Source organism: Arctopsyche grandis, chromosome 3, assembly GCF_051622035.1.
Source record: "Arctopsyche grandis isolate Sample6627 chromosome 3, ASM5162203v2, whole genome shotgun sequence".
Classification (NCBI taxonomy): Eukaryota; Metazoa; Arthropoda; class Insecta; order Trichoptera; family Hydropsychidae; genus Arctopsyche; species Arctopsyche grandis.
The window spans coordinates 4,391,584-4,463,672 of NC_135357.1; positions in this window are offsets into that span (position 1 = coordinate 4,391,584).

The window sequence follows — 72,089 nt, forward strand, 5'->3', positions numbered from 1 at the left end:
TATAATTGTATTGAAAGATCATTATATTATATACTAGCTGTATTGCCTGGTTTCGCTCGGTATTTGTAATATAAACTGCTTAACTTTCCAGCGGGCGCGGAGTTATTTCCTTTGAGCGGGCGCTTGTCGTAAATTTTACGTCATCAAGTTTTTACCATCTAAATGGTGTTTTATTTGTGTAAATGGTGATTTCTTTATGTAAGTGTTAAGGAAATGTTGTAAGGTTATGAAAAATGACAAATGAAAATACTTTAAAAAATATATATTTTACTTTCTAAACAAAACACCAAAAAACACTCTAAATATGCTGACATTTCAAAACAAAATATTTTATCGACCTATTCGATCATTAGTCAGAATTATTAATCAGAATCATTATTACCTATTAGTCAGAATTAATATTTTCATCCTTAGAATTATTACAAACTACCTCAACTGCAGAATGCTTCTTGAATGTAAAGGACTCAACGGAAATTCCCAAATATCGATGACTAACAAAAACATCTAAGCACAACCGATTCGCCTGCAGTTTCGGGAAACTCTGACCTTCGAATAGCTTGAAGCTCGATGCTTATCACTAAGTGGTAAAAGTAGGAGATGCGATAAAGCGCATTTGTCGTAAATTTTACGACAGCGTGCCCGCTGGAAGGTTAAATATGACTAATCTAATAATAAACATTTTATTAAATTTATTTGAATAGTTTTATTTTATATAAATTTATTTGAATACTAATTTGTTTTTTTTTTTTATTAAATTGACTGTCACGAACAAACAAACATATATACTAAGTATCTTTCGAAATTATATGTATACCAGAATCCGGTCGCTGGCCCCGGTGCGAAGGCACCTTCGCCCTCGGGGACTTCGAATCCTTTGAATCGAAAAAAATCGAATCGGTGCCTCTGAATCGAAAAAAAAATCGGATGTGTTGTCTACGAACCAACCAACCAAGGTTACATATATGCGTCGCTCCAAAGCGACGAGTGCACTTTAACAGATACAATACAATCAATATATGTACATAAGCATTTATACAATGCGAATACTTACAAACATCCACAGTGACATCTATGGAGAAATTCTTGCAGCTATTTATAATCAAATTGGTGAACCTCAAGACGCTGAATAACTTGAGAGATAGGAAAGGTGATGCCAATTTTTACAGGAACCGTTTTAATGGAAAGATAAACTGACAAACTCGACCAAGAGTCACAAACCCATGTCTGGCCAGCAGCGGGACTCGAACCCATAAGCACTCTGCTCGAAGGCATAATGTGCTAACCACTAGTCCACGTCACTGGTTATATAAGTCAGCAGCATAGCTCGGTCGTTAAGCTTCTGCTTAACACCGAGAGGCGCCGGGTTCGATCCCATGAGCTGACCTCGATTGAAAAGAATTTTTCTGAGTATATCTGTAGTGCTGCTGGTCAGACCTAGATATTTGTGACTCCAGGTCAATCGTTTCCTATCAGAGTTTGCCAATTTTTTCTGATTTCATTGTTGAAACGGTACCCGATTAAAAATTGGCTAAAATCCTTCCTACCTACTATGTCACCAATATTTGAGTATGATTAATGTACAATAAAATTTATGTACAATTCATAGATGTCTCGTTAATTTGCGAGTTTTTCAGTGTCTCGTAATTCAGCGACTTACAATAAAAATGTTCCTGACCAATTACAAAAAATGCTGCATTGTTTGTAATTGGTCAGGAAGGCGTCACTTTGAGGCTAAAACATTAAAGTAGATGTACAAAAAAGAACCAACCCAATTGTTACTAGAACTGTTTTCAAGCTATGGAATTGCGATACTTTCTATCAACATCGGTAAGAAAAAGTATTCAATAAATTAAAATTAATTATTTATTTATTGAAAAATCAACAGCCATCAAATGTAGAAATGCATAAAAATAAAGAATAAATATAACAAAATAACATCTGAGACCCATTATAGAATTTTACAAATTATAACGATTACTTGATTGAATTATTATACTGAATATTGTCGAAAAAGTTTTACAAATGAATAAATATGTATTAAACTTTTTGTGTTGAATTTTAGTTTATTTTGAGTGTGAATTTCACTTGTATTTATCATAAATATATTATTTTTATTTTTTTGTGAATTTCATTAAACGCACGCTTGGTCCGGTTGGTACGAATTTTAAAGCAATTTTCCTCTCCGTTGAATACTTTGAAAACATTCCTTCCCACGCGTACATAAAATATATTTAATATTGAAAATTGAATAAATTCCTATTTATATCGCATCGGTGAAATTCTTTGAAAATAAACGCGAAAATTCCCTTTATTAAAACCTCAAATATATTTTTGAGTATTTACACACGTGTACATAAACACATGTATGTTAATAATAAACACCAATATTATTGAATACTTGAATTAAATTAAATTAAATATTTTTCGCCGATATATTGCATGTATTTTAATTTAAATTTAACACTGTCAATATTTAACAAGGATTATCGACCAGTTTTGAATGATGGATGGCTTTTCTTAGCTCGAAAGTTGAAGTTTAAAATTTAAATTTTGCTTCAGGAAACTGACTATGTCCATAGATCGTGAAGAAAAGTATAAGTTTATACATTTCCGTGACAATTATCAAGAATATTAATGAAAATAAGTTGACTCGCTATGACTGAAATAAAAAGTGATGTTGATTGAGCTTTTGAATGAATTTTCAAATAAATAATAATTACTTTCATAATAGATATATTTTTATTTACATATTGTACTTATTAAATAGCACTAATAATTTTTTATTTTTTATTTTTCAGATACTGAGTGATCAACGATCGATTGATAAATAACAAAAATAATCATACACAATAAAAAATCAATACAATATGAATAGTTAGCATCGAATACAATATATAATTATTAAAACGTACTATAATTTAGGCATTAAGATTTTTTTACTTTATTTTACTTACATATTTTAAGTTTAAAAGAAAAAAAAGTTTTAATCTTATCTAGCCAAATGAAAAGTGAGACCCGAAAAAATGTGTTTTAAGAAATGTGCTTGCGAAATCGCAAATTTGCGAAAATTTCGCCCAGTGCATATTAGTCAATATTTATTATGCAAATCGTGACACGTGTCACGCGTGCTGTGAAAATTTCGCATAGCTGCGAATGAATTTATTAAATTATAGTGCTTAATAAAATAATATAATATAATAATAAGTTGATATAAAACGGAAAGGTTTCGATTCGAGTTGTCCACAAAAGAAAACGTCAACATGGAGGGCATGAAAGGTAAGATGTTTCTCTTTTTCAGCTATGAAAGGTTGTTTTGTAAATGTGCTTTGAATATTAATACGTGTCTATAGTAACAAGAGCCTCGTAGTCAAAGCTACGCCGTAGGCGATCTGAGCAATGCAATGGTCAGCTGTTTAAACATTGAAAGCCTCAGAGACGATTATGTTGTGTATAAATTTCATAGTTAGCTCTTTCGGTACGATCTATGAAAGTAAAGTTTATAATTATTTTAAAAAGGTGTCTGAATTTGAAAAATCAAATCATTCAATACATACATACGTTCATATTGAATTAAAGTTGTAAATGTAATTTAAAATTTTATATATATACTAAATTTAATATATATTTTTATATTTGGTAGAAGTGTTGAATAGATTTATTAAACATTAACAGAAATAATAAATATAAATCTTACATATTATATGCACGATAGTTGTAAACATTTTAAATAATAAAATGGGACATCTATATGTAAAATATAAAACTAATTTTATTCGCCGGTGTTCACCTTTGAATATATTTTAGTCCGTATATTTAGTTTATATAGTCATCTATGAATATATTTTAAAACTATTTAAATAATAATTTATCTTCTTTACGTAAAATCGGTTAATGTCTTGGATAGTGTTAAAGTAAAATAATTTTAGGCGACATCTACATATATCTGCATCTTTTAAAAGCTTTCTATTCTAACTAACAGATGTCTCAATATTTATATTTTATTTGTCGATATATTTACATATTTGGATAATTAAATAATATTTATAACATTTTATTCGTAGATAATAATATTATATTTATTTATTGTACGTAAAATAATACGTTGACTATTAAATTTGAAAATTAAATCGTGTCAATGATATTCAAAATTAATATTTTATATGCGAAAATTTTTACAGCTCGTCAATTTATATTCAGGTTGAGTATACACAAGGGTTTTTTTATAATTGATCTCCGTTGATTCGTTCGTTCTGCTGATGTTTTAATTTCTTTAGCCGACACACTTTGTTCTCGTATAAAATAGAACCAATCGCGCTTTTGAAATTTGAAGAGGTATACCTGTATAATAAAAAAAAATAAGAGAGAAAGTCAGATGAATCGATTTCGCTGATGGTTCACAAAATGTTTTATCGTTTAACTGGGTTAAGTGATTAAGAAGTGGAGGTGAGGGTATTAAACGAACCGTAAAAAATCGCAAAAGGGAGTTTCTTCTCGATCAGTCGCCTGTTTCTTTTCACTAATCCAATTATTAAGCATAAAAATATCTTGAATATAATAAACTTTATTTAACCGAACCTAATAAAACTTTATTTTAAAACAGAAACCATTTAAATCCAAAGTTGAATATGAAATAAAGACATTTGTAATATTTTTTAATAAAATTTGTATGTATATACATATGTACATATGTATTAGTTTGGTCTAATCTACGCTAATTTTTAATCCTCCTTTAATCCTACTTCCCCTGTCCAAATGTGTTAGTCTCTTAAGTAGGTAGCATTTCATTAGATGATAAAATGGTAGAAGTAGTAAATAATTATTTTATATTTAGTTCCAATAATAAATGTCCAATAGTAAAGAAGAAGAAATAAAGAGACGTATGAAATTAGGATGGTGTGCAATTGGACGAATGAATGTTGTTTTTTAATTAAAAATGCCTCTCTGCCCGAAGGAAAAGATCTTCGATCAATGCATTTGATGAAGTATGGTTGTAAAACTTGGACATTGAAGATGCTACACAAAGTGCAATACACTCTAAGAAGTATGGAATTCTGTATCCTCGGCATAAACAGGAAAGACAGGAAGCGGAATATGTGGATGAGAAGTATGACAAGGGTAGTGGACATAGTGGATAGAGTGAAGAGATTGAAATGGCAATGGGTGGGTCACGTGGCTAGAAGATTGGATGAAAGATGGACAAAAGAAGTGCTAAAATGGTACCCGAGAGAATGCAAAAGGCTAAAATGAAGACCGCAGGGAAGATGGGTAGACAAAATTAGGAAAATGTGTGAGTGAGATGGATGAGAGTTGCGCAAAACAGAGGCGAAGCATGCTGGAGAGGCCTTCATCCAGCAGTGGATAGTGAGTGGCTGTAGATGATGATGATAATGCCATGTATGTATGATGGTTTTATTGATTTTAACGTGTTTTTTGTTTTTCTCTCTCGTTCATGTATAATAATAGATCAAATAATATGTATATTTTCTGCAAACCGATCAGTCTGACGGAAATAATTCAATTTGTCCGGCTTGTTTGAATCGCTCCCAAAATAAAATCAAATTTAATTCTCTCCATAATTTCGTCACTTTGTAAACCCGAAAATGTGCTTAAATTATTAAAATTTGATTTAAAAAACAAGAATATGTTATAAAATAAATCAAAATTGATAATTATACTATTTTGTTTTGAAAATAGTCGTGTGGGTATTAGACCTGATTATATTTAAAACATTATAATATTGTGAACTGTATATATACCTATATTTTGTAGAAAGGCTATACATGTAAGCAATTTCGATGCTTAAAACGTGAAAAATAAAATAAAAGAAGAAGCTTTGTCACACAACAAAGGATCAAAGTATGGTGAAAATTCGATTTCGTCAAAATTCCGTAACGAGACATTTTGAGGGCGTAATGTTACCCCGGGGATGTGATGGGATGCGACGGCGAAACAAGGGATGAAAAGACACTATTGACCGAAGTGATTCAAAAAATTTTTACTTAACCAATGTTGCTTTTCATTCGATTCGATACATTTGATTTACGATCCCTGAACACTTTCGTATAAATCAATTTCATACAACATGCTCACCAGTCATTTAAATACAACGACAGACTCTAATAAAAATGAAGATAGACATAAATAAAACGCCATTTTATAACTCGCTGTAAGAAATATCTACTATTTCTATAAACTTAATACCGTGTTAAAATACCAAAACAAAGGATTCACTTATAAATATTTAATACAGTCAAAAATTTGAACTCCTTCGATTTGTTTTGAATATTTGAATATTTATTCAACCATTTTTTTATATAAATACTTAGTTAGTCAACTCATTATTTCAATAGGACTTTTTGAAAGCACGGTAGACTAAATTGTTTTTATCTATGGATGTATCTGAATATGTCACGAAACTTTACAATACTAAAACATTGCATAAAATAAGAGTAAGATGAGTGTTTTTTTTTATAGATACTTTTAAACATGCAAATAAAATACATCACAACTAGTCCATATATGTAAATATATGGTAAACAGTCCAAAATTACCCCCTGGAGTGTTTTCGGTAATATTTTATTATTGTATGTATCCTTTCTCGACAGTGATTGATAGCGGTGAATTCTATATTTGAAAAAATATAGGAGAAACATATGCACTCTGCACATGCAACTATACCCGAATTCGGTTTGGGGAACACCCACTGTCACAGCAGGGATCCAAGGACGTGACGTTCCATACTACTCAGTGTGTTTTCGCCCTAAGGGCCGGGCCGCACCGTGCGACTTGCGAGCGACTTGGTTGAGGGCGACCAGACCAATGCATGCAGGTAGATGGGACATGCCACACCCGTCAACTTGCTTGTCGCACACATTTTCATACATTTTTTCGTGTCGCGCAACTTGTCGGCCGACAAAGTTGCACGGTGCGGCCCGGCCCTGAGACTCCCCATTCACTCTTCATTCTTAAGAATATCCTCACAAACCTAACCCGTTTCTCATCCGGTGTGAATGTAGATTTTGTACAGTTAGATTAGATTTTGTAAAAGTTATAAATTTTACTTGTGTTGTTTTGTGTAATATTATTTTTTTTGATGAATGAAAAGACTTTGAATTATTTTATTTCTATTTTTTATCTTAGGTTAGAACCATTGCGGCGTTACAGAAATTCCCAATGCGCCACAATGGTCGAAAATATAACAGAGAAAAAAAGTTATATACAGAAAAAATACATATTTATATATAATACATAAAAAAAACAATAGCAGCAAACCTTCGAATAATAATAAAAGTATTCATTATTATTTTGAATAAAAATACCAATAATTTTATTTTACTACCCCACTGTTTTTTTACTACCGCCATCTACATATGTATAAACTAAAGACAACATAGACGTCGCCCAGATTTTAAATTTGCAAACTTCAAACGCGTCTTAAACGATATTTTATCTCTATAGTAATGGCGGAGGATCCATTTACTTACATATGTATATTGATGACCAAAATGAGCAATATGGCAAAGTATGAAAACGATTGGATAAGAGGCAAAATTTTTCCTGAATCGTAAGTGAATCGTAAAGGAGGTTTGTAATAAAACATTTAAGTTTAATATAAGGAGAAAAATTGGGAATGTCTTGCATCAAAAATCATCACTAATACATGTGTATGTAGAAGAATCAACCGTGAATATAAAACATCCCCGTGAAGCTGAGATGGAAAAGAGACGATTAAAATTCACAAATAATTATGAACGCAGGCTAACAGACAAAAGGGTTAAAATTATCCTTGATAATTACGCTCACCAATGTGGAAAATATCGCATTCACGTACAGCAGGAACAATTTTATTTAAAAGTTGGATAGATCTTGGAAACGGGGCCATCCAATGAAGAACGGTGCGGGCTGAATTAGAACCATGAAATTTTATATTATTTTATTTTATTTTATATGATGATGTCTACCTCGCACGTAATTATAACACCTACAGAACCGACTTAAATTAAGGCAAAATTTAAGAAGATTCTATGTTGGGACAGAACTTTCAGCCAAAATAATTCCACAAAGTGACAGTTCAATAAAAGACAAAGCGAGTAATACACCTATAAATTATACATACAATATGTTCTGTACTAATTGATTACATCACAAAGGGGCTAATATTACGCTTGAGCGCGAACAGCGAAACGGGTGCTTTTTTCACAGAAACCGAAGGTCGAAAATATAGAAAGAGGCTCAAAAAAAAGAGAAAAAATTGCGTCAACGGGAATTTTTTTCGTTTACACCGTTAACACCCTTTTTAGACCTCGGAGCTTTCGACCTTTCCATAATTAAACGTCAAAAAAGTGGAAAGGGGCGTGATGACACATCCGCAAATCCTGCCTTTTCATTCAATTACATTTCACAGGCTACATATAGGTTAATAAAACCTTCGTATCTTAAAAAACAATATCGACTTTGAAATATCAATATTATATTAATGATTGTGAAAGGCGTGCTTTATAACTATGTAGGTTCAGCAAATTTGTGAAAAATAAGCCCTGAAAACATTGTCATTTCATTATATTTTTAAATTGAGTATACAATAGTTCAAATACAATATTTTTTTAAGCATCTTAATTATGTTATAAATATTTATGTATATTATTTTTTAAATCTTATCCATAAAGAATATTGACAGAGTTAAATTAAAAAAAATATTTATCAATATAGAGTCGGTAATTATGAAAATTTAGTGATCTAGTAAGGGTTTCAATATAATTATAATTATGATATTTTACGTATTTACTCTAAAAGAAAAAATAGGCTGTAAGATTTGAACTGTTTTATTTTTTAATAATAATAATAATAATAATAATATTTTATTTTATTTCCTATCGTCCACAGAAATTGCAAAAAAGTGCAATTCCTATCGTACATATAAACATATTTCGTATACAAAAGATAGTAAAAATGATAAAATAAATATAATATTAATGATAATAATAATAATTTATATTAAATATACTAATAATTTAAATAAATAATTAATCAATTGAAGGCGTTGTATATTGGGTGCGTGTTGACACATTTTATTGAATATAATAATAATAAATAATTTGTAATCCAGACTCTAGGGACAACAGTGCAATCGCTATCGTCAATATAAACAATATATAAATAATACAAATGATGAAATAAATATAATAATAATAACAAATAAATAATTTAAATATTCAATTAATCAATTGATAAATAATTAGTGGCGGTCGGTGTAGAAGTTCCATCCATAGAATATACAGAGATGAATGAGTAGTCGCGGCATAAAGAATATAATTTGACGATATAGAGACACGATAACGTAGGGAGGCAGCTCTCATCCTAAGAATGGCTTCAAAGTAACAAACATCTGCGACGCGCTGCAACCCTTAATATATCAAAGAAAGCTCGGTAGCAGTTGTTGTATTCTGCCTTTATTGTCTTTATAATTCATTCATAGTTCTCCAGTATAGAGACAGGTATTATTGTATAATCCGCGGTAGGAAGACACTAGGGTAAATCGTACATGCTGTCCCTTTCGCCCCATCTCGATCAATAGCATTCCGCACGTACAATTTTCTATTGTCTGTACGAAATGCATGTATGTACGTCACAGTGGGCCAACTATAAATAATAAAAATAATTGTCGGTTCACCTCTATACTGGATTTAATTCATATTAAATATTAAATATTTAAATATTAGTCTTTCATTTCAATTACATACATATTTTTACATTTAAATCCTTTAATTAAACTAATGCGATGTCTTCTCTGTGCGCTTTTTCTAAAAATTTCACAACTTTTATCCTATTTTGTTCCATGGCGCTTTGTAAAGGTATATTTCCGCTTTCATCCTTGGCGCTAATGTCGGCTCCTTTATTGACGAGTAGCGCAACAATTCCAACTCTACCTCGCGCAGCGGCCAAATGTAGTGGTGTACGTCCGCCATTGTCTCTCATGTTCAAATCAATATTAATAAAATTCTGCATAATAATCTTTATAACTTCGTATTGGCGATTTACGACAGCTAGATGGAAAAAAGTATGGCCTTCCTTATCCAACTTTACGCCAGCGTATTTAGACATTAACTCTATTAGTATATCATACTCTGCGAATGCCAAATAGTATAAAGGTGATTTACCATACACATCGAATATGTTGGCTAGATCTGGACCGCTATTCATCAGCATATCGATGAGATCTGCTGAAGCATTTTTAATTTTGTGCAATGCAGTTTGACTCCTTTTGTCCCGTGCGTTAATTTCAGCACCTTTTTCTAAAAGCATTTTAGTTAAAGAGTGTTCATTTGCTTGTGTAGCAAAGTGTAATAGAGTACAACCGGATTTATCTGCTGCATTGATATTGGCACCGCGTTAAATAAGAAGTTCAGCAATCTTAATATCGATATAAAAAGGAAAAGTGTCCTTTATCAAAACAACGTCATGAAGTGGTGTACGGTGATTGATATCAGTGACGTTCGGTTTGATTCCCCTTTCAATGAGAAATCTAACTGCAGAGATATTTGCACCTATTACAGCACTGTGCAATGGTGATTTACCATCGTTATCCACGCTTGTGAGATCAAAACCAAGTCCCATGATCACTTCGAGTGCCATATTATTGCATTTATAAACAGCACATTGAAGCAGCGTATCACCGTAATAATTCATAGAATTCAGATCGGCACCTTTACTAAGAAGTACCATTATCGAAGATAAATGACCGGACATCGCAGCACAGAGAAATGGGGTATCACCGTCATCGTCAGTGGCATTTAAGTCAAAGCCTTCATCTAAAATCCGTTGCAGTATCTGGGTATTGCCACCATACACTGCCCAATGAAGCACTGTTTGATTATTTCGGTTTTTAATACGGGTATTTGTACTTTTTTTAAAAATTGATTCAAATAATTCTACTTCATTTGTTTTTGCTGCGTAGTGAAGAAGCGTATTGCCGTTGATATCGCAAATGTTTGTATCGACTTCTTTTGCTAAAAGTAGTTTAACTGCTTTTAAGTTATAATTTTTCATTGCGCAAATGACTGCTGTTTGACCGTACACATCCGTTGTATTTAAGTCAATATTTTCATCTAAAAGTAATGGAAGGATTTTAATATTTCTTAAAACGACAGCGTAATGAAGTAACGAGGAGTTATCTGCACTCCGAATGTTTAAATAGTTTCCGTTCTCTAAAATTAATTTAAATTTTTCTATGTCATCATTAAGCATGATTTCATGAATTACAGAATAAGCCTTTTTATCATTAATCGAAGAGAATTCTTGAGTATCTATCGTAGGATCGGCACCACTTTTTAAAAGTAAAATGAATTCATCATGTCTTTTATAAGAAAAAAGGTGATAGATTGCTGTTTCACCATTCACATTGATATTGTTTACATCAACACCACACTCTAAAAGAATTTTCAGTATTTCAATATTATTGCGTTTTGCAGAAAAAATGAGTGATGTATCGCCCTTTTTGTTACGTACATGTGGATCAGCTTTATAATTCAACATCAGTTTTACTACTTCAGTACTACCCCAACGCACAGCATCAATAAAAGGTGTGTCGCCGTTTTTATCTGGTTCATTTGGGTTGAATCCTTGTTCTAGTAGCATTTTTAAAATTTCAACATTGAAAACTGCAAAATGCAGTGATGTTTTTCCATCTTTGTTCCTCAATTGTATATCTGCTCCATTATTCAATAGGAGATTCAACATTTCAATATCTCCACGGTGCATGGCAAAATGAAGTGGAGATAGACCTCTACTATTAAATCGGTTTAAGCAAATGTTCCTATCTATAAGGCATTTAACAACTTTTTTGTCAAATTTAGAACACGCTAGATGTAAAGCAGTTTCTCCGTTAAATTTTGTCGAAAGTAAATCATGATTATTTTCATTTACATTTTTTATTACTTCCATGAATTTTTCAGAGTCGTTGGATTTTATCGCATTATTCAATCGAGCGTGGAACATTTGGTAATCGTTGTTCATTGGCACGAGAATCTCAACCATATTTAGATGACCTTCGGAAATTGCACGATCTAGAGGAGTTTCGTTATTGAAATTTCTTAAATCCACCATTTTGCTATCTCTACTAATAAGATATCTTGCAATATCTTCATGGCCATTAGCAACAGCTAAATGTAACGGTGTTTGATACACATATCCAGTTGGATATATATTTGCACCGAGTTCTACAAAATATTTAATGACGCATAAATTGCCAGCCAAGATTGCTTTATATAATGGTGTTACCAAAGAATAATTAACACTTTCAATTAGAGATCTGTTTCCTAAGTGATGAAATATCTTGGAAATAGCAACAGTATCATTTCGACAAGATGCCAATAGATGAAGAGGAGTGTCTCGTTGCCCGCCAAATTTATATTTGTAAAAAAAGTCTTTAACTAATTCAGAAGAATTGGATGAATGTTCCCAAATACTGACTACGTGTTCTTCTAACCGAGATTCTTGTAATAATGTTAAAACGAGTTTCAGAACAACTTCTTCTCTATTTTTCTCACGAAGTTTTACTCTAGTGACCTCCTGCACAAGACGATGAATGTTCGCTATTCTGGAAACATCTATACTTATCATAGAGTATAGTTCAAGTAATTCTACAGCATCCCATATTTCATTTACATCCTTCGCTAAACTTTTAAAGATTTCCTCAATGCGAATATTGTCGGCTGATAAGTAGCCCATAATTTCAAATATAAGGATCGCCATATTTCCACAATCTTGATTTTCTTCAATATTTCTTAGTGTGATTGTCCATGTTTTCATAACCGTTCGATTATAAATATCATCTGTATCGTTAAAACCCTCATTTAATAACGTTTCCTTTTGCTCTCTATATAATAACAGATAATCATTTACAGTGAAGTTTCTAATCTTCCTCTTTTTTCTGTTTTGCTGTTGAATGTATCCAACAGCTTGTTTTAATCCCAAGGGGAAATTTTCCAATAACTTCGTTAATGTTTTAAGGTCTTCTTTACTCTCGTTCATCAAAGATTCCTCCAAAAAGTTCATTGCTTCTTCATCGGTAAATATATTCAAACGAATCACTTCAATATCACCTTTCCCTCCTACTTCCCAATCTTGTCGCCTAGAATTAATCAAGGTGTTCATGAAATTGTTTTCTGCAACCTCGTCGAAAATAAATCTTTTTATGTCATTATATTTTTCGACATTGTCGAAAATGATCAGTGTCTTTCCAGATTCGTTGAACAATCTGTAAATGTTTTCCACGACAACTTTCATGTCTCGTTCTTTCATGTCCCGTTCTTTCATGTCGTTTTTTTTATCTTCCTTTAATTTAATTTTTAAATGACGCGCCAAATCTTTTCAAAAAATTTCGTTGAACATTCCGTAAATGTTTTCCACGACAACTTTCATGTCCCGTTCCGTTTCTTTATCGTCCTTTAAATCAATTTTCAGATTTCGCGCCAACTCTTTAAAGGACTCCAATATAGTATCTTGTTTTTCAGAGTCTATGAAGATAATATTTAAACAATATTTATCGTGCTTTTGAGCATACATTTTGGACAATTCGGTTTTACCGATTCCACCTAAACCGACAATCGATGCAGTTTGGGAAATTATTGTCGTTTTTCTTTGATTCAGTGCTTCGTGGATTTTATTCACTTCTGCGTCTCCACCAGTGAAATAATTCACCGGTTTCTTCAAACGGAACAAAACACGAGGTTTTTTATTACGTTGGTCGGTCAATTCCTGTTTGAAATCATCCAATTTTTCGCTTACCTCTGTCACCTTTTCACTGACTTCTGTTACCTTCATTTTCAATTCGGCATGACTCTCTCTATTATCATCGGCTTTGTTATCTCGATCATTCTGTGCTAATAAGAACATTTCGAAAGCTCTATCTCCATTACTTTCGATCAGGTTGCTTAAGATTTCTATGTCGTCTTCTAGCTCGTTGTGTAATATGTCAACCGATTTCGAAATCCTATTTCTAACTGCTTTATCATTATCGTCATCGATTTTCCTCACAATCATATCATAATGTTCCTCGCCGAATTCGACAGGTTTAAAAGATTTTGGACGCATACAAGTCTCTTTGCAATTTTCAGTCATTATGTATTTACCCAATTGTTTATATCCACTTATAATTTCTTTAGACAAACTGCGACGAAAGCCGTATTTTTTATGGTTCGATTTGTCTTTGACATGTGCTATAAAATCTTCAGAATCAGCGTTTTTACTTATAATTCCGACTTCGTCGTATATATTCGCCGTATTCCAGTCTTCGTATAATTTTTCACAAAATTGACAGATGTATTGAATATCGTATCCAGGCTTTACGAGTTTCTTATGAATAGAAATGATTCCTGCTATCTTTTTGGACTTTGATTTTCCATGGAATACTCTTTCAGACTTTTTTTCGATCTCTGGCTTAGAAGTTGGCAATTGAGGTTTAAAGTATTCTTGTATTTTGTTTACGATATTTTTTTCATTTGATGGTGAGTTCTCTTCATCCTGTATAAAACTGTTAATATATCTACGAGCTGCATCTTTACCCAATCTCTGCATAGCCTTTGACAAACCGCGCGTCGAAGTGATACCGCTAAATTGCAATTCGAAACATTTAAATACGTCAATAGCGATCTTCACAATGTCGCGTCTCGCTCTTTCTTCAGATTTCTTAAAATCATACACCAAATTGTAAAATTCTAAAGATTTGTTTTTATAAACCAATTGCAAAGGTTTTTCGAGAGGTTTCAGCAATGCCTTCGTTTTTATTCCAGGTATAATCGGTATTTCCGAAAGTATTTCTATGAATTTTCCTGAATTTTCTATATTGCCTTCTAAAATGTCACAGTGATGTGTCAATATGCCCTCTAACTCTGCGACGAAACTTCTGGCAAAGTGAAATAATCTTTCTTGGAGATGGGTGGACGAGCTTTTAGTGCTATCCATCGTTTGTATAAATGATTATCTCAATTTCTTTCAATTTTTCACAGGTTTCTTCTTAATACTGCAAAATATATTTATTTTTAATTCACCACTACAATAAAACTATTTTGTAACTGTCTTACATACCACGGAGCATCATAGTTTCGCAGAAAGTAAAGAGGTCAAACACAGAGATCGATACGACGACGGATCTATTGGATTAAAATTGAAAAATTATAATTTCTTAATAATTTTGTCAAACAACATTCGTTTATTATGTAAATATTTTTTTGATTAAACTATTTGACCATTTGTTACTTACGAATTATAAACATTTATTGAATTTGATTGTGATAAAAAAATCAGCACCCACACATAGCCTCTTGACTCGTCGCATTCCAAGGTCAGTTTAGATATGACAGCCACCAAAAATGTACTTATGCCAATATCTAAACATATTTTGTATGTAGATAAATTAATGTATGTAGCCGAGAAATCACTATAAAATTTTTGCAGGTTATGGCAGAAGTTAAACAAATCGAAGTAGAAACGATTCCAAAATTAAATCAGCCGCATGTCTTTCTACTTTTTATTTTAAGCACGTATATACTTATGCACGTACATATGTATGTATGCACTTGTCAAAATAACATCGTGTACATCGAGAAGTGAAGTGAGGAGTAAAGAGTGAATCAACTCTTGGTCTAAATCAGGTCTCGGCAACTTTTATCGACCGCGGGTCAAGATCAAAAAAAAAAAATTGTCAAGAAGACAATTCGGGTCAGTGGGTATTTTCATATACATATTAAATTAATAAAGCAGTCTTCGGGTTAATTCGCAGATACAAATACAAATTCGCAACAACGTGATAATGGAATCTTAAACAGAATGAGACTTAGTGAGATATTTTTTAAAAATGAAAATTTCATGGGAAGAGATTTCCAACACGTCGATATCATGAGAAGATGATTATTATCCGTTTTTTCTAAATCTTTTCGCAATGAATTTATCTGTTCACAACGTTGAGCTTTTAAAATCAATCTTTTCTAAATTAAAATTATCGATTTTAAGATATTTAAAATATTGCAAGTCTATAGTATTTTTGTCTGTTTTATCGGGCTGTATTATGAAGGTAAACATTTCACTGTGGTTCTTAAAATTTTGAAATCTATTTTCAAATTCATTTTTAATGTTCAAAATATAATTTGATTGCTTTCATTTAGTGTATCTTCTTTTTCACGTTGGCTTTTTAACAATAGGAAGAAACCTAAATATTTTAGTTTCTACGTCAGCTTCTAATAATATCAATTTTGAACAAAAACTTTTCCATTCCTCATACATTTTCAAAATTGTGTGATCATTTCCTTGGATTCGTACATTGAAATCATTATAATGTTTTATTATATCTGTTAGGAACAAGAGTCTTAAAAACCATTGTTTATCATTGATTTATTGGTCATTTTCACCGATTTCGTAAATAAATATTTCTATTTCACCGAGAGCAATGCTAATCACTAGATAACAAATCGTTTTTTACTTGTACGTCAATAATTTTCGCCATATTTTCGACACGACGTTGAACTGTTATGGCTGATAAAGACATTTATTTAATTCTTTCTGCGTGCGCACATTAATACCGGAGGAAAAGCCTGTTCCTCTTGTTCCTGTTGTATCCTGCTCGCGTAAATTAAGTGAGTATGTACCGTTTATCATGCATTTTTTTTTTGATCTTTCGACTTAAGATCTTCTTATTTTCGATCTTTGCCTTCCAATATTTGCGTTTTCGGGGGTTTCACATTCGGGCCCCTGACGGAGACCGGGTTGAGAGGTATGACTAGTAGTTCATATAGTGGATCATGTAGAGATTGAGATGCCAATGTAGCTAGAAGAATGGGCTAAATGTAGACAAATGAAGCTATAGTATCCAAGAAAGTGTAAAAAGCAACAAGTAAGATGGGTGGACCAAGTGAGGAAAATGTATGGGGCAAGGTGGATGAGTGTTGCTCAGAGGCAAACGACTGATGATGATGAAATCAAGCAAAAAATAATTATTAAAAATTATACCATACAAATGATGTTTCAAATTACTCTTGTCTGATATTATTTAGTAGGGAATTTTTCATACTATTTGCTTGTAATTAAAATTAATTGAACTTTGATCGTTTCCTATCACAGTTTATAAATTTATCTGATTTTCATGAAAATTGGCATCCCTGTCCTATCTCACGTGCAAAATTTGAGTTACTCAGCATCTCGATTTTTCGCTGATTTGTATAAATGCTGCAAATTACTACATAGATTTCTCTGTGGATGTTGATCATAATATTTGCCTTGTCTAATGCTAACAATACTTCTGTACAATGTTTGACCATAGATGTGGTGTTTAGTGTAAGAATATATAATAATTATGTATTTGTAATTTATATTTCTTGATCTGTATAATACGGGTTTGGTGCATCCGCTCTAAAATCGCCAGATTAACAGAACAACAGCTTTAAACGTAATTCTCGTTTCCTCGAATGATAGATTGCACATCAGATGACGAGTAACCTTTCGATGTGCACAGATGCAATTATTAAAATTGAGTTGGATCTTTCTGGCGAGTTTAATAAGGCAAGATTCGGAACTTATTGAATCTCAATTTTAATAATTACCATTTTAATAATTGCATCTGTGCACATCGAAGGGTTACCCGTCAACTGATGTGCAATCTATCATTCGAGAAGATGAGAATTGCATTTAAAGCAGCCGTCCGTTAATCTGTCGTTCAATTTGTCTGGCGATTTTAGAGTGGATGCACCGCATCCTTATAATTCATTCGGCGCTATAAGACGAGTGTGTATGATTTATTGAATAAAAAAATAAAAAAGTTATATTTTAAATATATTCAATTCAATCATTCAATTATGATAGGTGTGGGGAGTGGTCTACTCATTGATGCATTGTTCATTCGATTTTTCATTATACTAGCTATATATATATATATATGTATAAATATATACATATATTTCCTTCATTACGTCAGCAAGTATTCCATATTTTTTACATTTGAAATAATTGGTGAATATTATCAGTAAAATAAATAAATTTTAGCATCTTAAAATAAGAAACGTTTTCAAACAGATTCCAATATATCGAGATGTTATTCATATATTTAAAAGACTTGTCAATAAGACTTGAAATAATTATAATACGAAAAGTGTATTTCCCTCGATAATTATTATCATTGTTTTCAACGTCAAAACACGACATCGCCGGTCAATTTTACGTCACACCAATACTATTCATGCGTAGTGGGATGTTCACCCTAACCACCCCTACCCACCCACCCACCCAAAAGACTGGGATGCTGTTCGACATTGGGTCCCTCTCGCACTTTGCAAAATGGCGCAAATTTGCCTCTCTCTCCCACTACGGGACTACTACGGGGATCGACGGCAGTCTGGTACGGCTCGTCGCTACGAAAGCATGGTCACCCTAGTCTCTACGATTGAAAATATCTCGACCGCTGGCCATGGTTTTTAAATCGCGATTCTAATGTGACACTATAGTTGAATTAATTTGCATTTTAACAGTCAGAATGTGGGATATAAAAATTCACAAGTGACAATTATTTTTTTAATGTAGCATTATTTGTATATCAATACTTGTACAGTGTTAAAAATAAATTTAGTCGAATAATGAAGCGTCTGTGCACATTTGTGAACGTGTATGGGACATGTTCGTCGGGTGTTCCTGTAAATAGTTGGTTAAAATTTTCTCCAATGCTGTTCAAGAATGTAGAGGATGTGCTGATTGAGGTATTTTATATTAATTTAATTTGATGTTGGTTGTTGGCTTTTCATGTATATAATTTTAAAAGATTACTATGACTTTTTTATTTCATATAAGTACATATAGATACATTTTATTTATGAGTATTAAAAACAACGTAGACAGTACGTAGATCTAACGTAGATGGATCATCGTAAGACATCGTTGATGTAACAAAGACGATATATAGATGTAAAGTGTTATATAGGGATGTACATAGGTATATATATTTATAGATAGACGATAGTAGATTGGATGTAAATGGAGTGTATATATGTATGGAGTGTACATATGCAGGAGAGTAAGCAGATCGTAGACAGAACATATTGTAGATGGAACGTGGTCAGAGCATTGATCAAATGAAAGCTGAATTAAATTAACGTTAAATCTACATTTAGGCAGATAGATAGATAGAATATATTTAGATGTAGATGTGACGACGGATTATAGACAGAACGTAATTTATACATATGTATAATATTGTAATTGATACAAAGTTGGAATAAATATGAAATTGTGTAGTAAATTGATTGTAGATGAAATTAAATTGTATGTAGAATGTTTCGGACAAAGATGAAAAATAAAACAAATGTACATACATATGTATGTAGATGTAAAATAAACCGAATATAAACTAGACGTAGATGCAACGTTGATTATATAATTAATGTTTATAGATCAATGTGGAATGTAAATGGTAAGCAGAAAATACGAAGAATAAGAGGAAAATGAAGAGCTTAAAAGAAATTTATGAAGAGTTGACAATGAATATCGAATGAAATCGTTGATTCATTGTTGAGACGAAATGTAGATGAAGAACAGAAGGAGTGTAGAAACATAAAAAGATGTGACGGAACGTTCTTATTGTCTTCAAAAAATGGTATATGTATGTATAATATATGTATTATCTCGCTGGATGTATTCACAAGAATATTTTATCTAACGTTGTAATAACACGAAAACCATGTGAACTGTATAAGAGGTACATATGTAAAAATAATTGATGATTCTGAAACTGGCCAATTAGATAATTGAAAAAATGCACATATTTAGATACGTAAAAGCATAACAATAACCATTAAGAGTGGGAAAATTAATAGATTCGTTTGTACCGTAAAAATAATTGAATAATTCATTTCATTCTACATTTATTAGGTTTCTATCATAAAGCAGAAGCTTTTATCCGATTGATCTCGTATTCGATAATAACTATACGTTATATCATGAGAGGACATATCTTATTGATTGCCTTGATTATTCAAACGTATGATGTACCGTCAATTTATAGAAACTATAATCTATTCACTTGAATTTGCATATGTATGTATTTATGGCCAATAAACAGATAAGCCATTAAATTATGTCCTTAATTTGAACTAACATTCCACAACATCAACAACGAATAATTATAACACTGTTCGACACGAAAAATGGTTCAGAAATGAGATATGACTTTTCTTATAGATCTATGCCCAGTAAATACGAATCTGGTAATAAAAAATGTTGATTGGCTCGAGATTCGGAGATATATGTGTTTTTTAAATCGCGCGATTTTTCTATATCTTCGTGTTGTTCGGTCGATGTCTCAAAATCTGTCAATTTCCTGGTCAAAATGAATATTGAAATCTATAATTGGGAATATTATCTTTCATTTTTAGTATTTTTCAGTTTTCAAATCTCTCTAAGTAGTAGTCCAGTTCAAATCAAAAGATAAAAGTACGTATTTTCACTTGGGATTTTTTCCCACTGTTACTATATACTATTTAATATTATTTTCTATCGAAACATGTTTATTGGGATAGTGTTCTGGCCACACTATTTTTTATTTTCGTTTAAAATGGTTAATTGAAAGTGTGCCGAATTTTACATCGGAAAAAATTGCGTGCTAAAAACTCATACTAGTATTTACTCGTATTTACGCGTATCTGAATTGAAATAATAGGGATAAAATATGAAATTGTCTTTATATGAGAATTAAATAAAATTCCACTTATAAAAATCATATTTCGACTATTCTTGTGGATTAATAACAAAAATTATATTGATAACTGGTATACCTCGATAAAATAAACGAATTCACTGGGCATAGGTCTATAAGAAAAGTCATATCGCGTCTCTGAACTAAAAAAAAGTCGCCATTTGTCGAAGAGATCGCCATTTGGCAATCATTCAAATTACTTGAACTGATTGCCAATATAATCTACTTTTTGTATAAATCTCTCAACGTTTCATACATCAATTAAATCAATTAATATCACTTAAATCAATTCAGTTACACTTTAAAATGGCCTTTACAAATAATTAAGGCTTCCAGTACGAATTAGTCAAAATTCGCCCATTACAAAATATTTATGATGTTTTCGTGACGTTTCGCCACATCATCATGTCAATGTCGCTCAAACAAAAGAATCTTAGTATCAAAGCAGAGCTTTTAAAACTTCCATTTCTCCCCCATTCTCCCCCTTTCCTTGTTCATAAACTAAGCACCCCTCTTTCGATGAATATCTCAATATTCCATATTTTGTTTTTCACAATTTTCAAATGAAAATTATGGCTATAAAATCAAAACTTTTGTATTTCGAACCGATATAATGCTTTATTTAATTTTTGGTACGTCCTTTGTCGACCGTATTACGTCGATCTTATATGGTAAGTGTATTTATATTATATCAACGCTTGGAAATGATATCCTTTAAAATTATTTCGTGTTTAACTTTTACATTAGTCGTAAAATTTCGTCGTCGCAAACTTATAAACGATTCAGTTTAAAATTCGAAACTACACTTAAAAGTTTAATGAATTTCATATAAACCAAACGAAGGCACGGATCGTCGAGCTCTTATTATATGTATTATACATTTTCCATTTAATTTCTGTTCGCCTTAAATTTCATTTCGTATTTATTTATTCGCGAATGCAAAAATGGACCCGTTTGAATGCTCGGTCTTGTTGTGAAGAAGAGAGTGAAATTTAAAAATTAATTTATTCGAGCAAAAGCTCGCTTATCAGATGTGAACATTTCGAGGAAAAGGAAAAAATTGAAAAACGTTAATAACAACCGTCTATATGAGATTTTTATGTGTATTGATTGTTTAAAATGCTTGAAAATTAAAATCGCACATGTGTTTGTTTAAAAATTAAATTTTCCACCAATATGGAAATTTTATGTACATAAATAAAGCAAGTAACGTTTTATTATTTTTAAATAATTTAACGCTTACAATATGTATATTATTTAAACAGTAGATATTTATCAAAAGAGCAAAATAATGTTTCAAACATTTATAGCAATTATAATAATGAAGTTCTTTAGCCCCCAAAAACATATATACATATGTACATATATTTCATACATATTTCCAATCGTCATAACACGTCTTAGCATGTATCAAAGTAAACGAGTGCATTTGAACTCAAAAACATTTAAAATAAGTACAGTAATTACATAAAATAAATCGAATGTATTTTTAAATTAGCTAGATAGTTAAAATTATATAAATAAATAAATAATCAAGCTACTTAGTATTGCTCAGGCGAATAAAGAACTGTGATAATTAATTAAAAATTGTTGAATTACATTTACATAAAGCGGATAAACGTAAAAAAATATACTTAATTTATGTATAAGTATGTGTATGAATTTATACATATATTATAATCAGTGGTGTAGTGCTAAATAAAAATGTACGAGGGCAGTGTTTAATTCTTACGCTCCCCCCCCCGCTTTTTTCGTTACTTAAAAAATATGTATTCTCATATTGGTAGTACAAATATTTATTAAAAAAATCAAACGCTAATTAGCTTGAAAATTTAATCAAAATGGTCTGAGTAAGGCTTATTATTTTTTAATTAAGGAAAAAATTTGCCTCTTATCCGATCGTTTTCACACTTTGCCATATTGCTCATTTTGGTCATCAATATAAGTAAATGTATTCTCCGCCATTACGATGGAGAAAAAATAATCGTTTTAGACGCGTTTGAAATTTGAATTTCTGAATAGTGCCTGACGATTATCCACTTTTTAGTTTTAAACATAGATGGCGGTAGTAAAATAAAATTATTGGTTTTTTGTTCAAAATAATAATTGCAATATAATATATGTACAGTTCTGAAAATTTTGTTAGATGATTCGATTTCGACATCATTCAAAGTGTCTATATTTTTTTCAATGGGTTGTTGTTTGATTATTTTTAAAAAATTGTCTGCACTCAAATGGGCATTTGAGTGAGGATACGTTTGTTATCACCAAATGTCAAAACGAGAGTCTGCTTACAATATTTGGAATATGAAATATTTGAAATAGCAAAAATATTTTTTTATTTTACTCAAAAAACAATTTTTATATCAGGGCGGCGACCTGGCCCGACTACACCACTGATTATAATGTACATACATTATTAATATGTACATATGTGTATTGAATATTTTTTATAAAATAAACCCTTATCTGGATTTCTTTACATGAAGGTAAATTTCTAACAAAGGAATATTGTCGATATTTCAAATATATTTATATGAACATAAAAGGTATAATTCGATATAGCAAAGTCCTCACATATATTATCCTTCGGATAATCCTCTTCTGCGGCGTTGGAACTTTATTTTCATCCAACTTAACGGTGGTCAAAGCTCGCAATTTTTCCTCAGTCTGACCCTGCCAATCAGGATCGGCTCATTTCGAAAGGCGAAGTTCTTATTTAGAAATATCCTCGTCAATTCGTCCCCTGAATATAACTCGAACGTTTTTTCAATACAAGTGGTTGAAGGGTTGACGCACTCAATTGCGGTTTCATTTAATTCTAGTTATTCACGATTAATATTCGTCAATATTTGCTGTTTAAATTAACATTGAATACAGCCATGTTTACGAATCGTACTGATAAATATCCCACTCATTCATATATAATTAAAAATATATTTACTTATAGCTCATTATTTTTAACTACAAAAATACATGTCTGAAAAAAGCTGGGAGTGTATCGAATATATTTCTAAACGTCTGCTAAGTTGTAAAGTGCGCAAAATTAGTTGAAAAGCTTTGCTGACACAGCTCGTCTACCTCGTCCAAAGAAAAACCGGGAGTTTTCCGGTTTTTCAACGCGAAAAAGGTAAAATCTCTCGGTCGACTTTTTCCGCTTGGAGTTTTTTCCCCTCCATTCGACGCATCGCATGTTCGTCTCGGAAAACTTATTTGTTTTTTCCGCACGCGGTCTGGAAAATTCCATCGGATCGCTTTTCATGTCTCCGGAAATCCTTCGACAGGATTTGTGCCAGTTTAAATAATTTAGAGGTTCCAAACGACCGAAGACAAGGGATCGTCATTAGCCGTTTGCAATCTTCATTAATAATAAGAAAAGCTTGAAGCTTTTCTTCTCTTCGATTTCATTACTATTTCACGAGTATGTAGAAAATTAATCAAATCACATCTCATCTATTATATATAGGTACAGCAACAATTTTAATGATCAAATATTTATACATTATCTACTTACGAATGATAAAAAATCATAAATTAAAAATGAATATACATACATATGTAATGATTGATTTTATTTTATATTCAATTATAATTACTAGATAAAGATTTAAAGAACATATTTCTGTAATTTTTTAAGTGAACAAAATAAATATTAAATTTGCATAATTTTAGTAGTTTTTTTAATAATTTCAACATAAAATATTACATCATATAATCGATCAGATCGATTGGAAAATATGTATCACAATTATTTGTGCTGTAGATATATTTATTCTTAAATTTATTTACTTTTCATCTTAAATCATCTTAAACATTTAGCATCTTTCAACCGTTTACTATATTTTTATTTTTTATTTTATTTTATTTTTATTTTATTTTATTTTACGGTCAAGAAAAAATTGACCATTTTACATGTTGGAAATAGAGAAAGAAAAAGAAAAAAAATTAAAATGAAATATAAAAGAAAAATACACATACATTCATATACTACAAAATAAATTACATTATATTAAAAAAATATTTAAATAAAATAGATTTCATGTTATATTTACTAACAATGAATAAATCGACCATGGATAATTCGTTTCCAACTCTGTGCAGTCTCAACATAGCTAAGTTCAATGAGTAATTAGTGGTAAACCTGGGCATATCAAAAAGATGGTTACATCTAATTGATCTACCCGGCACATGGAAGCACACTAAACTCACCAAGTCAGAGCATTTAATAGTGCCATTAAGAAGACCACACAGAACTGAAATATCGTTAATTTTCCTTCTGTCATATAATTTTAGCAAATTAAGTTTCCTATAAATAATAACGTTACTGACATAGTGATTATGACTTTTAAAAAATTTAAATTTGATGAATCTAGTGAACTTTATTTGCACTGACTCTATTATGTTAATTTGTTTCATTAAATAAGGAGACCAAATGGTAGAATTGTACTCTAATTGGTTTCTAACCAGAGTGGTGTATAAAATTTTAATCGTATTTACATTTTTGAAGTGAGTACAATTTCTTATTAAGAAACCAAGTGTTTTGATGGCATTTTTTGTGATAAAATTTATATGAGAATTAAAAGTTAATTTGTCGTCAAAAATAACTCCTAGATCTTTAATTAGCGATGATGATGGTAATGATTCATTATTTATATGATAATTATAAATAATTTTGTTATTTGACCTACTGAACCTGACAACAGAACACTTCTTAATGTTTAAATATAATTTATTAAAAGAACACCAATCATTTAATGAGTTTAAATTAGTTTGTAAAGTAGCACAATCGTTAGTGTCTTTTATACATTTAAATATTTTTAAATCGTCTGCAAATAAGAGCACTTTAACATCATTAAATATATTTATAATATCATTTATAAAAATATTGAATAGGACTGGTCCCATGTGAGATCCTTGGGGAACGCCACTAGTTGGATAAAAGGAGTAAGATTTAGAATGGCCGATTTTAACTAATAATGATCTATTGGACAAATAGCTCCGAAACCAGTTTAGTAATACACCGCTGATTCCGATACTGTTTAGTTTATACAATAAAATCTCAATATCAACTTTGTCAAATGCTTTACTGAAATCAGTGTAAATTGAGTCAACTTGCAATTTAACAGATAAGGCACTAGAAATAAAATTTTCATATAATAATAAATTGGATAAGGTAGATCTACCAGAAGTAAAACCATGTTGTTGTGGAATAATAATGTTATTAATGAAAGGAATAAATTCGTCTAATACTAAACTTTCAAAAAGTTTTGGAATAGTTGATAGTTGACAGATGGCTCTATAGTTCATTACATTATGTTTATCCCCATTTTTATGGAGAGGCATTAAATAGCCAGACTTCCAAGAATTGGGAAATATACCAGTGGAAATAGATTGATTAAAGAGATTAAAAAGAGGATAAGTTAATACATTGGCACAATTCTTGATAAAAATTGGGGGTATGTTGTCAGGACCCGCAGATTTAGATATATCTAAGGCATTTATTTTGTTAATTAATTTTTGAATAGATATATTTATAGAATGTAAAGGTGAAATCAGGACATTATTATTTACAATGCTATAATTAGAATTATTGTTGTTGTTTTTGACATAGATCGATTTGAAAAAATCAGCAAAAAGATTGACTGAATCATTAGTATTGTCAACAAATTTACCGTTAAGTTGAATGTTTTCTGGTATATATGTTTTATTGTTGTTTAATTCTTTAGTAAATGACCAAAAATATTTGGAATTTGAATCAATGAATGATTCTGTTTTTTTAATATAAAGTTTAAAACATTTGGATATATGTAGTTTACACAAAGCTCTTAGTTTTTTGAATTCAATATATATGTGTGTAGAGTTATAAATTTTGAATAATTTGTGCACACTTTTTTTTTTATGTATTAGGTTTTTTAATTCGGGACTAAACCATTTTGGAAAAAAATGCAACTTATTTTTATATTGAGGAACATGGTTGTATATACAAGAGATTAATAATTCATTCAGCATAATGACTTTTGATTCAAAGTTAATGTTATCGTTTAAGAACGACCAATTAGTGACATTTAATTGGTTCATGATTTCGTTATAATCGGCTCTGTGAAAATCAAAAATATTTTGCTGAATTAAAGGTAGATTAGTAGATTTATTTAAAGTAATAATAATATCTAGGGGTGGATGATGGCCATCCACTGGAGATAGAACATCATGAGATTTCATAACGTTAGTGTTTTTGAAATTGGAAAAAACTAAATCTAAGACACGATCATTCAAGTTGGAAATAGTATTAAATTGTTTAAGACCTAAATTTAAAGATAAATTTATAATTTCTTGATGAATTGGAGAATTTTCATTCATTTCAAGGTTTTGCCAGTCCAAATTTGGTAGATTAAAATCACCAGTTATTAAGAATTTTGAATCAGGATATTTTAATCTGATTGTTTCAATATTATTTATAAAATTATTATATACACTAATGTCAGAGGATGGAGGGATGTAAACACAACCGAATATGCACTTTACATTGAAAATTTTGGTTGATATAAATATTTGTTCGATGGAATTGTTTGTGTTGATGATGACAGATGATGAATGAACTTTTTTAATAAGAATTGCCACGCCACCGCCTCGAGTCTTCGTACTGGTGTTTATGTTTCTATCATATCTATACATATTGTATGTATGAAAGTTTAGTTCGGAGTCATTTATAAGGTTGTTTAGCCACGTTTCTGTTAATAATATGATGTCATATGCGGAAGCAGCTATAGCATTTTTAAGGAATTGTATTTTAGATATAATGCTTCGAACATTTTGGTAATATATTGTTAGTTTTTTGTACTATTTTTATTTATTATTTTAGGCACTCCATTAAAATATTTTATTATTAAGTCACTTTCACCTTTGTCTTTTCTGGTATTCATTTCGATCCACAAATTGTTTATATGTAGTCTTTGCATGTACGTTAGGTCATTTTTTATTTTAATTCCTAATTTGGGTCCTTTTCTAAGTAATGATATTGCTGTTTGCTGTACATCGAGTTTAACTTTTAGGGGCCTTGGCTTCGTATATTTATAATTCCACTTTTCAAACAAAACCATCCATCATATACACATATGTACATATATGTACATAGCTGTATATGTATGCTATAAAAATTCAAAAATTTTTATTATTAAATTCAAAAATAGAAGTTTTTAATGTTTATCATTGATATTTAATCTAAAACTTATTATCAATTAGATGATTTGCATCTTTATAACACTTTAATTCAAAAATTGGTAAAATACAGTATATATAATATGTATGTTACAGTTGAAGCGTACATATGTTCCAGTTTTTGACTAGTTTGAATATATTCTTTCTAACCTGGTATCAACTACCGTTATAATTGAAGTGAATATTCAGTTTCAGTATATATTTTGACTATTCGGAATATATTCCATCTAACCCACGTAAGTTGATTCATTAAAATCCAACTGAAAATACGGTTCAACTATAAGTTGGTACTAGATTATATGGAAAGGTTATGTAGGTTTTTGTGAAAACGTCACTCGACTGGTAAATTCAATTGGAAAGGCACATTTTTATTTTGTACACATTCTTAAAGTTATTCATTACTTTTATTCGTTATACCTATAATGCAAGTATTAACGAGTTATTGAATTCTAAAGCATTCGTAAAAACATCAGAGCTGTCAAAACTCAACTGTTATATTACATACAACTGGCGCACATGGTCGAAAGTGTATTTGCGCTAGTAGAAATATAATAGTATTTAAATATGAATGACCTGAAACTCCAGTTGGTATATATTACAACTGAAAATACACTTCGACTGTAACATATTATAATATATGTACATACATCTAAATAAAATCAAACTGTGTAAGTGCATATACATACATATAGCATTGTGTCAAAAAGGTAATGTCCCTTAGATGAGATAAACTGGAAATAAATCAAACCTCAACACGTTATCAATCACAGTTCATACTTTTTATCAGTGTAATTTTTATTTATTTAACATACTTGGGAGAGGTGGCAAAGCCGATAGACACAAGGGTTTTGATTTATACATATATCAATTTATACATATTTGTAAACAAAATGAATAAAAAGTAAAATACATTCAAAATTACAATATTAAAATAAAAATAAAAATAAAAAAGTAAACAAGAAACAGAAATAAGATGTTGAGAAAGAAAAAATACTTTAAGTTTAAGAAATACATCAAGCTTATTTTTAAAAATATTGTCAGAAATTACAATATCATTGGGAAGACTATTCCAAACTGAAACCACTCTGTGTGAAAAGAAGGAATCTCTGATCAATTTATAATTTTTTTCTTTTTGGAGTCTAAGCGAGTGACCTCTGAGGTGAGTGTTTTCGTTGAATGTAATAAGATTGGACATTTGACATTTATAATGATTATTTAGTATTTCAAAGACTTCGATTAAGTCGCCTCTTATTCTTCTCGTCTCCAGTAAATTGAGATTCATTCACTATACATTTTCAATCTTTCGTTATAAGAAAGTGAATTAAGTTCAGAAGGAATCTATGTAATTCTTCTTTGAACCCTTTCGATACATTAAATATCTTTTTTAAAATGAGGATTCTATATGCTAAATGCGTATTCTAGTTTAGGTCTGCTAAAAGTTTTGTATATTTTTGATAATATAGTTAAGTTCAGAAAATTGAATATACGTTTTGTTACATACAAAAATGAGTAACATTTGTTCACAATATGGTTAGTATGAGAGGACCATTTTAGGTCGCAAGTGGTGATGATACCTAGGTCTAATTGATGTTGGACGCAATTGATGAAATGGTTGTTTATTTTGTAGTAAGGATTTGGGTTATTTTTGCCTAGTATATTTGGTCTGTTTCAGAAATTCTTAAATGGCTCGTTTCCAAGCGGTATAATAGAAAATTCAATCTACTTCAAAACAATGCGAATGGGGTTTAAGGATTATAACGAAACAAAGCAACCATCAACCTTATTTTTTGTTGATATTTATACTGTCATAGATAGGCTTCACTATAATTTTCGTTTTGTGCCAATTATTTATCGCTCATTGGGCTTCAATACCCCGACGGAGAGACTGTATTGTTTCTGTTCGAGTACCATTGTGATGCGCGCCGCGAGATTAAGCCGTTTTGTTCCGGTTATTCGCGTCGCGAATCCTCGAAGCCCGGTTTGTTTTCAACACCCGTCCTTTTCATCCCTCCAACCCCAGCATCCCACACCGGGTTATCCCTTTGTGTGTGAGAATAATTTTTGATTAATTTGTCGCGTCGCTTTTTCTTGACCGTCGTGAAAAGGTGCGACCGTTTTTGTCATCGTCGTCGTCGTTGTTGTTGTTGTGAGGTTTTGTCATTTTCGCGCAAACAAGATTCGCTCGTAGCGGCCATGGCCGGCATTGTTTGGCCGAAATTAACGTCTGTGTGCGCCATTTGTGTAGCCTGTTTGGACACGCCACAATTTCTGCGCCATTTGTGGCACACGATTGTGCTCGACGCGTGTTCGTCGGGTCAGATTTGACAAATTTCATTCTGTTCCCTTTCCCGAGTCCCTTCCATATGTGTGTATGTAGTTTATGGGTTCTGGGTGACCAAACGTTTCGCAGGCTGTGTGGAATTCATCTGAAAATGGATTTAAAAAATTAACATGCATATCGTGACCCTACAACATGCATATGGAAGTAGAATTCTTAATGTAGTCTAATCCTCAAACAGGTAGAACTGCCATACATAATCATATTAAAAATCTCTCCACTGTCCAAAAAATAAACAACAACAAAAAACGGACAAGTTTTGGAATATATTCAGTTTTTATTTTTTTAATGGCAACATGACAAAGCCGCGCATGACAATGCCTCGCAGAACAAAAACAAATTCGTATGTACATATACATATTATATGTACATATATGTAAAATATCCAATAAAAATTAAAACATAGTATGAGTTAGATATCAACGGATATCATTTAGTCAGCAGCATAGCTCGGTCGTTTCTGCCTAGCACCGAGAGGCGCCGGGTTCGATCTCATGAGTTGATCTCGATTGAAAAGAATTTTTCTGAGTATATCTGTAGTGCTGCTGGTCAGACCTGGATATTTGTGACTCCAGGTCAATCGTTTCCTATCAGAGTTTGCCAATTTTCTCTGATTTCATTGTTGAAACGGTTCCCGATTAAAAATTGGCTAAAAAACCTCCCTACCTACTATGTCACCACTATTTGATTAATGTACAATACAATTTATGTATGTACAATTCATAGATGTTACAGAGTTTTCAGTGTCTCGTAATTCAGCGACTTATATAATAAAAATGCTGTATTGTTTGTAATTGACCAGGAAGGCGCATTGGGTTTTACTTGAAAGGCCTTACTAGTATAAAATGTAATAAAAATAAATAAATAAATTATAGTCACGTGGGTACAACATTTTGAATTCGTGTCAAATTTTAAGTCTGTAGATGCTGGAATAATTCAGGTTTTTCCTTTCAAGGTAATTTATGTATAACACATAAATGCACAAACAATATCTGTGCACCAAGCCATCGATATATACATTTTTTTTTAATCAAACATGTACACTCGCCTACAGATCAACCCAAAGCAAAGAGTATCCATACCAATACAGATACAATACAATAATACAACTAACACAAGCATTTTTATGCAATGCGAATTCATACAAACATCGTCCACAGTGACATCAATGGAGACATTTTTGCAGCATTTTTTTTATTGAAATTGGAATTGAAACCTCAAGATGAGATTTGCAAGAGAGTTTGGAAAGGAAATGCCAATTTACAGCAAACCGTTTCAATGAAAATCATGAAAATTGGCAACCTCTGAAAGGAAACAATCGACCTGTAGTCACAAACATAGGCTTGGCTAACAGCTATTAGTGAGAATCGAACCGTGAGCACTCTGCTCCAAAGCACAATATGCTAACCACTTGTCTACGCTGCTGGTATGTATTGAATAATGAAATATAAAAGAGCCTTGTAAATAATATAATATTTAATTTCATTATTAACATGCGCATTGTCTCTGTGATGTACGTACGCAACTTACAAACGCACAATTAATAAAAAATAAGTATTAATATTTCACATACATATGTACATATATACTTTGAATAGTATTATAAGAAAAAACTATTAATATTTCGTTTAAATTTACATTTGTAGGTAAACAATATTTGTCACACTTCAACTCACCGCTCGAGCGTATAATATAATACTTACAGGCATATTTTAAGCCCAAATACGATACTTTTATCTTGGCATAGGTTCCAATAGGATAGCGAGAACCTTTTTTGGATACAAAAAATGAAGAAAAAGGTGAGAAACGTGCTTTAGTCATCGCATACAATAAAACCTGAGAATACTTTTTATCGCGTTCTCGCGCCCCAGGTGATACGCGCATTTATATTTATATACGATGAAAATTGCAAACACTCGCAGGAAAAGCGAGCAAATCTTGCAGGTGAGGGGATAGGCCATTTCATTATTATTTATTTAAAATCTTATCTTTTTTTCCTCTGTTGAATGGTGGCTTTGTAGCACTTTAAAGGGTTAACCGACGATTATTATAATATAATATTATACAAGGATGTGTACATGCGTACGCAGAAAGACGGTGATTAATCTTCGGAATCTCGCATTTCGTATAAATATAGTGCAAATATTTAAACTTGAAGATCGAAACTTAATTTCGCGTTCGTTCCTTTGTGTGCCGGAGTGTGTGTGTGTTCAGTAACTGATAAGTTTCCTGAAAGCTTCCACTGAAACTTATTTTCCGTAACCACATTTAATGGATTGTTTGCTTATCGATTTGGCGATTAATCTCACGGAAGAGCTCTCATACGACAAATTTTCATTTAATCTGAGAAAATACGCAAAAATTTATGCTTTTTCATTCGCAAATTGCGCTGTGACGAATACGATTTTCTTCCGCTCTCATTATTGAATGATATTTCACTTAGGAAAATATGTTCTTGAATTTTTCCGCTTTGTATTCCGCAAGTATAAAACTCTTTACAACTCGTCGTACACGATTTCTTTCAATTTCATCTCAAATATAAACTGTCAATGCTTTTTTTTAATCAAAATTACGAAAGACTTTAATATAAGGCAAATATGTATGTAGGTACATATGTATGTGCATATGTAAATAAAAAAATCATTTTTAATTAGTTACAAATAATATATACTAAAAAGTATTTTTTTAATTAGTAATTAAATTTTAAAATAAATTTAAAAAATTAAAATGTAAGGATTTATCGATTTTGTAAGAGTTTCCGGAAGAGTTTTGTTGAAACCTCTCTCTAATGAATTAAAAAGAGCACTGTTCCAATTAGGTTTTTAATAATGATGTACAATGGTGGTGAATGCACGCAAAATTAGCACATTTCGTACTTAGCGAAAAAAATGAAGGAAAAATATATTTTTTATGTCAAAAGAAAATAAGCAAGGTAATATTTTGGTCTAGCGGTCGAATTGACGTAATCCATTTCAGAGACGTAATAGAATAACGAAAACAACAATAAAAAAGGAAAACGCGATGAAAGAAGGCTTCCAAAGAAGTACAATACATAAGTATATACATACATACATACATATGTACATATATGTTTATTTTATGAGTTTTTTTTTTTTTTGTAGACACGTATCGATTTAAATCGACGTGTTTAAAAATAAACATCCAATTTATGTACAAACGTATATTTATTTCAATATTTCATAACATGATGAAAAACAATTTTTATAAATAAATTATAATACAAAGAAAATAGATGCATCATTAACACGAAATGATATAATATGATCGCAATTTATGTCTTATGAACGTGCATATGCATAACTAGTTAAAAATATAATCGAATTTCCACATAAAATACATTAACATATGTCAATGATAATCGGGAAAAGAAAATTTACAAAAATAGCTACACATGTTCACACAACACCATAATTAATAGTGCTCTTTTCGGGCTACCAAGGGGTCGCATATGTTTGTGGAGGGCACGTGCCTCGCCTTGAGGCCATTCTCAGGATGACAGCGGCCTCTCTACGTTATCGTGTCTCTGTAACGTCAAATTATATTTTTGTTGGTGTCCAGTTAAAGCCGCGCGGTCAATAAGCGTGCCGACGTTACCGCGCCGCAACAAAACCGCGACAGACATAACCGGGCGGCGACATAACTGCCCTAGCAAAAAGCGCTCGGTGGCAAAACTGCGCCAGAATCCGATGCAAGTTGCGCTCGCGCGGTATCTCGGTAGTTTCACAATTTATGTATATTCAGACTTATCAAGTCAACAGTTTAATCAATCGTTTAAAATTCAAGTAGAGTAGCATTTGTTGTATGACTATGTTTTACTACCTACATATATTGACTGTACGACGACTATCTACATACATATATTGGCTATATTTATATATGTCTAAGTGTTCAGACTTGCCTGTTGGCGCGGTTTTGTCGGCGAGCGGTTTTGTCGGCGAGCGGTTTTGTCGGCGCGCGGTTATGTCTGTTGCAGTTTTGTCGGCGCGCGGTTATGTCTGTTGCAGTTTTGTCGGCGCGCGGTAATCTCGCCACGCGGCTATTTCTGTTGCGGTTTTGGCTCTCGTGGTTTTGTCGCGGCGCGGTAACGTCGGCGCGCTTATGTCGGGGCGCTTATTTTTGTTACCGCGACTACTCAATTCTATTCATATTTGTATATTTTTACATACCTCCTTTGCATTTCACATGGCTTTCGTGTTAGTGGTCATTTTTTATATCTCTTATCTCTTATCCGATCGTTTTCATACTTTGCCATATTGCTCATTCCGGTCATCAATATACGTTAATGTATCGTCTGCCATTACGTTGGAGATAAAATATCGTATACAACGAGTTTTAAAAACGGGGCACGTAGACCTTCTTGACGTTTAACAAGCGTTCGTCCCGTGTCTTCCAACTTTTTCGCCTTGATATGGCCGTATCAGATTTTAATTGTTTAAACGCCAATAATTCACTCTATATTTTATAAAATTTGCTCTATAGGTTCTCGTTATCTCTAATATATAAATATTTATAGTTTTAACTCTCATATGTATATTAAATTTGGCGTGTAGCTTCTTGTAAGGTAATACACGATATATATTGATTTTTGGCCAAATATGTCAGATCTGACATTTCACGACTAAAAGTACATCTCTTCACTGGGTTTTATCTGCGAGATAAGTATTCAATAAGAAGTTATGTTGTATCTAATTGTTAATATGATTTACAATAAGCTTACATACATTTAGTTTTTTACAATAAGCTTACATACATACATCACATACAATTATTTTTAGTTATCAGCTGATTTAATTTATTTAAATTTGATGGATGTAACTGCTACACCGACCCCCAGTAGTTATTTATCAATTGATTAATTAATTATATAAATTATTATTATGCCAGGCGGACGCCGATTGGGTCATGCGACCAATTTTAGAGATGTTAATTTGACATTAAATGTCGTTTCGACATATGTCGTGTAATTTATTTTACAGCCGTGCCAAAAATATTACCCTAATAAATATTGACACTTATCGGCACAACAGTAAAATTACAACACGTATATGTATAGGTTAATTTGTGTATATTTAAACGCAATCCCGCCGAAAATCGTTAAAATGCAAAATGCACACGATGCACCCGAGTCGGATTAATTGGTCACCGCATTGCGGAGTTTTGGTCCACGGTCCTGTCCGGGATCAATTAGACATCCCGAAACTGTTGACACGCGACTTCCCAATCTGCGAGGACTCGAACCTGCGTTGAATTCGATTACACCGGATACCGGCAAACATCGCATTTCCATAACACAATATGTATGCAAAATGGCCGCCAGCTAAATAAATATTGTCCCATCACTTTTTGGCCTGATTCAATGACACGTGCGTGAAAGTTTGGCGTTGAAGTGGGTAATGGCAGTATTGAAAGCTCGTGTTGAATCAATCGCGAACTGTCAACATTAGCGCTTCCGATTTCGAAGACGTGTCTTATACTCTTCTCGAGTTTTGTTCGAACTGCGTATTGTAGCTCACACTTGGTTTAATTTATATTTTTTTAAGTTATTTTGTACTACCTCTAATATTTCAATACTTCCAATAATTTGAATGTGATGTATGAGTGGAATCATAATCTACTCTCTTCCATTTTGGGTCAGTTTTGGGAATTTTTATGTACTATTTTTCTTTTGTTTTATAGTATTTTTCTGCTTTTACCTTTTATTTCTTTTAGTCTATGAATCATTACTACATATTACTATTATGGTTTTTATTTTTCTCTCTAGTTTTCTTATGGAGGCCATTGTGGCGCATTTGAATCTTCTTGTAATGCCACAATGGTCCAAACTAATATTTAAATAAATATTATACTCACTTTATTCAATGTGAAACAAAGAATGGGATTTTAGGATTTTATTTATTCTTCTATTTAATCTTTTCAACTTATCTTCATTTTTTTTTTTATAATGTTTTTCTGCTTTTGCTTTTTTTTAATATGTGCTGGGCATGCCATGTTTAAAACTGTCTAAAAAAAACCACGTGGCACATTCCTTGCTGTGTGTTTCCGCCTTTAACCATTAAAGTTAGAAGCTTATGTCTAATAATTATGAGCGTGGTAGACACCATTATTTGATGGCTGCACCTCCTGCAGTATTGACGAACGATAACAAACTATTACAATTTCTAGAATTTTTGGATTTTACAATTAGAATTGTCTCCAAAAATTGATGTTATATCTACATACATATGTATTATGTGGATCGATTAATAGTAGAGATCTCGCATTTTGAACCATTTCTTTCGCTTCAAGGTTGAAAAGGTGGTTGAAAAGTCACGAATTCGTATTCAAAACGTTATATATTTGCGAGTGCCGTTTGCTCTTCTTCGGTATCTTTAGAGGAATATTATGAATTCGATTCAACACAACGACGACCTCCGACCCCTTGATCTCGATCACTGACTCTCAAACTGTAAGGCGATCTATGTATTTGGAGAGATTCAAGCAATTCCAACGACTGCATTATCGAATCATTCATTACCGTTCCTGGGGATTTCTATTCTGCGCATACTAAACGATATCAAATCAAAAAGAAAAATATTGAATACAAGTTTGCTCTTCTTCGTTTTCGTTTTATAATTCTGCTCAGAATAAAATTTATATGCGTATTTTTTTCTTTAAAATTCAAATTATATTATAAATAATCAGCATAGATAAAATGGTTGGCATATAATGTTTTCAATTGTGTGGTCACGGGTTCTGTGCCTGGTGTGTGCTGCTGGCCAGACCTTGAATATTTGACTGCAAGGTCAATCGTTTCCTATCAGAGTTTGCCAATTCGCCTGATTTCATTGCAACGGTTCCAACAAATTGGCATCCCTGTCCTTTTTCTCTCCCAAAAATTCGAGCTATTCAGCATCTCAATCTCCGCTGGTTTGTATAAAATGTTGCAAATTTGTCCATAAATGTCTCTGTGGATGTAAATTGTTGTTTGTCTTTTCCTTGCATAGTACTTCTATATAATGTTTGACCAAATATGTATGTATGTCGTGTTTAATTTAAATATATAATTAATAATTCTTAATCTTTATAACAGACTTATTGAATTGGAGCAATCTGTTAAGACGATTGTGCATGATTGATAGAATAAAAAAGTATATAAAAAATATTAAATTATATACTGAAATATATATACATTTCTTCATTTCGAGAAATATTTTGCACAACATTAAATATGTTTTACGCTGAACAATATTTAAAATTAAAAAATTTCCGAGAGTCTGGAATCGTTGAATTAAAAGAAGTGATAACAATTCGTAAATTAAGTCAAACAGAAATAGTATTTTTGGAATTGAAAATTGGACTTTTGCCACATTTAAATATAGCGACTCATAGAACATATACATTTTCCACGCGATAAAAAGGTATAGGAAGTTGCGATGAATATAATTTCTTATTAGGCTAATTATTCAAATTCAAAATAAAATTGAGAAACGCTGACGTCGAAAATAACTAAATATGGACTGATTCCAGTTTATGAACATATCAAGTGAGCAATGAGGGCATTAAACACAGTAGGAAAAAACTTGATGTATGTATGTTTGCAAGTATGAATAAATTCACGTACAAAAGGAAGAACAAAACTCAAAGTTCTCGTTCGAGAGGAATAAGAGAAGGGAAAAATATTCTTTCCACTCAACTTTAATAATATATTACTTCTCCAGGATAATGGACCTCGGGAAAGGTAGAAAAATGCCCCTTGACGTACGGTAATTCCGAGCTGAAGCCCGAAATGATCCACTTTAAACGCGATCTTGTCTCTGAAATCGTATAAAACCGGAGCAGAGTATATTTTAAATTGTTTTAATAATAACAACAATTTTTGTTTGTTTGATCTGATGATGGTTCCAGCTTAATTGAACTGCACAAGTTGAAATCCCGTCGGGAAATCGACTGAACTTTTGCTGAAAACTGAAAGCGGCTTATAAACTTACTGGTTTCATTTGCTTTTTCCCCGATCTCTCTCTAAATACAGATACGTAGGTATTTTCAATGTATTCTAGTGTATTTATATTTGTTCCATGCCAACTCCATTAGTGGCTTATCCATATATCCTTTACGAAATGGAAAAATATGGCGAGTCCGATATGCAACTTTTTTTATAGAGATCGGGATTTCTCATTTACGGGTTGTTGGATAATATATAAAGGTTTATTTAATTCAGAAACACTGTAATATAATTTTCGGTAATATTGAAATTATTTTCAAACACACTTCTAAAATATAAATGTACCGAACAATGTGAAACATTGTACAAACTAACCAGTTCAATTCAAATTATGAATATTTTTAGTATGAACCAGGCAAAGTCAGGCATTTTAAGACTTTACCCGGCATTGCTGGGGTAGATATAAAACGAGAAAAAAACCATCAAAGGGTTTCGACCCCTTCTAGGATACGATCGGTGGTTCTACATTGTAAAATATGGATTTGCATAGCGGAATAAAACACTTGTCCAGTGTTTCTTATACTAAATATGATATAGTATACCAAATTTGTTGGTTCTAAGATGGAAACTGTGGACTTACATACATTATACATACATATTTTAAATAATATTTATTTAATATTATTTAAATAAAAATCAATACGAAAATATCACATAAAAAAACTAAGAGGTTGAATCATTTTATTTATTATACATAATAACACCCCATATATTAGAATTACATTTCTACAGACACGTATAATAATACGGACATCTATGTAGTTAGTATTACGTCAGTTTCTCACTTTGGCACGCTGTGGTACAAAGTTCTCCATCATTTTTATGGACGTCCATTTGATCTCATTGTCATCACCATAGCCACGGGAAGGCTTTCGTTCAAGTGCGAAGCAATTTTTTCCCTCATCATAACACCATTAGCTTTATATTAGAGACGCGTTACATTTATATCGCTTGGGTGATGTAATTCCAAAGTGTCACATAATGAATATAATTACACATACATATACAAATATATATTTTAGAATTTCACCTGGTCCTCAGATCGAGTTTCACTTTTCGCATTATAATTTTGAAGTGTGCGTATCCTTTACCTGGAAAATGCTCGAAATTTTCCTGAGGGTGCCGACGATGTCGAGTGGGCACAGACTCCTCGAGTGAACTTTTCTTTTTCACATCTTTTAAACATGCCCTCGAAATATCGAGATTCTTATAGACTCAAAAAATGTATACATACATGAAAACGCATTCAAGATAAGCTGCGTATGACATTCGACAACGCTTAGTATTAAGTACTAATTTTATCTGGACGATTAACTCCACAACTGGGCACAAATTGTAGACGAGAGCCTTGAAAATTTAACGACTCACAAGTTGATCGTTAAAGGGTTATTCTCACAAAGCTGACTTAGCGGCCCAATTGATGGATGTAAACTCTTTTAGTGTTAAGGTCGACATTCACGGGAATATTCGTCGTCAGACTAGTGTCCTGCAAAAACTCTGTCTTTGACAGATCCTAAAAAGTATAAGACGTGTCGAAATACAAATTTTCTGATTAAATTTCGTTGAACATCATTGTAATTATAATATATAATACGTTTGGTTGATTATTAAATAACATTTTGAGTCATTTCGTTAACAATTACGGACAAGATCACACGACTGATTGTATTATTTTGTTGTTTGGATGCTGATAGAATATACATATGTAGATATATTTAAGATTGATCAGCCAGCAGCATAGCTCGGACGTTAAGCTTCTGCTTACCGTCAAGAAGGTGCCGGGTTCTATCCCTGAATGAAAATGAATTTTTCAGAGTATGCTGTTGGTCAGACCTGGATTTGTGACTCCAGGTTGATCGTTTCCTATCAGAGTTTGCCAATTTTCTCTGATTTCATTGTTGAAACGGTTCCCGGAAAAAAAAATTGGCTAAAAATCCTTCCTACCTACTATGTCACCCCTATTTGAAATTTGATGGATGTACAATAAAAATTTATGTACAATTCATAGATGTCTCGTTAATTTGCGAGTTTTTTCAGTGTCTCGCAATTCAACGACTTATAATAAAAAAAAAAATGCTGCATTTGTATTTGTAATTGGCCAGGAAGGCGCATTGGGATTTACCTGTAAGGCCTTCCTGGTATATATGTAAAATAAAAATAAATACAAATACAATCTTGAGATTTTGTTGTAAGAGCCATTCACTTATGAAGAAAGACAAATTTCTCGACATCTTTTAAGAGATGAAATACTTCAAATGCTATTTTGAGATCATGTTGAGAAAAAAATTGAGAAGTTTATTGTTAAAAGTATATATTTTAAATACAATGTACGGTTTCTTATTCATATAAAATTATTAACAAGGTTTACTACAAATAGGATCACGTTACAGATTTTATTGTGAGATTAAAATTGCTAAACAGATGTCTGCTAATTTTTCTCCAAACAAATCAATGTCAATTGATTTGTTTGGAGAACTTAAACTATTGACTGCTTGGTTTTATCCTCCTGTCTAATAGGATTTATGTAGTTCTGTTAGTGTTCAAGATAGTTACAGATATTTATAATATAAGTTTCTCGTAGTATCTGACTACGATATTTATCGTAGCTAGATATGATTTATAGATATCCTCAGCGTAATTCACTGATTATTGAATACCAGTAGAGAGTCATAGGTTCAAGTCCGGCCAAATATGCTGCTAGCGAGATCTTGTGTTTATTAAAACACAGATCGACTGTCTCCTGTTATAATTTTACGATTTTTCTAGCTTAATTATTGTGACGCATCTAATAAATTGGTATCCATTCCTTCAGTTTCTCGCTAATTGCAGTTATAAGAATCGAGAATTTGTTGAATCTTATAAAAATATGCTACCTACATAATGTATTTCTCGCAAATTCACTGTATACAAAAAAAATGTTAACAGTCCATGAATGTCTCTATTTGTATTATATGTGCTGTTGTTTGAAAAATTGTCAGTAATAATCTAATAATTGTGTCACAAAAATAAACATGTGTCACAAAAATTCTAGGGCCAAATCTTTCAACTTGGGATATCTCTGCGATCACTCAAGTTTAAAACAGACAAGTTGTTAGTCACTGATAAATATGTAGATACAGCAGACAAATTATACGAGATCAATCTGTACGTTAATGTCCACCTTTACCTATCGTCTACGTGGCCTTATCGTCATGTCTTTAATATATACGGCATTCGTAGTTTAACTATATCGTAAAATTTGTATACACAGACATCTAATATGGGTACGTTTATACAAATTTGGTACATGGTATGTCAATCGCTACACGAAGCTCTTTAATAAAATTCACCTAATGGATATTGTGCGGTCGTAATTGAATTTTCCAAGTGTGTTCGTCTCTACGTACACACATGTGTTTGTAATTTTATGGAATTTCACTGCTAGCATGTGTACGTGTGCGATTTCAAAGACTTTCAGCTTCATATTTCGCATTTGACGTATTAACATTGAGGGATGAGTAGTTTTGATTACACATATTATGCAAATTTGATACCAAAATACATATGTACATGAGCGACTCGAGAGAGAGAGAGAGAGATGGAGTTTTTTTTATTATATATCACACTGTCATGAATCTTTCATGCAGTAAATTCGAAGAATACAAGCGAAATTAAATAAAATAAAAACAGGCGATCTTTCTGGCGATCGTTAGGGTTATATTTAAAATCAAAAATATTAATGTTATACATATGTCAGTTTGATTTATTGCGTATTTTATTATATTCCATTTTGGTAGAAGTTTATTTCATTTTATGAAAGGATTTTTTGACGTTTAACTCGAGAAGATAATTAACCCGACCATATTTCGAAATATAGCGTTTAGAATTTAAATTCAATTATTCCACTTCTGTATAATAATCGTATATATACATATATATAACTAGTAGCCTGTGTGCACATAATTGTGCACTCTGTAAAATATCACAAATTGGATCAACGGAATTATTAATTTATTAATAACTAGTGGTTTTACCCGGCTTCGCTCGGTATTTGTAATATAAACCGCTTAAACATGACTTATCTTATAGTAAACATTTTATTAAATTGATTTGAATAGCTTTATTTTATATAAATTTATTTGAATATTCAATTATATGTATATACATAGTAAGTCTATTTCGAAATTATATGTACACCAGAATCCGGCGCCTGTGACCCCGGAGCCTTTGGTGTATATATAAATATATATGTATATATATATATATCTCTTTCGAAATTATATATTAGATGTAAAATTTAATTAATCTTTTTGAAAAAAAAAACTTTTGTTTTTGTCGGCCGATAATATAATGGAAGTGATATGCCGTGTCTTTTTCTACGATATACGATTCCAAGAGGAGAAAGAGAGACGGAGCACGTTAATGACGGATGCGGTGCATCCGCTCTAAAATCGCCAGACAAATTGAACGACAGATTAACGGACGGCTGCTTTAAATGCAATTCTCATCTTCTCGAATGATAGATTGCACATCAGAAGACGGGTAACCTTTCGATGTGCACAGATGCAATTATTAAAATGGTAATTGAGTTGGATCTTTCAGGCGAGTTTAATAAGGCAAGATTCGATAAGTTCCAAATCTTGCCTTATTAAACTCGCCAGAAAGATCCAACTCAATTTTAATAATTGCATCTGTGCACATCGAAAGGTTACTCGTCATCTGATGTGCAATCTATCATTCGAGAAAACGAGAATTACGTTTAAAGCTGCCTTTCTGTTAATCTGGCGATTTTAGAGCGGATGCACCAAACCCGCTAACGACATTCAAACTAGTGTTGTGCCCGTTGAAATTTTAACGGGTGGTTTCGGAAACAAATTGATACATGATTTAAAATAAAGTTAGAACACGTATAGTAATAATAAATCGGACGCGGAATTAAAACAGGGATGGGTATCCGGAACTGAAAATGGAGTCCATATCCGAAACAAAAAGGAATCCGGAACCGGAAATGAAAAAGGAGTCGGGATCCAGAACTGAATCCCCCCTCCTCCATTTCCCCGCTACCACACTACCCCGCGTCTCAAACACGATCGAGCGTCGCGCCACATCCCTATACATAACTTATACTCCTGGTATTCTAAAATTTGTTTTTTCGAAAACCCCATACTGTTCCACGTTCCGTCACATATACACATATACGTATACTGTACGTATGTATATATGTATGGAAAAGACTACTTGTATTAGTACTATACAGCATCGTCCATTTTCGGCACATTCATACCTGTTTTGAACGATTGCAAGGCAAAATCGACTTTCATATACATTACAGAGCGTGATGATATAGCGCAATAGTGCTTGCGTCATAATTCAAATAACCGTGAAACTTCAACAATACTTTTTTTTTAATTCTTTGACAGTTGTCGTCCTCAAAGCATAGTTAAATTTGGTAGCAGCAATTTCAATAGAATCTTACTGGGTATTAAATAGAAAATTGAACTTTTCATCAACTATGTATGTATTTAGTACAAACCTGTTCAATTAATATTCAATTTAAAGTCACATGTCCAAACAAAGTACATACATATAACCCAAAGCCCAGTGATATTGTAAAGGATGTTTATTTCATCCAGGGGGCGTTAGTGTAGCCAGTTAATCGTGCGTGTGATTTGATACACACACACACACAGCTTCCACATTTTGACTTATACCCTGTGTGTTTATGAATTGTTGAAAAGTAACGTGTTTGTCCACGCCATTACCGCGAGCTGTTGTTTCACTTTGACCGAGGACATTTTGAACCGCAAAACCGGGTCAAAATTATGACCCTCTCGTAGTGGTCGAAACGATTAAAAAATTCAAACGACCCTCCGCTAACGAAATATTAATTGTAGAAAGCCACTGGAAAAAATCACAATCGCGTACATTTTTTCCTTTTGTAAATTGTGGGCCACTCGAATTCCCGAAAAAAATATGATTTCGTTATTACTATAATGTTGCACCGTTGTTTCATTTATTATATATTTATTTAAGTTTAAGTTTGGGCTATTGTAGCATTAGAGCAGTCCCTAATGCGCCACAATAGTCGAAAAAATACAGAGACATGAGAAAAATAAAAATATATTGTACATATATATGTATGTATATGTACACAGACAAAAAAAATTAGAAAAAAATTAGTAAAAGTTGGAAAAAAATATACATATAATAAACATTTTTTTTCTGAATACTTGGAAATCGATGCTCTACATATAGCGTTCGGTCTACATACGTAGACTAATAGGTGTGTAAATACATATATAGTATTTGTGATTTTATCTATAAAATTGATAACAGTATATTTGCGTAGCGTGACAAACAAACAAAAATTCATATTTACATATGTATATACATATATTAGATTAGAATCCACCGGAATTGATCGGGTAGGTTAAAATATTCATACATTGAATAATAGCATGTTTTAAATGTTCGTACTATCGAATTTGAAGCGTTTTAAATAAAATTGCACGAAATGATTTATCCCAGAATGGATTTTATTTGAATGTAAAATTAATTATTTTACCGTTACTCTGTTCCATTGTGGGATTTTTTTTATTTTTTACATTTTTAAGAGGTCACCCGACGATTATTACACTCGAAGACTTTTAATGTCTTGTTCGGTTTGTTTTATTGGCTCCCATTAAAAAGGAGGATCTGCGTGTCACATAAAAAGGTAACTTCCATTGTGAGGTCTCCGAGGACACGAAGACCCGTTTCCGGTGTTGAAAAATGGCGGGAATTTTCCGCAACGAAAAATTTCCATCCCCCTGATTAATCGTGAGACGGAAATATCGAATGTTCGAGTTGCGTTTTATTAATATTAACTTTGAAAAGAGCTTTAAATTTAATAATGTTTTCCTTTCATTGTGCTGATTATATTTAAGAAAACATTGAACAATATTCAGGATGAAAAACTGTTTTGGAATTTTAATTGATGTGGAAATTATTCCAACAATAGGCAAATAAAGTAAAAATTGGGTCTTTTATATGAAAGTAAAGCGTGCTCTTTTATTATATTTTTTTCCCACCGCTTGCGATAAAATATATAGAATTTTCGCACAGGGCTTATTTTTTTATCTCTTTGTGTCCAGTCTAGCGGCGAAACAGCATTTTCGCATCTGAAAATAAATAAATAAATACTCTTAGGTTCGAATTGTTCGAGTGTGCTTTTCCGTCAAAGTGTATCGCTCGGCCTCGCAGTCTCCTCTTCTCTGTCGTCCTCTCGCGCTCGTAATAAGCGGGATTCGTCGTAAAGGGTCTTAGGTAGTGCTATACATGTGTACGTGTATGAAAATGTAAGGAAAAGAAGTGAAAGTCGCGAAAATGTCCCTATGAAAAGTTTATTAAACTCTCCGTGCCCCGCGGGCCGCACGTAACTCGAGTATACATTTCGAAACTGTGTTTCGCATTTTGAATATTTCACTCGCGGGTCTTATTAAATGAACGATATTAAATTATTTAGATGGGAGAATTTTCCGCTGGAGAATCTTATAATCTTGGAGAAAAGCCGTTTTTTTTCGTTATATGCCTTTTTATGGGATGGGGAGACGAGTTTCGTTTGAGATTTGCAGACGAATGTTGACGAGTTTGATTTGTTTTTATTATTTTAATATAAAATTAAGCTTATTGTAAAAAACTAAATGTATGTAAGCTTATTGTAAATCATATTAACAATTAGATACAACATAACTTCTTATTGAATACTTATCTCGCATATAAAACCGACTGAGGAGATATACAGTAAAATGTCAGATTTGACATATTTGGCCAAAAATCAATATATATCGTGTATTACATTACATGAAGCTAGACGCCAAATTTGAAATTTATATATGTATACATATGAGAGTTAAAACTATATATATTTAAATATTAGAGATAACGAGAACCTATAGAGCAAATTTTATAAAATATAGAGTGAATTATAGGCGTTTAAACAATTAAAATTTAATATGGCTATATCAAGGCGAACAGGTTGGAAGACACGGGACGAACGCTTATTAAACGTCAGGAAGGTTTACGGGCCCCGTTTTTAAAACGCGTTGTATACGATATTTTATCTCCAACGTAATGACAGACGATACATTAACGTGTATTGATGACCAAAATGAGCAATATGGCAAAGTATGAAAACGATCAGATAAGAGATAAAAATGACCACTAACACGAAAGCCATGTGAAACGTAAAGGAGGTATGTAAAAATTGTATATAAATGTCTTTTCGTCGTGTTTTATCAAATATAACAACCTCGCCAGCAGCATAGCTCGATCGTTAAGCTTCTGCTTAACACTGAGAGGTCACCGGGTTCGATTCCGTGAGTTGACCTCGATTGAAAAGAATTTATTCTGAGTATATCTGTAATGCTGCTGGTCAGACTTGGATATTTGTGACATCAAGTCAATCGTTTCCTATCATAGTTTGCCAATTTTTCTGACTTCATTGTTGAAATGGTACTTCCGTTAAAATTAGCTAAAAACCTTACTACGCACTATGTCACCACTATTTGATTATTTATTTATTTATAGTTTTGGACCATTGTGGATTTATAGGAAGAACTTAAGAGGGCTGGACAGCAGCGCCTTGTCCATACAAACGTACTATACTTCTCCCTTCCTCGATGATGGCACTAGAGAAATTATTTTTACTTTATTTAATATGCTATGGATATCCACCATTGGGGTGCATCTATCGTTTTATTTTTTTGATTTATTATTTTTTATAGTAGCTAGGAGCCGCCAAACATCTATAAAATCGCCTCTTTTTTACACCCACGAAACGAGTCCAGTGTGCTTATTTAACAGTCGATTTTAAAAAAAATACGCCAATAGATGCACAGAAAGTATCTTTCTCATACTGATGATGAATTTTTTTTAAAAACTGGTCCAGTTTTGGAGGAGAAAATAGGAGAATACGAAACCTCGATTTTGTCAATTTAAAATACGTTTTATCTGGTCGAAGCGCAACTGTCGCATTCACTCAATATATATATTGATATATATTGTTGCATTCACTCAATATATACATACACTCAATATATATATCGAAGAAAGGAACGGTAAATAAATTAAGGTTTCGGGTGTACAGCCCTCTTAATGCGCCACAATGGCCTACATTAGAGAAGAAAAAACAATAAAAATAATAAGTAAAATACATTAAACAAAAAGAAAAAAGCAAAAGCAGAAAAACATGATAAATAAAAATTATGACTTATGTACAGTAAAATTTATGTACAAGATTCATAGATGTCTCGTTAATTTCGAGTCTTCAGTTTTTCCGTAATTTAGCGACTTATGTAATAAAAAAAATTCTGCATTGTTTTTAACTGGCCTGCGCTGTTTAAATGTTAGGCTTTCCTGGTATATATACACATATGTATGTTAAATAAATAAAATAAAATAAAATAAGAAGAATATTATGCAATTATTATTATGTATGTATATAAAAAACCGTTCGTTAAATATACACATATTAGTGTTGTCCCCGTTGATTTCAACGGGTGGTTTCGTAAAGGAATTGATACAGTATATAAAATAAAGTTATATACATATGTATATGTTATATATAAATATATATATATATATATATATATAATGTGAGGTAATTGATAAATTAATATAATAGTTAAGAGTTGAGTGTGCACATTACACAATCGCCGATACAACCCGTTCACCCATTCAAAATTATGAATGAATGTGTGTGTGTCCTCGTGGATGTGTGTATGTGTACTCTCCCACGCAGCGCATCTGATACTGACGTCACCCATTCCAAGTCAAGTGCTCAATAGCAGGAGCACGCCACACGCTTCATACTCCCCCCCCAATTTCCCGCTACCTCGCTACCCCGCTCCCCCGCGTCTCCTCAACACGATCGGTATCACAATATCCCTATGCATAACGTACATATACTCCTGGTATTCTAAATTTTATTTTTTTGAAATCTCCATACTTGTCCACGCATCTGCCACATATGTACATACCCCAAACATACATACATCGCGTCCGTTTTTATATATATACTTTGTGTATTTGAAGATTTATAATTCTAATGAATTGTACCTTCATTATCGAAGACAAAATGTTCACTGTGGAATAGTTAAAAATATTAAATAAAATATAATATGTTTGGAATTAAAATGATTTTTATTCCTTTATACATTCACATGAAATTAATACAATTTGAATTTAAAATTTTCATCAAAAAGGGGTCGTGAACGACGCGCGCTCGCGAATTAATTTATTCATATTAAATTTAATATTTGTTTAGACGGTTAGGCGTGTTGAAACGAAAAAATAAAAATGGGAACGCCACAAAAAGGGTTACGAGGACAACCCTTACTGACCCCTTCAAACGCAATTATGACCCGGTGCGAGAGGCAAACGAGCAAAGACTAACCCTTTCGCGGATGTACCCTTTAACTTCGTGGGAAAATTTTCTTTTTTCCTCCTTTATTCCTCATACCCCTTTTACTGTATAGTTTTTGAATTGGTTTTCAAACCACCCAAATTTCCCATATTCTAACCCCCCGCGCATTCAAATAATGCAGGAGCACAATTTATTGCGCCATTATTGCGGTATCCCGTATCTCCGGCCCGAGGTGCAGTCAGCAGCTGGCCTCGACCCACATCCACCATAAATATATATGTATAGACAAAATGAGAATTTATCGGTAGTGAATTCTCGTTTCGGTTTAATGAGACGGGAAATGAAAGATTTCTCGTGGCTCTTTCTCTCGCTCTCTCTATTGTTGCGGTTCAGTTACCTTTGAATTATTTTCAAATTGATTCGAAATAACGATAGGGTCCATTATGACGAATTGATCTGGATTGTATTCGAGTCGAATTTGCGATTTATTGCTTTTTAAGACTGAAGCCAAGTGCTTAAAAATTTACAAAACACTTGACTGAATGTATCAAAGGTTTCTGTAAACTGAAAAAAAGCTTTTGATGAGAGATAAGCAAATTGAAGATTTTATTAAAATGAATCGGTATGTTTTTATTTTTTAAATTAAATTAAAACATAATAAAACTGAAATTTAGTCTGTTTACTACAAAATAAATATTTGTTTTAAATTTATTAAAAGGACAATACAAATATATTAAATGAAAACACAATATGTTAATTCATACTTTTATTGTAATCAATTATATTTAATACATTTTAAAATCAATAAAAATATATATTCAGATACACTTAAGAATAATTAAATTGCTCATTATATATACAATATGCATGTATATAATAAAGTCTTAAAGTATCACGTATAATTCATGTATACACATTCATATATGTATTATACAGGTTCTCGTCCATTCATTGATTTTCCATCCATTCTCATCCGTCAATGAAAAATATATAATAATCTGAAAATCAAATGAAATTATTTAAAGTATTTCAATTCTATAAACAAAAAATGACGAGGGAAAACATACTCAAATAAAATGTTATAATATTATTTACCAGTTACATTTAGATCAGATTTTAGAGAAATCTAAACGGTCATCTAAATCTAATTTTGTAATGAATCGAGCAGTTTTGCGACTGATATTCACGTCCATGTCTTCAAATTCTCCAAAAACTCTGATGCAATTCTATCGAATTTACACATACTGTTCGATGGACGATGTCTCCCAGATTGAAACCTTATCGGCTTAGTAAGAGTTTCAAACTATTTTATCAGTCGTTTATTTGCTGACTGATAAACGATGGTGTCTACAAATAATGGATCACTTTAATTTTGAATTAATATATTATATATTAATTTTTTAACTGATTTATATACTACATTGCGATATTTTTACATACTCGTTTCAAATATCAATTAATTATATTATTATATTGTATGTATGTATATCATTATGAAGGCTAACATTTCTGAAATGTATTCATTGAATTTTTATTTATTTTTGGTTTGTTAAGTTTTGCCACCCCTGCTTCATGCGTTTTATCTTTATTTATCATGACTGTTTGAACTATTTAAAGGTGCAACTGTACCTTCTACGATATACCTTAAATACATTAAGTAAATAAATGCTAAATAAATAGTAAAATTGAAAATATACCACCGATATTTATATTGGGACTGTTACCAAGCAATTTTATCACATGTAGTATTGTACTCGAATATTGGATGTGTGCTGAATTTTAAATCTGTAAATTTACGAGCAATATATATATATATATATATATATATATATATATATATATATATATATATATATATATATATATATATATATATATATATATATATATATATATATATATATATATATATATATATATATATATATATATATATATATATATATATATATATATATATATATATATATATATATATATATATATATATATATATATTTATTTATTTAATAGTTTTGGACCATTGTGGCATTACAGGAAGAACCTAATGCGCCACAATGGCCTACATTTGAAAAAGATATAAAAACATGATATAAAAACAAGTAAACTGTAAATAAAGGAAAAAAGCAAAAGCAGAAAACATGGTAAAATAAAATAATAAAAAAAAAGTAACAAAAGGAAAATAATACATCATTCAGAGAGAAAAAAAAAATAACAAAAGTGTAAAAATTAAAAATAAAATCCATAAATCCCATTCTTTGTTTACACTGAGCAAAATTAAAATAGTATATAAAAATGTACAAAAGAGAAAGAAAAAATAAAATAAAATAAAACAAAATATGAATAAAAAATAAAATCACAGCGAGGCCCAAATGGAAGAGAGTAGATTAAGATTCCACTCATTCATCACATTCAAATTAAGAAAGTAATGATGAGCGCAGGTTACCAGATAAATATGTTAAGATAATATCCGACAATCTACGCTCCCCAAGGTGGAAAATATCACATTCAGGGACAGCAGCAACGATTTCATTGAGAAGTCGAATAGCTCTTGGAATAGGAGCCATTCGAAAAAGAACTGTGCGAGCAGCAGGTACAACCATTAAATGATGATGTCTACCACGCACATAATTATTAGGGACATAAAGTCCCAACTGTTCCAGCAACAACGGGCATGACGTATTACCACGCAATAGCTGGAGAACGAAACGAATTAACGAGAAGTTTCTCCGAAGTTCAAGGGAATTATACCCAAGCATGCCCAAAAGGAAAGGAGTAGGATAGAGATATGGGTAGTACCCATACTCTTTCTTATAAAGAAAACGAAGAAATACTTTTTGCACTTTTTCTATAATAAGAGAGTAGTTTGCTTCATGCGGATTCCACACAATTGCATTATACTCTAGCTTACTTCTAACAAGCGAGTTGAAAAGCAAGCGAGAAGACAAGGGGTTGGAGAATAATCTAGCATATCTCAAGACAAATCCAAGTCGACGAAAGGAAACGTCAGCGATTGTCTTGATGTGGTTGTGAAAGGTGAATTGAGGATCAAAAGTGATACCCAAGTCGACCATTGATTCCACGCGCTTCAACAATACGGATCCAATGGAATATCCGTGACAATAGAGCGAATTCGCACGTCCATAACTCATAATAGCACATTTACTAGTATTCAGTTCAAGCCCTAAACTGGAACTGAACTCTAAAACAGCGTTAATATCAGCTTGAAGGAGAGAGGCTTGCCTCTCATCCTTAACAGCAAAGAATAGTTTAACGTCGTCAGCAAACAAGAGACATGAAGCATTGCGTAGTACTTTTGGGAGGTTATTAATGACTATTGTAAATAGTAAAGGGCCTAAGGTGGACCCCTGAGTTACACCAGATCGCGTAAAAAATGAAGGAGATTCATAAATACCATATCTAACAAATTGCTTCCTATCACTAAGATAAGAAGCAAAGAGTTTAAGAAGACGTGGAGAAAAGCCCACTTCAGCTAATCTGATCATAAGAGCGTCATTGTTGACAAGATCAAATGCTTTTCGAAAGTCAAAGTAGGCTACATCAACTTGTTGTCCACGGTCAACTTTAGACATGGTATAATATGAAAAGCAGGCAAGATTAGTGGTAGTGGAACGACATGGTGAAAAACCATGCTGCTCATCACACAACAATCTTTTGAACTGTAAAAGAATCAAACGGTGAAGGATATTATCGAAAATTTTGGGAATAGCCGAGATGATAGCAATAGGTCTGTAATTTTCAACCTCATTTTTAGAGCCACTTTTATGAATGGGAATGACTCTAGATAATTTCAATTTTTCAGGATAATTACCAGAATCCAGAATAAGGTTAAAAATAAACTGAAGAGGCTCTAAGAGCGAATTACAGCATGCCTTTAATACGTCAGGGGGCACACCGTCAGGCCCAACAGACCCTTTCAGCTTCAAAATTGCTATCCTAACATCTCCAAGCGAGACCCACGGAATGTCTATAACAACACCTTCAGTACCAATTTGGGAAGCCAAATTAGCATCAAGGGATGGTGATCTCTGATCAAATACAGAGCTAAAAAAACTAGCAAAAGCTTTAGCGATCTCAGGACCGACATAACTTTTATTATTAAATGAGAACGAATGCTCAAGGCCATGTGAAATATGCTTACTCTTAATAAATCTGAAAAAGTGGTGAGGATTACTTGCGATAGCACTCTCCATCTCTTTGAGATAGAGGGTATAACGCTCACTCACACCACGTTTCACGATCTTCCTAAGAATCCGAAATTTCTCATAGTCACGAAATGATTGGCTACGTTTCCATCTTCTATGAGACAACCATTTTGCACGAACATCAGTTATAAGTTTGGACCCAAACCACGGTGGAAAAACCCGACGATGTAGTTCTAAATTAGGATAACTGATGAACCGAGGAACATAACTGTCAAAAATATTATATAGTGTGTTATACAAAAATTCAACAGCATCACCAGTATTCATGAGGTACATTTGGCGCCAGTCCATAGAACGAACCTCATTATAAACCAATTCAGAATCAACGCGAGCAAAATTCCATCGTGATGAAGGAACCCCAACAGATGAACAAGCTGAAACAGGTCTCACAGAAGACAAAAACAGAAGCTCAATTTGTAATGCATCATGATATAGGTCCTCAGGGATGATCGCAGTTCCTTTTGGGCATAGGATCATCGTTGCTGACACATTGGATTCATTCACCAACATAATATCAAGCTTACTTGGACTAATGGGTGAACCAACCTGTACTAGGTCGCAATAGGAAATTACAAAATTAAATTTATTGCGGACATGAATATTGGCACTAGGCATATTAAAATCACCCATTATTAATAATATGTCACGTTCATTTATGAAATCACGTACATTCATCATATTTGCAAACAATAACTCATATACATCGTCTTTCGCAGCCGGCGGAATGTAAACAACACAAATAAAAACTCTCGCAAATACAAAATCAACTCTCACCCATAAGTCCTAAGATAATATACATTTGTATGTAGTAAAGAAGATTACATTTTTTTGAAAATTGTGTTATATGAATGTTTCTAGAAAAGTCTTTTTAGTGCTACTGAGTACCTGAAAATATATTGCAAAAAAACGTTTTTTCTTTACATAGAATATATATTCATAACCTGTAGTTACATATGTGAAAAGTAGTGCAAAAAAGTATTTCTTCGTTTCCTATATAGGAAAGAGTATGAGTATTACCTACACTACACTATCTTTTTGGGCATGCTTGGGTATAATTCCCTCGATTTTTTGGAGAAACTTCTCATTTATTCGTTTTGTTCTCCAGTTTCTTTCTACGTGGTAATACGCCATGCCCGTCGTTGCTGGAACAGTTGCTATTATATCTCCCTAATAATTATGTACGTGGTAGACATCACAATTTGATGATTGTACCTCCTACCCACACAGTTTTTTATCGAATGGCTCATATTCCAAGAGTTATCCGACTTCTCGATGAAATCGTTGCTGCTGAGACTGAATCTGATAATTTCCACCTCAGTGAGAGTAGGTTTTCAGAGATTAATTTAACCTTTTATCTGGTAGCCTGCGCTCATCATTATTTTCATGATTGAATGTGATGTATGAGTGGAATTTTGATCTTCTCTCTTTCATCTGGGTCTCGCAGGGATGTTTTATATTTGTGGCTGGTTCTTACATATACAAATATTGGCTGTAGGTGCAAGACATTTCTACTTTGTATTTTAATAATTGATTTTTTTACTTTATCTGCTATTATAAAGCTTTAGTTTTTTTATGATAAGGTATAAATGTATTTTTGTCTGTATATATGTATATATTTTTCTCATCTCTGTATTTTTTCCATTGTGGCGCATTAGAAACTCCTGTAATGCTACAATGGTCCAAACTTAAACTTAAATAAATAAATAAATAATGAATGTTCATATGTATGTACACATATACATTATATGTAATATTAAAATTTATTATATATTTTACCAGTACTGTGTTTGATGATATATTTTATAGATTTCAATTTATTTTTATATGTATAATATATGCACATAAAAAAATCTCAATTTGATACGTCGAATAAAAAAATATATATTTATTCGTCGTGTATGCATTGTGGTCGTAAAATGCGTAAAAAAAGGACATCAGTAAATATAATATTTTATGATACACACATATTTGAGAATAGTCACTGAAATTTACATTAATTTGTTTAAATTTATTTATACAAATTTTATTTTTATTTTTTGTTCAAAATATCGAAACAATCCTCATCGATGTTTGTTTGTACATATGTATGTTACAATTGGTTCGAACGAATGTTTGAGAATCGGCAGTTTGTTGATTGAGTTGAAAGAAGATACGAATGAGTAAGTCCGAAAGTTGGTTGCGGTTATCCGCGAAAGCCCCTTTTCCCCCATCCTTATATTTCCTTGAATTCATTTGGCGATCATTGTTTACGATCAATCCCACCCTTTTTACTCCCCCGCCTCCCATTTCCCGGAGATAATCCCCATCGAATGATTGGCACTAATGATTGATCATTGTTGCGCGTTTGAACGTGTTTATTATATAATATTTATAACGTTTCCATTCCTAATTGACGTTCGACTTTCATTGTTTTTACTTTTCATTGAGATATTCGTTCTGAAAAGCTCTACATTGAAAAGCTTTCATACCCTTTTCCACCCGTCTGTTGAGTGTTGAATGAATGGACCCCGTTGCACATTCAAATGCAACGTTATTACGGAATCAAGAGTTATAATTGGACATTGAAGTGACACTTTCAAACCAGAAAATATACCATAGACCAAATACTTGTATATATCATTAAATTATTATATAACAGCAGTGAAATAATAATTTCACTGACTTTTCAGTGAAATCATAACCTGTTACATTTTCATTTATAGTTCAGTGAAATCAAATCGAATTTAAATTATGTATAATTTTTGACACGAATCGCACCACCCCACGTCACGATTTTTTTACTCCAGGTCGATCATTTCCTATAAGAGTTTGCCAATTTATCTGATTTTTTTTTTATGGTTGTATGTACATACCAATTCATTTGATGGTTGTACATACCTCCTGTTCGTACAGTTCTTTTTCGAATGGCTCCTATTCCAAGAGCTATTCGACTCCTTAATGAAATCGTTGCTGCTGAATGTGATATTTTCTACCTTAGTGAGCGTTAATTGTCGGATATTACTCTAACCTTTTTGTCTGGTAGTCTGCGCTCATCATTGCTTTCATGATTGATTGTGATTTATGAGTGGAATTTTGATTTACTCTCTGCCATTTGGGCCTCACAGAGATGTTTTGTATTTGCAGTTGGTTCTTATTTATTTAGGTGCAAGACATTCCTTATGTTATGTTTTATATTTGATATTTTTGCGTTATCTGCTATTATTAATTGCTTTTGTTTTTCATGATTATGTATAAATGTATTTTTGTCTCTGTATATTTATTTTTCTTTCTCTTTTTTCTTTTATAACACATTCCCTTATTTGTTGTTTTTTTATAATTTGTAATTACTATTATTATTATCCGCTATTATATAGCTTATTATTTTTATGATTGTGTTAAATGTGTTGTTTTTTTTGTCATTGCAAATTTCTTTAGTTATTATTTTGTTTCTTTTCTGTTATATTTTTGACCATTGTGGCGCATTAAGAATTCCTGTAATGCTACAACGGTCCAAACTGTAAATTAATAAAATGCTGCAAATTTACAAATTTAATCAAAGATGTCTGTTTGGGTGTTAATTGATATGTATTTACTTTGTATAATACCAATAATACTCGAATCATATGTAAAATGCTTCACAATGGGGTTACCTGTTTAGCTGTCCTGGTATAAATTTAATAAATAAAATAACATTTGAGGTTAGGTTAGGTTAAGTTACGGTTGGTTTTATTTATTTGAGATTAGGTTGTTAGGGTTGGTAGTACGTTATAATACGAATTCGTACGCAGTTATTCGAATTAAAAATGCACTGACAATGAGAAGTGAATTTGTAATTCTATTATTATATCCGTACTCACTGCTTAAGTTAGTGAAATTATAATGTCAATAGTGAAATTATAATTTCACTGACAATTATAGTGTCACTGTAATATATACATATGTATAGGTATATGTTTATAATATATAATAATTTTCCAATTATTCGAAACACATTTAAACCAAATCTTTGCTTACCAAGCTGTCACGGATGTTGAATTTATTATAATAATGTATAGATTTGATTTTTGTCATTATCCGTTTATACATTTGTGCAATTCTAAATATTCACTTTGCGTGATATATTAAGGTGAAAGCACCTGTATTTTATTAAAATATACAAAATACGATAAGGTATCTTGAAAAACACTGAAAAATATAAAGAAAAGCTACCAGAATGGAGTCTTGCTTTTTTTTTTTGTTAATTTCTTAAAACTTCTAATTTCATCAACTTTTAAGACGTTATCTGAAAATTCTCCCCCTTTATGGGAGCTTATACTTAACTTTTTCAATAAAAATAAGTTTCGCAAACTCCCCGGATGATCTACATTTTCTGTAAAAATGATTAGTAAAAAAAATTATCCGAATCATTTATTTAATAATAAAAATAAATTTTCACAAAGGCAAATAAGCTCTGCCATAAATTTACAAACATCTCAAAGTAACCACCCGATTGTAAACGGCCCAAGCTTTAAGCCGTTCAATAAATATAACAATTTATTACATACAATTGCGTCGTCTAAATGGCTCATCTCACGAATCGAATCCTTATCCGGACAAAATTTACATTTTGAACAGTTCCATTAAGAGGCGAGAATCTTCCGAGCACATTATTCCCCCAAAGGAGCAATTCGAGCCCGAGGACGATGCGGAATCCCATCCGGAAAACTGCCATGCGATTTTCCTCACACGACTCTCCCCCCTATCTCACCTACGCACACTCAACGAGACTTGTGTTAATTTATTCATCGCCCAAGACCTCTGAAACCGAAAAACATCCCCGCGGAGATGTCATCTGAGGTCAGAGCGATGAAATTCGCACCGTTTTTCCTACCTTTAAGTACAACAGACACGTGTGAAAAGGGACCGATGCAATTTCCCGTCTGCAAAATAACACGTCGTGAACCACCCCCTTCCCCCTATTTCTCTCCTCCCCGTTAAATGTTTTTCGCGTATTATGAAAACAAACTGCGAGGTTTATTTAGCGGATGTGGAGAGGACGAGGGTTCAAATTTAATCCACTCCACTTCCGCTTGTTTGCGCCGTGAAAATGTATACGTCTATATTTATCGGTTTTTATTTTTTCTACTCCGAAGCCAAGTGTCGATATTTTATCGCGCGCTGTCGATAACCTGATATATTTTAACAGCCTTGGAATGTATGTATTGTTTTCTGTGGTGGACCAAGTTAAGAAATATTAAAATATACTTCACTTAATTTTTCTATGAGAGCTGGAAGAAAATTAAGTAGTATGCAGTTTTAATTATGGCCAGCTCAGATTGGAATGCAAGGCGAAGGGAAAAACATGCAAAAGTCAGGTACTTGCGGATAAACACGGTTTTCCATTTAGTTCCACAGATGATGTTCGTTCGTAAGTGCATTGCATCTAATGTGTATCTAATCTGGATTTTGATTTTGAGTACTATGAGATAGAAATATGAATTTGCATACTGGAAAAACAAATAAACTCATCATAAATTCATCTTTATGTATATATAACCAGCAGCAGCATAGAATTTTGTTTGGCATGTAATGCTTTCAAACGCAGTAGTCACGGGTTAAATCCCTTCGGTGCTGCTGGCTTCATGACTCCATGTTGATCGTTTCTTATCAGAATTTATCTGATTTTGATTGAAACTGTTAAAACTTGACCGACATATGTATTTCTGGCAAATTTAGAGTTTTTCGTCATCTCGAATTCACTTATTTGTAAAATGCTGCAAAAATTTATCCATAGATGATTGATTCTCTGTAAAAAATACTCATATACGCATACAATTTCAGAAATACAAATACGCATACAATTTCAGAACCGCAGAATTTCAAAATTCTCGCTTCATCCTATTTGATACGACAAGTGGTGTTTCATCGATTTACAATTTAAAATAGAGAGAGTCAGCAATGAGCGCGTGACGCGAATGGGTTAAAGTGAAGTTGCGCAACGTGTTGGAACAGTGTTCCTCTCTTTTGCTACATACTCGCGTAATTTATATCGATAGGCAGATACACAAGGATGGTTGTATAATATAAACGTACCTACATATATTATATTATGTATGTTTAGGCAAAAAAAAATCTAAAAATATATACGAATTACCGGGAAAATCGGCCAAAACACGCAAAGGATAACATATTTGCATAGCAAACTTCAAAGGAAATTGTGGGATTTTTTTTATTATTATTTGGCATTGTTGAAAAATTTGAACATATCAGTAAGAGCTTGTTTTTTTTTCAATATACATACATATGTATGGTCATATGAATATTGGATATATATTTTTTTAATTAATCAATTTCATTCAAATATATGTATATATATGTACATATGTACATATGTATATATGTATATACACAAAGTAAATACTACATGTAATGCGATTTATATATTATAATTCTATGAAAAAGATTGTTATTCAAAATTAATATTGCATCAAAAGTGCTGTAAACTAGTCTGTTTTAAAAGCCCCGTAAAGAAAAGAGAAGTCTTTTAAACATTGACACATTTGGCTATATATGTATGTTTATATGTACATACGTACTTATGTTTACAACATGAATAAATTCAAGACGCGAGGCTTCAGCTAGGGAATTTAGACGCGTGCTTTCCTCGGAAAAGCGTGAAAAGTCACGCACTGAAGGAAAAGCGGCGGGCTGACAAAAAAGCACGCTGGAAAAACGGGGAAAATATTCCGGTACGTATTGTGACGGAGACGCCGCTTGTCGTCATTAAAAAGCCATCGACGATAGTGGCGCCCCCACGTGAAAAATTACTGTCGTGTCAATCATACCATTCGCAATAAAAACCACACCCTTACGCGGAATAGGGGACAGAATATTTTATGCGATTTTAATTGGACAACTTCATTCCAAAAATTCATAACTGTACATACATAGGTACTCATATACTCTTCAGAATGATTCGAACATAAAGATATAATAATCAGTTAACGCGAACTGGCTCAACTGTTGATCTTGGTATTCTGTTTAGGAGTGACTTTTTTTTTTAGAAATTTTCGACTCATATTTCTGATATGTGCTGTAGGGCTACCAAGATGCTTGGATTTGTTTTGAGGAATTCTCACTACTTCCAACATACAAGTATAATGGTGTTACTTTATTGTTCGCTTGTCCGGAGCATATTGGAGTTTGGGTCAGTAATTTGGAGTCCCACTGAAATTAAATTCTCTCTCTTGATATGAAGAGTTCAAAATAAATTTCTTAGATGCCTTCATATGAAGAATTATAAATATTACCACTGCCTTTATACAAGATATGCTAGGCTTTGACTCACTATCTTCGAGAAGAATTATTGCCATTTCCAAATATTTCTTTGGAGTAATAAAGGGAAGAATTGACAACCCTTCGATTTTTATTTGAATTTAAATTTTCGGCGCCTGAATGCGGTAGAGCTTTGCGTCATCATTTACTTTTCCAACCTATTCCTGCGAAAACGTCTGCTTTCAATAAATCGTCTCTTGTAAAGGCTATCCGGTTTCTTAATGTGATTGATGAGCATTTGGACCTGTTCAATTGTCATGTTGATGAGCTGATTAGGTTCTTGAGATTCGTTATTATATTCGAACATTTTGATGGCAGTGTTTTAACTGTGACGTGCATATGTCGAATAGAAACGACTATTATACTACGGCGAGCGTTATTGCAGATACACACACGCACACACAGAATAGTGCTATTATGTATGTATATACATGATGATAATGGTGTGAAGTTTTCGTATTTCATTCTTATAAAACTACTAATCGGAATGAGATATGTAAATTTCCCACCGTTTTACAGGCGATATCCTGGAGAATAATATACGAAGACATAATTTCAGTGAGTTGGATTCAAATTGGGAAAATCTTAAGTAAGTTTGAAGGCACGCGCTCGTGCATTGTTTGGTTCGCGTAATTTGTATCCGGTTGAATGGAGGCCGAGGCGTGCACGACTCGTAATTAAAACCCGTAGACCATCTCGGGCTAAGAAGATGCGTATCTTTTGGGACAATATCTCGAGGGTGAGTGACGAGGGTGTCCGACAGCTTATCTCCGTCAGAATTTAGCTGGAAACCCCGTAAGAATAGGGGTTGAAGGGGTCGCAAGTCACCGACGAAAATACGAGACATATGTGACGTAAGCACGAGTAAGTGAAAGAATAAAAAATCATTTTCATTCCATGTACCCTTAGCTCATATAATAAATTAAATATATGTACACGTGTATAAAAAGGTATTTTTCGGAATGTTTTGACGTAAGACTACACCTATTGTGTTCTCGATCGTGGTGTATGAATGTGGAATTTTAATAGCAGGATGGAGCTGTCATCAATACGTCAGTTTATACATACATACATATATACGGTTTATCAAATTACTTAATTCTAAAATCTACTATCTCTATTTATTCATTTTCACAAATATGTATATTCAATCCACTTTAAATGGGCTTTATTTAAATTTGAGACAATTCCAATACTCATAAAATACTTAAGCATTATATACAAACAAGCAGCGTGGACTATTGGTTAGTATAATATATTATGCTTTCGAGCGGAATGGTCACGGTTCGATTCCCACTAGTAGCTGTTGGCCAGACCTTGGTTTGTGACTCCAGGTCGATCGTTTCCTTTCAGAGTTCGCAATTTTTCTGATTTTCATTGAAACGTTTCCTGTAAACAGGCATCTCCTTTCTGATTTCTCTTGCAAATGTCAAGCTATTCAGCGTCTTGAGGTTCGTCAATTTCTATAATAAAATGCTGTAAAATTTTCTCCATAGATGTTACTGTGGATGATCTTTGTATGAATTCGCATTGTATACAAATGCTTATATTAATTGTATTATTGTATTGTATCTGTATTAGTACACTCGTCGCCTTGGAGCAATCTGTAAAGGATAGTGTACATTATTGATTGAAATAAAGAATACTTAATATTAAATAGCAAAATTTTCAAGAGTCAGATGAAAGTATCACATTGAATATTATGTAATTATGTTGTGAAAATGCAACATGAAGTTGTCCAGTGGCTTCTGAGAATGTTTAAGAGCTATTTTTTGCCTCACTTACTTATTCTCTTTCCGAAGAAAAACATCTTGCGAAGGATTAGGTGGAAAGCTCGCGACGAAGAAGAAATATAGAAAAATCTTGGAGATTATACACTTTCATGAATATTCAAAAAAAGCTTTCGCGGTTCAACAGAGCTGGTGAAAATTTCACAAACGTTGAAGACGCTCCTTGTATTCAGTCGAATTCGTAATAATTCTGACATTTCCAACTTAACTCAGTTTTATCGCATATTTAGTAAAGGAAAACTTTGATCGTCTTAAGTTTTTGCTGAAATTCGGCTAAAATACATACATATACATATATGATTTCTCTGTTCTCGCATCAGATCTTTGCGAAGTATTTGATTATTAAATTTATTAGCATTCCAATAAGAATATGTTTCACCCTAAATTGGAGCAATTGATTAATTGTTTTTTAGTATAGAACAAACAAACAAATATTAGGGTTAATAAATTTTTGTACGTTTTTTGTGCTCTTTCTGCAATCCCATAGGAAATCAATTAAGCCTTAGCACTTAAAGTCTGAGAGTTATTGTAATGAAATGAAAGCATCTCATACAAATCGGGGAGCATTTCAATGTATACAAAAAAGCAAAAAAGTCATGTTTTTCGCCAGTATTCTTTTAGATTAAATAAATTCATGTTGGAAATTTCAAATCCAAATATTTCTAATCTACATATGTATGTATGTATGTACATTTACTCGATCAAAATAAGTACAGGAGGACCAAAAAGTCAATATTTCAATTTTAGCGTCCATTTCTCAATTGTACGGGAAAAATTTCTAAATTTAATCCGAATTTGGAGCTCCGCGTCGGAAACAGTTTCCCAACTAATACGCTTAATTTGTGCGGAATTGTTTTCATTGTGCTCGCTGAAATTAAATTTTCAAATTTCGCTAAAGGGGATGGAAAATTATGTGTGTGTGAAATTGCGAGTACAACCAAAGGTCCTACCCCTCCCCCCCAAACACCACACGAAACTGAAACTTTTCCTGTTGCAATTTCGATAAATAATTTATTTACGCCTATAATAGTTGTGCTCGGCAAATTCTCCCTCTTGTGCGAAGCCAAACTTTGTAGCTTATTATAATTTAATAGGAGAACTCTCGAATAATGCGAAATATAGGTACGTTTTGTGTGCGTGTGCTCAGCATTATGCTGGGTCAATAAAATGGGTCATTTTTCATAGAATATCCAACAACGAAACAATGGAAATGATAAATGAAATGTTCAAAGCAAGAAAGCTTTTGTATACATTACAATAAAACTATTATATAAGTAAATTACGTATATCCGTACGTATACATATACATACATATAAGATGAGTCAGTCTTTCGTATACAGAGTAGTCGCAAAATTTTGGCCATTTTTCTTTGAAATCTTAAAAAGAGTTTTGAATTTTGAAATTTTGCCATAAAATTCTTATTGAATCAAAACCGAAACCAAATACAGAGATATTTTGTACCTGTCATTGCTGTACAGATGAGGAAATCGGGCATTGAATGCCATAATGATACACAAAATGCAATGAACTCTTATAAATAGCGTTGTATTTGTATGTATGATCGGTAAAATTTGAAGAGACAGTTAACTAAACACATGGGAAGAGGTGAGAATCAGTTAAAGATCGATTAAAAGGTGGGTTACGGAATTTCTCAAATTATACTCCTTACAAATTACATCCTTTTACATTATAAGATAATGTAAAAGGATGTATGGGAGGCCTCGAAATGGTCTACCAGATTCCTTTGAAGGGAAATTTGTGGGGTTAAGTTAGGTTAGGTCATTTTCGTTATATATATATATATATATATTTTTTTTTTTTAGATACTCAACCATGTAGAAGATGATGATAACTGAACATATAGTATATAAAGATACAAAAAATAGAATAGCATTTAAAGTCAAAAATTACTTGAAATAGAACGTATTAATGTCAAGCATCAACACAAAGACTGTGGTAATATTTTTTCATTTCAACTAATATCTGATACTATTATTATATGAAAATTTGATTTCAATTATGTACCAACAGTGGTATATTTACATAAATGAGCAAAAGTAAACAGAAAATTGATTGAGATTATGTTACATTTACGTATTTTTCTTATTTAGAACGATCTCATCTGTCGTCTCTTTGAGATGTAGACCATTTTATCTAGCCTTTCTATTTATTTATATATATTTTCTCTGTAAACAGACTTAAAAAGTCATTTTGTTATCTAAGATCTCGATCAAACGGAGCGTCGTCTCTTGATAAATTTTAAGTAAACGCGCCTGCCGTCAGAATAAGCAGAAAGGCGAGCTGGAATAGTCGGGAAAACTGGGATGAAAACCCCGTTGAATGACGCTGAAGGGCGACGAATTGAGACGTCGCTTTTTCGAAATACCACCAGCGGGCTTTTCCTGACCGTAACTTCCGCTCGGAAAATCTTTGCAGAGTTTTCCGGAGCGCGAGAAAAAGCGACCGGCTGCAAACGAAACGTTCACCGCCAATCAATCGTTTGGAGCCTAAATTAACAACCTTTTTTATACTGTACGTATATTTTTGATATATAATATTTAAGTCTGATTTGTTTTGCGCGTTTATATAACCATGAAACCAAATCTATCTTGTAAACTGTAATAATACCCATAAAAAACATGCTACGCTCGTATTGGGGATTTGTATGGGAGAAGCTTTTTTTTTCATAAAATCGTCGTTTATTTAATGTTTTTGTGATTATTTTGAACATAAAATTCATTGAGAGCTTCCTTGGGTTTTCACTTTTAACTTGAACACAAAAAAAAATCGAATTTTAGTATAACGTGGCCAAAATCACCAATATTGATGCCAAATGTCATGTTTTACGCCAAAACAGGCTATATTGGCCTCGTAACATTTCATAAAATTTGTAATGTTTTTTTTTTGTATTCCGGTTAAAGGTTTATACTCAAGGAAGCTGTCAACGACTTTCAAAATAATCACGGAAATATGAAAAAAATTAGGATTTTCTGAAAATAGCGCTTTCCCCATACAAACACCCATTGAGAGCGTGACACGCTTTGTATGGGAATTTTCGACCGAAACAGCCACTTTGAAGTCTCACTAATCAGTCAATACTTATGATAATCAGCCCAAATACAATTTAATAGGTGAATATTAAGCGGTCATTTAAGGAATATATGAAAAAGGCTACTTTTTTTGAAAAAATTGTCGAGATAAATAAAATTGGTTGGAGGCACAGGACAGTGTTTAAAATCAACGATTTTTTGTTTAATTTTCCCTTGATACGATGCAAGTTTCCACTAGGTCTATCTAAATCCAAAATTCAAAATTGCTATTGAATTATTTAACAAAATTAAACTAAAACTAATATGTAAATATAATATTACATAGTTAACAAAATTAACGAAACTATAATTAGTAACCCTAAAATAAAAAATATAATTCCAAACATTGCATTTTATCAAACTTACATTTTAATTACATACATATATACATATGTATGTATATACAGCCAGAAGTTTGGCTTAATGGTAGCGTGTATGTTTAGCACCATGTGATTAGTGGGTTCGATCCCCCATACTGCTAATTAGATTTAGGGGTATTTTTGACTCCAAATCGATCGTTTCTCATCAGATTTTGCCAATTTTATCTGATCATTGTTAAAACGGTTCCTCAAATTGGCAAAAAAAAATCCTTTCCTGTTGTCACAAATGTTCTGTATTTATTGTGTGTATAATTTGTAAAAATTATGTACAAATATCTAAATCCAAAGATGTCTCAATGGATTCATTCTGTAATTAATTAATTAATTAATTAATTGTTATTTCGTGTTCTTCAGCTTCTGGAAATTCAGTGATTTATGTAATAATAATTTGCTACATTGTTTGTAATTAATTGTCCAGGAAGGCGCATTGGGGTTTTCCTGTCAAGCCTTCCTCGTATATATATACATATGTAAAAAAAAATATATGTGAGAACAATTATTTTTTTATATCATATATTGTAACCTAATAATACTTTCGGTACAAATATACATAAATATATTCCGTTTTTTTAAATCAATTCGACTGTTAATAAAAAATTAAAAACATGATGAGGTAAATGGAATTTATAAAAACTAATATAAAAAATACTGTCAAATATATAACACACCAGTAGCTATTATATTAGACTGAATTACCTGACTAATAATGATAATAATAATCTAATTAAAATTAAAATTCAAGCATTCAAATGAAAGAAACTTTCACATGTTTGAAAATCAAGACATAAACGGATTACGTGAAAGATTTTCCAGTGAGAAACGTCATATCAACTCATTAAAACGTTCCGCTTCGTTCGCGCTTCATGTACAAGTGCGCCGAGAGAAAATATCGCTAAAAATATAAATAAAATCACTTTTCCATAAAATATGAAGTTTTCCATAAAATATTAACCTTTTGCAATATTCCGATAGAACAGTATATATAGAATCCTCCATAGAACCTCCCATAATAAAGCAAACTGGTAAACGTTGAACTTTACGCCTCGTACTTCGGATTTTTAATACGCGTAATAACATCGTGTCTATATTTGATGGATTTTTCCTGCATTTGGAAAACATGATTTGCAATATACCTCGACGAGAGTTGTATATTGATTCCCGCGGGATGCTGGCCGTACTAAATTCACCTGGAATAGACGCCGTCACATAAATCGCTTCTCCCTTATTTTATATCAACGTACCTCGAAGATAGCACTCGTAAATTCGAACAATATTCAGAACGAGTATTGTACATATACTTTCAGATAAATAATTCAAACCGCGAGTGAAAACAATATTTTTTTGGTAAAATTTTTGCTCATCTACGAATGCTTACTAACTACGTTTGGGTTTTTGCGCTTTTTATGTAATACGTTCAAAACAAGACTGGGTTATTATTCCGTACTATCATATATAGGTATATATTTCACACTCTTTCGAATTGAAAAAAAAATGTATATAAAATGCAAAAATGGTTAGCAAATTAGAACTTTCACTTATTTTTAATGTACAAATTTCATTTAGCCAGCAGTATGGCTTAATAATAGCGTGTATGTTTAGCACCCATACTGCTGGTATGGGGCATTTATGACTCCAAATCGATCGTTTATTACACTGAGCAACCAAAAATCACATTTTTGAGTTATCAGAGCGGAGACTAACCAATTTTTATTAACTTTAATCCACCTCACAGAGTACAGCGGTCGGACTAATACTTGCACCAATACTTTCCGCGTTACAAACGTTACCGCTCGTTACAACAAACGTTACCGCAATTACCGCTCGAATTAGATAAAAATATTGAGATAGAAAACCAATCCTTATAAACGTGGTGAAATAAAAGAAATGTCAAATAAATGCAAAATAGCATGGAGAAAAAATCCGTAAAAAAAATTATATTTTTGACTTCTAAAATTAGCTAGACAATTAATTATAAATATTTTAAAGCAATTAAATATCACAATCACAATCGGAAAAACATCTCACTATTGATTCCAATACTCACTTTGAGCACAGAAATACTAGATTTTGAGTTAAAGACCGCAAAAGCCAAAAAACTGTAAAAATCGCACATTTTTTTAAACGCTCATATCTCGTAAAGGAATTCAGTGGGTCAAACTTAGTAAAGATTAGTTAGTCTCCGCTCTGGTATTTTTTTTTGTTGCTCAGAGTTATCAGAGTTTGCCAATTTTAACTGATCATTGTTGAATCGGTTCCTCAAAATTGGCAAAAATCATCTTTCCTGTTGTCACAAATCTTCTGTATTTATTGTGTGTATAATTTTTAAAAACATGTACAAAATCTAAATCCATAGATGTCTCAATGGATTCATTCTGTGATTAATTAATTAATTGTTATTTCGTGTTCTTCAGCTTCTGGAAATACAGTGATTTATGTAATAATAAAATGCTGCATTGTTTATAATTAATTGTCCAGGAAGACGCATTGGGGTTTTCCTGTCAAGCCTTCCTCGTATATATATATACATATGTAAAAAAAAATATATGTGAGAGTCTTTTTGTCAAGCCTTCCTGGTATATATCTATGTAAAAATAAAAAATTTAATCCCGCTATCGATACTTTTATAGGACGTCGAATTGCACACATTGTCGGTAATGTACTGGTGTAGAATTTACGACACATCTAATTGAAAGGTATTTACGACTCCGTCGGTCGACCTACTTTTATGACACGTCTAATCGAACGAAGTTTACGACTTTGGTCGCCGAATATGGAAAATTTTTGCCTCAATTCGAGATGAGTCTTAGAAAAAAATAGCAAAATCAACGTAAATTCGCAATGGATGCGCAAAAAGTGCGATGTCGCATCTTGTTACGGTTTAATTTTTCACGTTTTCCGTGATATATTGTGTTTATTTATTATGCGAGCGTCTTGTTCCGTCAAAAATGACGGAAAATAAAAAAGGTACGTGCTGGTTGATGGTTTTCAGAGAAGATTTGCAATTATCGGATGATACTTTTTATATCATTCAACATTGAAATTGAATTGAGAGTAAATATGTTGTATTGAAGTTATAGTCGAAGCGTATTTTCAGTTATAATATATACCAACTTGAGATTTGACAGATCTGATGTTCTTACGAATTCCTAAGAATTCAATAAGGTGTTAATATTTTTTAGATATTTCGAATAAAGTTAATGAGTGAATATTACTATAACTCTAAAAATGTGTACTAAACAATAATATGACTTTCAAATCAATTTACTAGCCGAATGACGTTTTCACGAAAATCGAATCTCCATTTTACTTGATACCAACTTATATGTAGTTGAACTGTATTTTCAGTTATAATACATTTTGACCAGATGGAATGTGATTCGCTATATGAATCAAACTAAGTAGGCTAGACGGAATCTATTCCAACTAAACAGAATAAATTACAACTAAGAATATACTTCAACTATAGCGGTAGCTGGTATCAGGTTAGATGGAATATATTTCAACTAGTCAAAATATATTACAACTGAAAGATACATTTCAACTGTAACATTGATACCAATTTATTTGATGAATGCACTATGGAAAATATTTTATAAGTATATTAAATTAATATTTTGTATTTTTAAATAAATATAATTAAACACTCATTACTCGGCGACTATACAGATTTTCTAAGGCAAATTATCTTCAAGTGTTTTTTATTTCGTGCATTTAATTATTTTGGGTATAAAATTATCTTCAAGTTTAGTTTAAATATAAAGTTTTTCATATCATATTTACCATAATAAAATTTATATATTATAATTGATATTAATATTTAAAAAATGTTACGTAAATGAAGATTTGAGTTTTGAATGAATCTCAACATAATTTAATTTTTGTAATCTCACTTTATAGTAACATGTAATCTCACTTTTATAGATTTATTTTATTAGTATACTTGTCGCTCCAAAGCGACAAGTATACTAATACAGATACAATACGATCAATACAATCAATATAAGCATTTATGCAATGCGGATTCATATGAACATCATATATGGATAAATTTTTGCAGCATATGCAAATTTGGTGAATGTCAAGTCGCTGAATAACTTTTTTAGATTTTCAAGAGACATTGGAAAGGAGATTTAATTTAGAGTAAGCATTTTAATGAAAATTAGATAAATTGGCAAACTATGATAAGAAGCGATCGACGTGGAGTCACAAATGAAGGTCTGGCCAGCAGCTACTAGTGAGAATCGAACTGTGACCACTCTGCTTGAAAGCATAATATGCTAACCACTAGTTCACGCAGCTGGTAGAATGTATAATACATATTCAAATAAAATTGAATGTTTATTTTCCGTGTGTTTGTTTGTATGTACTAATTTGGTTAATATGCAAAACCACAGTTTTCCTTTTCCTTTAAATTTGTTATACGATATCATATATACATATAAAGACGGTAATCTGTGTGTGTGTGTGTGTGTGGGTGTGTGTGTGTGGGTGTGTGTGTGTGTCCTAACTCTCGCCGAACATGATGAATCAACCAGTATGGGGAACAAATTTTTTTTTTTTCACATTTTTCATTTTTTCAGTTTTTTCATTTTTTTCATTTTTTCAGCTTTTTCATTTTTTCAGTTTTTCATTTTTTTTCATTTTTTTCATTTTTTCAGTTTTTTAATTTTTTTAATTTTTTCAGTTTTTTCATTTTTTTCATTTTATCAGTTTTTTCATTTTTTTCATTTTTTCAGTTTTTTCATTTTTTTCATTTTTTTCATTTTTTCAGTTTTTTCATTTTTTTCATTTTTTCAGTTTTTTCATTTTTTTCATTTTTTCAGTTTTTTCATTTTTTTCATTTTTTCAGTTTTTTCATTTTTTCAGTTTTTTCATTTTTTTCATTTTTTTCATTTTTTCAGTTTTTTCATTTTTTTCATTTTTTTCATTTTTTCAGTTTTTTCATTTTTTTCATTTTTTTTTCATTTTTTCAGGTTTTTCATTTTTTCATTTTGGCCCCGGGGTGCCGGAGGCGTCGGCGATACACAAAATGTAATTCGTAATTCGTAATCACTTCGTAATTTGTCATTCGTAATTCGTGCATCAATTTCTTTCCAAAACCAGTCGATTCAATATCTTTAACTTTCATTTTTTCAGTTTTTTCATTTTTTTCATTTTTTTCATTTTTTCAGTTTTTTCATTTTTTTCATTTTTTTTTCATTTTTTCAGGTTTTTCATTTTTTTCATTTTTTCAGTTTTTCAGTTTCCCAGTTTTTTCAGGCCCCGGGGTGCAGAAGGCATCGGGGGCGCTGGGGGTGAAGCCCCCGGGGTGCCGAAGGCATTGGGGGCGCTGGGGGCGCCGGAGACGTCGGCGGCGCTGGGGTCGAAGCCCCCGGGGTGCCGGAGGCATCGGGGGCGCTGGGGGCGAAGCCCCCGGGGTGCCGAAGGCATTGGGGGCGCCGGAGGCGCCGGCGGCGCTGGGGGCCCCCGGGGTGCCGGAGGCATCGGGGGCGCTGGGGGCGAAGCCCTCGGGGTGCCGAAAGCATTGGGGGCGCCGGAGGCGTCGGCGGCGCTGGGGGCGAAGCCCCCGGGGTGCCGAAGGCATCGGGGGCGCTGGGTGCGCTGCGGGCGCCGGAGGCGTCGGCGGCGCTGGGGCCGAAGGCCCCGGAGCGACGGAAGCGCCGGGGGCGAAGGCCCCGGGGTGCCGGAGGCGTCGGCGATACACAAAATGTAATTCGTAATTCGTAATCACTTCGTAATTTGTCATTCGTAATTCGTGCATCAATTTCTTTCCAAAACCAGTCGATTCAATATCTTTAACTTTCATTTTTTCAGTTTTTTCATTTTTTTCATTTTTTTCATTTTTTCAGTTTTTTCATTTTTTTCATTTTTTTTTCATTTTTTCAGGTTTTTCATTTTTTTCATTTTTTCAGTTTTTCAGTTTCCCAGTTTTTTCAGGCCCCGGGGTGCAGAAGGCATCGGGGGCGCTGGGGGTGAAGCCCCCGGGGTGCCGAAGGCATTGGGGGCGCTGGGGGCGCCGGAGACGTCGGCGGCGCTGGGGTCGAAGCCCCCGGGGTGCCGGAGGCATCGGGGGCGCTGGGGGCGAAGCCCCCGGGGTGCCGAAGGCATTGGGGGCGCCGGAGGCGCCGGCGGCGCTGGGGGCCCCCGGGGTGCCGGAGGCATCGGGGGCGCTGGGGGCGAAGCCCTCGGGGTGCCGAAAGCATTGGGGGCGCCGGAGGCGTCGGCGGCGCTGGGGGCGAAGCCCCCGGGGTGCCGAAGGCATCGGGGGCGCTGGGTGCGCTGCGGGCGCCGGAGGCGTCGGCGGCGCTGGGGCCGAAGGCCCCGGAGCGACGGAAGCGCCGGGGGCGAAGGCCCCGGGGTGCCGGAGGCGTCGGCGATACACAAAATGTAATTCGTAATTCGTAATCACTTCGTAATTTGTCATTCGTAATTCGTGCATCAATTTCTTTCCAAAACCAGTCGATTCAATATCTTTAACTTTCATTTTTTCAGTTTTTTCATTTTTTTCATTTTTTTCATTTTTTCAGTTTTTTCATTTTTTTCATTTTTTTTTCATTTTTTCAGGTTTTTCATTTTTTTCATTTTTTCAGTTTTTCAGTTTCCCAGTTTTTTCAGGCCCCGGGGTGCAGAAGGCATCGGGGGC